This window comes from Eleginops maclovinus, chromosome 19, assembly GCF_036324505.1.
Source record: "Eleginops maclovinus isolate JMC-PN-2008 ecotype Puerto Natales chromosome 19, JC_Emac_rtc_rv5, whole genome shotgun sequence".
NCBI lineage: Eukaryota > Metazoa > Chordata > Actinopteri > Perciformes > Eleginopidae > Eleginops > Eleginops maclovinus.
The window spans coordinates 14,276,400-14,348,488 of record NC_086367.1 but is presented as its reverse complement, the minus strand read 5'-3'; the positions used below and the strand labels follow the sequence as shown (position 1 = coordinate 14,348,488).

At 42.3% G+C, this 72,089-nt stretch overlaps 1 protein-coding gene across 1 annotated transcript; it reads left to right on the top strand.

Annotated features, from left to right (window-relative positions):
• The first annotated feature begins 41,341 nt into the window (after positions 1 to 41,341).
• Positions 41,342 to 44,452, top strand: sox11a (SRY-box transcription factor 11a). The gene has a single exon (XM_063909673.1). The coding sequence runs from the start codon at positions 41,546 to 41,548 to the stop codon at positions 42,632 to 42,634; it is 1,089 nt and encodes a 362-aa protein (XP_063765743.1). The 5' UTR covers positions 41,342 to 41,545; the 3' UTR covers positions 42,635 to 44,452.
• Positions 44,453 to 72,089: the final 27,637 nt, after the last annotated feature.

The window sequence follows — 72,089 nt, the reverse complement described above, 5'->3', positions numbered from 1 at the left end:
TGTTTTACATAAACTTTTTCTATTACTTCAAAATACTTTTTTCTTTGTCTCTCTTTTTTTCTCCACTGAATATTGGATATTAGTATTCTGATGCTGAGAGACTGTCCCTTTTCACTGCTGTGCTCAGAATAAATTTGATATGCCTGAGTGCCTGCAGTAGACTTTGTTTTGCTTCCAAAAAGCGCTTGTTATAGACTCAATAAACATCCAAGCCTCGCATTTCCCTTTTTTCCAGTGAGAGAACATCCCAAAAACTGTCATAATTGCTTTGGAAGAGAGCCTATGAAAAGTTATGCAAATTATCCGTTTAGTAGGATGTGCCTCCCAGTGACATAAGGTTCTGGCTATAACATTAAATCCCTGCAAAGTCAAAGTGAATCATTTGTTGGACTTTTTAAAAACATATTTTTTCTCAAATTCCTGGCAGACTTCAATTTAAAAAAATAATATTCTAGCCATTTCTGGTAAAGGTATAAAAAAAACAGTGATGTATGGTTAGGTACAAACAAAGTGTGGTCAATTATTTGAAAAATTGTGCTTGGATACTACAAATAAATAAGACTACTGAATTACATCTGAAACAACATTTGAACATATTTGTCAAACCAAATGTCAAGAATGATGTTTATTATTCAGATGGAATTATAAAAAACAACATAATAAGGATTTTTTTTCTAAATCCCATAGACCTTTGCATCCACAATTTCTTATAAGCATTTCTTGAGAAGAGCCTATTTTTGTATTTCCTGTAAATCAGTGCAAGTATTCCCCTGCTGAAATCTTCATAGCTTCCCAGTAGTGTACAGGGATGATGTAGTGAAACAGAAGAGAGGGGAACAAAAATAATCTGCTGAGCTATTAAAAGTTTTTTATATAAAGTGAGAGAAGGGGGGGAATACTTGTTTCCTCTGCTCGCCCGTTAGCTAATAAAAATGCTTACATACAATGAGGGAAATACACAAAAGCAATCAATATTTTATGTAACAGCTCAGGCTGGGCCCGCGGTAGTGAAGGGGGAGAAGCCAGGGAGGAGATGAAAAATAGACTGCTTTAATCTCGTGCAGTGATTTAAAACAATTATGTCATCCATTTGATAGACAAAAAGAGAGGAGGATTAAATAATTTGGGTCTTCCAACTCTGTTTTTGAGGTTAAGAGCAAGCCTAAAGTACCAAATAGATCCTAGATCCTCATCTTTATAAAACATTTTTAAAAAACTATGCATGAAAACAATTAGGAAGAGGGGTCCAGAGAGAGAAATGCCACCTTATGTAGATTCAGCAAGCCCTGCCTCAACCTCTACTCAAGCCCCTTCCCATGTCCTAGCCCCGGAGCTCTGTGGTGCTCTACCACACAACGCACCATGTCACCATCCACATTCTCCTTCTCTGCTCAATGTTCCATGACAACAAGGTGAGACGGACAGCAGAGGTTAGGCTGAACAGCTGCTTCCTGGGTTGGAAATTCCAGGCATTGAGGGCCATCTGTCTATATGTTCACTGATGTATATGGGAGCCATCTATCAGGCTGCTAGCCCTGCAGCTGCTGGGGCCGTCACAGCCCAGACTGCCATCCGCCCGCCCGTCCGCCTGCCTGTTTGCCTGCTTGCCTGCCTGCTTGCTTGGCTGGCTTCTCCCAGCCTCAACCCCAATACAATGAGAGCTCCTTCTTCACTTTGTGTCACACAGAATGGGCTGATTTGATTAAGTCCTGGGCTCTCATTATGTTAGGTAGGGGTGTAGAATTTCAATGATAATCCATAATGCATGACCGGGGGTTTTGTTGCCATGGTGACATAAATTCAAGGTTACCAGCTCAGACGCATAATTGGGTGCGCATTGAGCGCTGAAGAGGTGCTGTTAAAATTCCCCTCATGAAAGTGGAGCATCAATCATGCTGTCGCAGATTGCAAAGTACTCATAATCAGATGAAATGCTTGGCAGAGAGAAAACGTCACAACAGGACAGGGCTTCCTGCTCTTTGAAAACTAATCCAACATTTGAGAATGGACTGCGAGACAACTTAACATATTTCTGTTTTTGTTTTTTTTCTCTCAATCCTAACAGCTTCTTTCTCAGGCTTTACTGTACAGTAAGTTGGTCTCAGTTCATTTGGCCCTTATCTTGCTCTCCCAGGCAGGAATATACCCCCAGTCTGTTCAGCTCCCCCCAAATGATGGAAATCAATTCTCACAAGAGATCAAGACCCCTATGACAAGCAAAGCCTCCAGCTCGAGGCTCATCAGACCCATTTCAACGGCAGACAAAAGCAAAAGATTTCTGCCCCTTGTGCCTTCTCCTGAAATCCCATTGAAAATCTGCTCATGCCTTCTCCAATCTGCGCCATAGTTATTTTATTGATGCTCTTTTTTGGGGTAAGGGGATCGACAGGGGGATGTGCTCGCTTGGAGGCGTGTGCAGGACGGGAATGGTGTCAGTCCCCTGGATAAAACCTTTTCTTTTTTCCTCTCCCTCCTCCTCTTTTGCTTTTACTTCTGGCATCACTAACATGAAGAACTGATGACTGGCTTGAAGCTACATATGTTAGTTGGGAAAAGTTATTTCTTTTTCTTGTTTAAACCAGTTGAAAAGATTGTCAGAAATAGAAGTAAAAGCCTGAAGTTTTGTCGGGTCAGGTTGTCATACATTTCAGCGGATACTCAACTAGGCTGCCTACCATGTCTGTCTGCAAGCTGGCAGGTCATACTATTTCAATCAGATGAGCTCTTTCCTGAAATACCCCCCGTCCATCAATACAGTACCACTATAATTCTCCTATGGTTAATAACCATAAATCAGATGAGATTCATAAACCATTAAGATGGTGCTTATTATCTCTTACACTAGGTAGTTCAGATATTCATAGCCTGGAGGTACGTGCCTTCAAACCAATAATCTTCTCCATCTATGCAATATTTCCCTCTTTTTATCACATGAATGATGCTTTGTGTCATAATTTACCTGAACATTTCTCATCACAAGAGTCATAAGCTCTACTGAATTCATTTTCACCACATGTACACCACACCACCATACACTACCTCAACTGTTATCCGGAGCCACCTCCCTCATTGATAGGCAGAGTTACAAGGTCAGACATCAGTTGCAGAATCCAGCTCACAAGATAAGACTTGACTCGATACTTTGGAGTTGCAAAGTGCATTGCCGCCTATCTTAAGGACAGGTGCATGAAAAATTGATGCAGTTTACTTTAACTCAAGTGAAAGTCTACTATTTCAAAAGGAGACAGCAAACGCATAGGGGAGTTTCAGCAGTGCTCAAGCATCAAATTAAGGCCCTACAAGAAGACATCCATGTACGCCAGTCATGGCTCACCTTCAAAGGCCCTGTGTTCAACTATAGAAGCCATTTTGTTTGAGAGTACAAAGGAAAACAGGTTATTAAGAGGAAGGCTTTAAAAAGTGGAGAGACAGACATTTCTTTTCAAGTCCAATTTTCCCCCCGCTACTGTATTTGCCACCTTTCATTCCGATGAGCGCGTTGCTTTAAAGCGACTCAAAAGGGTTCCTGCCGAAGATCTGAATCAAGTTTTTAATGAGCCCAATCATTCTTGCACTGCTGTCACAGGTGTGGATCCGCTGATGCTGAAGCTCGGTGGGACTTAACATGGGCCTAACCCAGTCAATTAAGGCGTATAAGCCATTCACACAGAACAAGCATCATAACTATGCTCTCTGTAGATTTGTTTTCCCTGTGTCATGCTCCTCAAATCAGTGGCAACACCAAGGCCTCTCACCCAAGGAAAATCACTCAAGTTTTAATCAGACAGGTATTACTTTCATTTCTTTTAAAGTCAGTGCAATCAACCTAGAGGCAACATTCACCTGATATCCAGCTGTTATATGGCCTTTGCTTCACATCCCTCAGTTGATTCCCAAATCAATTCCATACAATTACAGCAGAACTGTCCAACTTTATCATAACTTTGAATTGAATCAGGGATTGACCTTTTGCATTGGATTGTTAGTCTTTGGGATTTTCTTTTTAGCAGTCCAGGGATGTGTGTGTGTGTGTGTGTGTGTGTGTGTGTGTGTGTGTGTGTGTGTGTGTGTGTGTGTGTGTGTGTGTGTGTGTGTGTGTGTGTGTGTGTGTGTGTGTGTGTGTGTGTGTGTGTGTGTGTGTGTGTGTGTGTGTGTGTGTGTGTGTGTGTGTGTGTGTGTGTGTGTGTGTGTGTGTGTGTGTGTGTGTGTGTGTGTGTCAGATACAGTGAGAGAGGGTGTATGAGAGAGGAAGGAAGCTAGTAATTCCCTGTCCTCCACATGAACCCTTGATACATTCCCATATGTTATATTCACCCATTTCACTTGTCAAAGGGCTGATGTGAGGCTTGTATGAAGAACAAACATGTGTTCCAAATGTGTGTCAGCGATGCGACGGAGTGACCTGACCCCGGCGAGTATTTATGTTCATGTGCCATACCGTGCGCTATTCTGAATATAGGCTATATGTAACTACACTGACAACACTTATTGGGCTCAAGGCTACCCTCACAGAAACAAAATAAAACCAATTGAAGTGCGGTTGCTAAATTGGAAGCAAAGGAGGAAGGAAGCAGAACGAGGAAAAAGGGTGAAAGAAGGGTGGGTGAGGGAGAGAACAGAAGGAATGTATTGGTCAAGCACACAGAGTGTCAACAAAGCGGTGTAAAGACTTGTCACTCTTGGTCACTGCGCTCACTGCTCGGCGACTGGAGAGGAATGCGCTGGTCATTCATGGCCCCAGAATAGGCAGTGCTCCTTTGCTCCTTCCTCCCTGTGCTTCACCATTGTATTAACAAGAACATTGTTCAGGAAAGTCCTTTGTCCCTTTAGATTTTTGGAGGTCCCTTTTCAGGATGTCCACCGAGACCCCCTGTGCAGTCAGGCCATAGCTGCTCCAAAAACAGCTGTCTGGGATCAAGCTGAAGTCACTCTAAGCTGGCTCCCCTTTTAGCCAATGCATTACAGATGTTTATCCTCCAGAATTAGACTGCTGGCTAGGTAGCTGCAGGGAAGATGATAATGCAGACTTGTATTTGGAAGACTTGGTCCAGTTATGTATTTCCGCTTTGGGGTTTTAAACCAAGCTGACCCCTAGTAAAGATTTCTCTGTTCAGCCCCTTTCCAATGTGATTGAATTCAGCCCGAGCTTAGGGGCCTTAATAACCCCTTCCCAAAGGTCCACCGAGCAGATCTCCAATGCACAAACTGTGGTCTCCCCCATTGTAATGTTTACAAGGTCAAGGTTGCAGGGTCAGTGTTTCTGGCTTAGTTAAATTGGCATGCTCTTTTTTTTTTTGGAAATGGTTTACCGACTTGGTGATGGCTTGATGCTTAGTGTCACTTTTATCAAGGGCAGGAGAATACGGGGACAAGTTAAGGATTTAGGGCTAAATTAATACAATTGAAGCATCTCAATAGATATCGAACACGCTGTGGCAGGGATTTGCATAACCTGGTCGGAGGCAGATAGGATAGAAAACACTCTCTTGGACCTGACAGTCTGAAGGATCATTTGAGTGATTTATGCAGGAAATTGTATTTGAGAAGCAAGGGAGATAATTTAATAAAGCAAGGCCTGGCCTAGTCCTCAAGAACAGGGGTCTCTTTGCTGAAAAATGATACAGCCTCCTGTCTGAGGGGACGGCAGATAACGAAGGCCAATATTTACTGTGGATTTGTGCTCCTTCTATTTCCTGTCTTAGTCTTACTATTATCTTGCCTAGTTTCCTGAAATGAGCAAACATATTATATGCATACATATAAATGTTTTATATATGCAAATGTAACCTGTTTCATTTCCTTTATGCAAATGGTGGATCATTATTATTAGCAAAAATGACGAGAATATCAGTGAATCACAAGGCAGCCTTAACTACGGTGGTGAATAATCACGCTATTACAGGGAAGAAAGAAACCACCAAGAATTCAGATAAGTTCATGTATGTCGGGCTCATAACATCAATCTTTGACAGATAATTAGATCCATTATTTAAAATGTTTCTTTTCAAACAGGGTGGCATGTCATGCAAACAAGAACCAGTTCCAGCAATAATCGCAACATGGGAGATGATTTGAACTGTGTTGTGGGTGCTGACCTTCTGCTCATATTGAAGCATACAAAAGAAAAGAGCCTGTACTACACTCTTCTAAGTGGAGTGCTTTGAAACATTGCCGTTATTACAAGTAAGCAAGTGTGTAGGGCCACATAAATACTTGTTGTGAGTCCAATAACTGATATATTTTCACTAAGTACTCTCCTTCACCTCATTGGTGTTTGTCTGAGCTGCAACCTTGTCCTTGCGTCAGCATGCGTCTTTGCATGCATCCGTACATATAGGGCCCTTCCTGATATTGTAAGTATGGAGAGAGTTGGCCCCGGTTAATGTTGCATGTCAGCAGAGTAAGGGTCTCTCTCTCTCCTTCTGCAGTAGGTCTGTTAATGTTTAGAGTCAGGAGGCCCAGGGGACTCTCAATCCCTTGGACACAAAGAGCCTCTGTGTGCAGGCGAGGTCACATCTGCCCAATGACTCTCTGTGCATATAGGGAGCACTCTATGGGCCATCAGAGGGGCCTGCTGCAACTGCCCCACTTCCATAATACTACTCTGTGTGCTCTACGCTGGCCAGTGGGCTTGATAGAGCTTGACATTTCACCACACGCACATTAAACTCTCTGTCACGTTATCCCATATTGTTTAACATGCAAGAAGAAATATAACATCATAAATAGCCAGGCAAAGCAAATGCAAAATGTTAGTGAAGCATCGGGACAAAAACATAAAATTAGCGTTTTGGACATAATGTTGCTCTGATGCGACTGACAGTAAAGGATCTCTCCCTTACAATGTCATTTCAGGCGTTAAACGAGTGTCCGCAGGCGATTATCTTCATGAAAGAATTTCATTTCAACCCACTCTATTGGTCTTATCATTCCCTGAAAGGCGCTACACCTATTTAAACATGACATACAGAGTCATCACAAGGAGAATGCCGCACATTTGGCTTGACATTATGTCTTTCAATAACAGATGTTTACTCAGTGGCTCACATTTGGGTTGCTTTCTTTAATCAAGGTCCTTAAAGGTGAAAGGAAAGCTTTAAAGTAATGCTTGACTTAACATCATTTTTTATAGAAATTGAGAAAAAAAAGCACACCAGAAGGACACGTTCAGGTTTCCTCACCCAACACTGGAATATGAACCAACTTTTGAAGTGATTAGCATTGCTATTGACAGTGATTAAAAATATATGCCTTTTAACAGGCCCTAGCCTTGCCAATCAGATAGTGTGCCAGCTAGTCAGCGGTGCAATAAATCATTAGGTCTGGCCAGTTGAAACCAGGGCTGAATCCAGGGATGACTCGATATGGAGATATCAATGAAAGCCTTTGTTTTGTCCACCGCAGCAAATTAGACACGCCAGTGTGCTCTGTTAATGTACACAGTGCAATCTTCACTGACCTATACAGGCTGGATTTAGCACTTGGGATTTCTCATAAAGCAGAAGTTTCATTCCAGTTGGCTACACACTGTGAATTTGGCTCAGATGATAGGATGGCAAGAAAGGCCATCAGCCGGAGTGAAAATAATCTGTTAAATGAGACAGCAGTGTTATCATACAACTACTGAAATAACATAGCCGCAGTTCAGCACATTTAGAGGGAACAAGCCTGTTTTTAACCAGCTGTAAACATTGCTTAAAGCATTAAAAAAGAGTCCGGTTGACCTTTGACCTTGTTTATATTGCTTAGGATAAAACTCTGAAACAGGGATGGCCAGTAAAATGCACTCTGCCTGCACCATGCACACTGAGAGCAGTGGCACTCTGGGGACAAAGGATGGGACCTTTTAGGAGGTGACAATAACAGAAGAGGTTGGATGAGGTCAGGCTGGTTTGATACCATCCTATTGAGGCCTTAATTGCTCATAGAGGCTATAGGAGCCTTCTGTGCATCCACTGTGGAAGGTAATTTATGACTGGCAGGGTGAGGTTACAGGCAGAGCGTCCCCTTAAAAGAGAGGTATGCATGCCTGGTCTCTCTCCTGAGCTCAAGTGGCTCAATAGATGGCAATTGAGCTACTTGGGAGGTTGGACTTTGCAGTCCCTTTCTCTTTCAGAGTCTCTTATTCTTTTTGTCTTTTACTAACTCTCTCTCTAACTCTGCTCCACTGCTCACTACTATGTCCTAGATCAGCTCATCTGGGTGTGCTGCGGGAGGGTATCAATCTTAATGAAGCTGCCAGGCCAGTGTCGTATCAACTTTAGACTACAGGCCTTGATAAGCATACCAATTCTCTGTAACAATACCCAGGGTAATAACCAGGACAATAAGGTCTTACAAAGGATGGAGTGTGGAGACATCTGAATTTTATGGGTACCGTGTGTGTGAGACTGAGGATACATAAATTGTCTGTCAGTATATGTGTGTGCAGGAAAAAGCATGTGTTTAATCTGAACATGAACACATACATGGTGCAAGTAATGTAAAGTGTGAAGAGTTCCGACTCATTCAAATCATATGTCTTCATGTCACACATGTCAGATTCACACTGAAGACCTTTGAAGACCACATATGAAGAGTGGAGTCATATGGTACAGTATGGCGAGTATACCTCTCTTAAACAGTATAAGAGAGTTCTAGCCATACCTTACTCAATGAACTCTGTTGCATAATCAACATGTCACTCACTCAGAGAATATCCTCCAGCGCAGTCGTGCTATTAGATTCCCTCGTCATTTCGCTTCCCAGTCATGTCTCTGAGATGAGTCAAATGTTGTGTTTACAGTAAGGGTTTATCTCCACAGCCAGATAGGTCTGGAGTAGGGAACGTGGGCGCCTGCCTGCTGGCTGCTCCTGGTTTGGAGGGCGTTGGAGGACAATGTGTGACTGTATGTCTGTTTCTATCTGGGGGGTTTGGTCACATGAGGCCAAGATGAGCGCCTGTGGTCTTTAATTTATTGTGGTGGGTTTATGTGGCTGTGACTATCGCACACATTAGCAACATTACTCTGCTTTCATCTGCAGAGTTTCTAGTGGATTAAAATGAAGCAGAAAAAATATACTTACCACAAACTTATATTGTAGGGAGGGAGGGAGGGAGAGAGGAGGGGGATTTCCACTTCCTCAAAGGGGCAGGCAGACATGTGGTTGGACGTTTGATGTCAGCCTCAAGGAATTTGTTTGCACAACTGGATCGTTTGCGTACTGTATCGATGTTGCTTGGCTTTGCTGCGCTATCTTGCATCACCTTCTTGGTATCACCTATAGTCATAGGCAACAATGTTGGAATCCAGGAATTAACATGTAGGTGCTAAATCTGGTTGTGGCTATATTTTCCAATATCCATTTACATCACCATCCAGACCTGTGAACTGAACGAGAACACATTCTTCTTGGTTTATTGTGGATAGATTAAATAGATAAATTCTACAGAGAGCAGACGGAGGGGGTCATCCAGGAACTTTAACAAGCCAAGAAATGTGATGATGCCTCTTGATTCATCTCCTAGATAAGAGCTGTAGAACTGACAGACGCAGCTTGGTTGTCACAGGTGGAGCTTTGACTGGCAGGTCCATTCTCTCCTATGAAGGCTTTTGTGTTAGAGCTCAAAAGAGCTAATTAAAAGAGACTATGAACCAGGCAGCAGGGTGTTTCTCATTACTTTTCCATACTACAGTGTAAGCCTTAAAAGGCCCTGAATTTCTACAGGTTAAACATATGCTGGTAACAAATCACTAGTACAACCTTGGAGGCTCATGGCTCTTCTTCTTCATCTGTTTGACACTGATAAAGAAACAATAAACACATCAATTTGCTGCGGTAACGGAAGCAATTTACACATTTATATGATCAATTGGAAGATGAGTAACATGGGGAGGGCATTTTATTACATGCATCCTGAATCTGTGAGATCAGCTGATGCAGTCCACAGCCCGGACAGTCTGTCTCAGCTGAACATATGAGATATTTATAGATCCAGAGTCCCTGTAGATTCATTGTCTGGTGGGTTGTTCTTTATTGATCTGGTTTTCAGGAACACAAACGCACCACAGGTCATACATCCATGCACACCTTGGGAATGTTGAAATATTTTATACAGGTAGGGCGAGAGGCAGAGAGGAAATAGCAGTAGAATACGGGTACAGTGTATTTGATTTAGGTTCAGTTCTCAATGCTGCGGGGGCTAGAGGGCTGACATTCAAATTAGGGATTGCAAGAGATTTAATACTAGATAAATTATATCCCCCTGAGCAGCTGAATGTCCCGCACATGGCTGTTCTCGCCTCTCTCTTTTGTTAACACTGATGTCTGGGGGCCCATGTTCCACAGTGGGTGTAAGGTGGCACCATGTTGCATTTTAATTTCTCTTGTTTTCAGGCAGCAGACCCCATCACTTTCAATGGCCCAAATAATAACGTTTTATTGGTGCACACGGCACGGCTTGCTGATGCTACTCAGCCATTAAGATGAAGTAGAGACAGAGAAAGAGAGCAGGAGAAAGAAAGGCCTCAGTGCCCCTGCTGCTATAATTTAGGGCACTCTTATCCATGCCATCAGCTCAGATTGTAATTCAAGAAGCAACAGTGTGGAGGGCCTCGTCCTTTTTTATGCACAGCCATTATGGGGGCGGTGAGATACAGTAGTGGCTTTTAGCACAGGAGAGGCCAGACATAGATGGGTCGTCCAAGTGTTTTACAATTGAATGTGCTAAACTGCTGCCACCATGCAGCCACACAAACAGCCAAGGATGGGCCGTGATTCAGGTCTTTCTCTCCCCCTCCTGCTATCCTCTGCTCTGGGCCTCAGTGATGGGCAGAGAGGACGGGGCTGTTATCCCCTCTGGTAATTACCACCATTAAAGCTAATCCTGGTCCAATTCAGGCTGCTTTTGTTTTGAGCTTTATCTCTTCAGTGCTGGAGAGTTTCTCCTTTCAGAGCAGCACACAAAGACACAGTTTTTTAGAGTTGGTAATTATCTGTTTTATCCTCTCTGCTGGGAATAGGATGAAAAATACTCGAGATGGACAGGAGCATATCTCTCTTTCCCTCACACTGCCTCTATCCATCTTTTCCTACCTACGTTGACTCTCGCAATCCCTCACCTCTTTCTGTTTCGCCCCTTTTTTTCATTTAGAATGACGAAAAAATATAATTGTTAAATTCTGTGCTGGATGTTATTGAGAGATTAACGAGATTGAGCGTGAATTTATCAATCTCTGTGACAACACTGCGATAAATGTAATTATATTCGGTACTTATTAGCGCGATGGTAATGCTGGCCCCTAATTTTCCGCTGTAATTGCGGCTCTATTTTTACGAGGTGTTAACTGCTATTAATCACATTGATGATTCAGTAAATGTAGCGCAAAGATTTCCATTCAATTCCATTTCCTCTGACCTATCTCCCAGCAGATCTGTCTCTTATCAAAAGAATAAAAGATCATTGTTACATAAAAGAACAGAGAGCTCTTTCCATGCAGAACCTGCTTTAATGGATTTTTTCATCTTTTTCCCACAAATCAAACTCTATGTCATAATTTTCAATTTACCAGTTTTCACTGCCATCATTTTTACCCTTTTTTATTTTATGAGCTGGAAAATTGTCAACTGTCAAAGTAAAAGTGGTGTCCTACAGTTAGAATTAGACTGTTCCTGGTTTAGGAATATTATCTGACTGATGAATGTGCTATGTGTGTGTGATGGAAGGGCTTGCACTAATCAGTGGAAGCATTGTGATACCATGTCTTGTTCACTGTGTTAATGCTGGTAACAGTATTCTACCCATCATACTAGTTGGCAATCACACTCACACAGACTGGTCTTCTACCCTTATATGAGAGGAATGGCTGCCTGTGCACATCTTTAATAAGCACCATCTGACTACAAGAATCAACAACAGAATTGGTGTGATAGGCAGCATGAATCTAAATGCCCTTGTTATATCCACCAACACACTCCACCAGCTTTCCTCCAGCATGTCATCACTTTGTTTCAGTTTCCCACTCACAGCTCGTCCACACTCCAGATGGCGCTTTACTTCCTGGTCCCGGGCCTGCTGTGCTGGGACCGTCTCTGATTGGCTAGTCCACCTGCTCCCCCACTGTCTGTGAAATGATTGACAAGTGCCTTCCCCAAACAGAGGCCCTGCTGCCGCTGACATTCTGTTGTTGAGTGACAGCCCCCATGGTGTTGGGCTCCCTGCAGATAATTCTGGGCATGACATCATTAGTTTTTCTCTATCAAACAGCTGTTCCTGATTCCTGGTGTTCATAGAATCAGTCTGATTCTACAGAGTGTAAATAACATAAATTACACTTTGCATGTGGCTCACAAATCAGAGCTGGCTGGATGTGTTGCATGTTTGTTGAAGTGGTAAATCAAGGCTCAATTTAAATACATAGCCTCACCCAGTTGAAACAAATCATAATGATGAAGCAACAAATGTAATTTCTATCTTACTGCTAAAAAAGAATCAATGTTCACATTTGAGTTGTCAAACAGGTAACAGGGGAAATCCTCTATGATGCAGTACTCAAAAAACAAGATCCAAGGAATGTGTGAGAGTGGTGCAGTAGTTGATAAAGCGTTTCTAACTGGCCCTGAAAACTAATGGCAAAGGTATTCGTTTTTGTATTTATAAATTAAAATTGCATATTGACACGCAGTTCTCCCGCCTCTCCACACTTAAAACTCGCCAGCTGACTAGCAGGTATGCTTTAGACTTAAGCTAGGGATCTAGCTAAGGATCTGGCTTAAGTCTAGTTAGCGTGGCCTAACGACAGCTAGCTCAATTAATCAACTTGTATGGTAGGATTGTAATGGTGAAAACAATGCAAAACCATGGTTCTACTAGTCTCAGTTTAGAGAAATGAGTCTTTCAACGTATCTATATAAGATAAGATAAGATGTACCTTTATTAATCCCTGTGAGAAAATTCAGGAGTTTAAGCAGCAACATGACATGCGTTAAGTATTTCCACCTTATCTGAACACTCCATGTTTTTAATATTGTCTTGTCTTACATGAACACGTTTTTCTAAACAGACCTGTGTCATTTATTAACACAAAAGGACATCACAAACTACAACATCAAAAAGCAAAATGGTGTTAAATCAACATTCTCAGCAGGGCTGTTAAAATGTGTTACATTGCATTATACTGTACGGGGGGGGGGTTGTTTTTTCATGTTCACTGTGTGTTTATATATAGCTCTAAGCTGTCAGGTTGTTCACTCTCCGTAGAGAAGGAATAAGAAAATGCCACCTGTGCTGACAGCATCGTCTGACGAGGCTGAGTGACAGGAAGAAGGCTAAGTGGTCACACCATTGGAGGCCGTGGCAGCATGGTCCTCAAGCCTTTGCCAGATGGTAGGCTTCAGGTGTGTATGTGTGGGTGTGTGGCTCATGGATATCTGGAAAGGAAGGAAAGCAGACATCAGTGTCTGTGTATCTCAGAGGAGCAGTCTACACAGGTAGCTAATGGATACGCTGCCTCAGACACCTGAGGGCATCCTCGGGCAATGCACTGGCACGGCGCCAGCAGGAATCAAACTTGTCATCATTTAGGCCACAGGCGGAGGAAGGCATAAGGAGGGGTTTAGCTTTTTATCTTATTTGTTTTATTATTACATTTTTTTAAGGGTTTTGGTAGGAGGCAGGGATGAGGTGAATTTTGTCCAGCAGGAGAAAAAAAAAGATAATATATAAAATAAATAAATCTGTTGTTTATTTCCAGCCATCATCCATTTCATACAGACCCTGGTCTAGCCCTGGAAACACAAATTATTCCAATTTGCAGGGCCAGCCTCGAGCACTAGTGTCTGTTTTGCAAGCTAACCGAGGTCATTCCAGTGTGTCTAATTATTGAATCCATTTTGACAAGAAGACACTCATAGCAGACAACTTGTGACCACAAGGTATTTGAATTGTTATGGTGTTAGTATGTTTTTTCCACTATTCTAAATCTGATTATAAAGTATGTTTCTTATTCTGCCGAGATTAGCCATCTGGCTGTGGGATGCAGGGAGGGAATCTCTCTGCTTGTTAGTGCCTGGCTTTCACAGCTCTCCCTCTGCTGAGCTCAAAGCGTGCTGAGTGACACCGCTGCCCACTCACACAGACAAAAATACCCTGCTAACTGGATGGCATATGTGAGACATTCACCACAGGGTACAGCTCTGTGTGTTGGTGTGTGTACAACAGAAAGGCGGATCGTGGGTGAATAAAAAGCAGAGAAAGCGCGAAAACAGACAGAAAAGTGTATTTTTTCTCTTTCCATGGAGTAATACCTTGTCATTTGGGGTGTGTGGGAGAGGGGAATTAACTTACACGTGGAGGAAACTTGGCTGATGGCTTTCCTAGATAAACTGAACCCCCGAGTATAAGTCCAGGAGATCTTTCCCTTAGAGGGTTATGTGGGAAAGTGTGAATATTTGTCCAAATGTGGTGCTGAAAGCTGTGAGTGGCGAGCACATGTGGAAAAGGTGGGTTGAAATATGTTTCACAAATTGGACTTTGTCAGCTGTGCCTGCTTAGATCTTCAGATGGTGTAATTGAACCTGACGTGGCTTTACTTCTGCGGCTTCCTCTCTGGCTCGGCCTCTATTTGTCTTCTCACTCATGCTATACTTATTAGCCATGTTCGTCTCATTGTCCTCCTGTGCTGCTAAAACGCACATCCTCTTAATAAAGCCTTCATTGTGAGTGATACAGTAGCACCTCTATGATTGAAAATACTTTTTACTGGAAAGTGTGAAGCTCTGCTGGAAAGTGTGAAATCTCCACAAACACTAGTGGAATTAGCTCAGCCAATTGCCACAATGAAGAATTTATTTGGCTGTCGGGGTATTTTTTTATGCTATTTTCCTGAGGCAGGGACATTTTCCTTGCTAATCACAAAATCAAAACAAATCCTCTCTCAATAACGTGCAAAAAGCTGTTTTTTTACAGATTAAACAAAAACACTTGTAGAGCTGGCACATTTTTGTATGGAACCAGAAGGGCAAATTTAAAGGTAAAAGATTCCTCCAAGCAAATGAGAATGTCGACAAACTGGTTAAAGGGTGCAGCTTTTTAACAGGGGGCGCCACAGTGTAAATCCACTGTAAAGGGAGGAAAAACTCACAGGATGCAGCTGGGTTATTCAAACACACACACACACACACATACACACACACACACACACACACACACACACACACACACACACACACACACACACACACACACACACACACACACACACACACACACACACACACACAGTGAAACCCACACACTTGAGCCATTCAGTGCCCTCTAGGAGTTAAAAACAAGTCACCTCTCCGACATTTACGCAGGGCTGCTGCTTCTATTCAGATGCACTGTGGGATATGACAATACCCGCTGCAGGAGAGGCATTGAAAGGACTTCTGGGGAGACAGGAAGCGCCACTAGCACGGTGCACCTGGACTACCTAAACAACCAGCACAAAAAGACCCACTTGATTGAGTGAATGTGGGAGGACAATGAGCACAATAAAATAAATGGAGTGGTGAAACAATGCCAAATGATGTCACCTGGCAGTCAACTGGACCCCTGCCACAGTGCTGGTTTGGTTGGCCTGTGCTGCCTGTTATACTATTCACTCAGTCTGTTCCTTGTTTATGCTCCATTTTCCCCCACTACAGTGTACCATTTTCCAAATCTAGATTTGCAATTTTTTTTCTCACCAGAAAAGGCACAGTGAGTGAATAGGCTTTAATTCTTGCTGTTTGGATGGCTTACCGATGCAATTTTTCAAAACACACTTCACAGATACTACTGGTGCCATCAAAGACCCCCAGAGGAACATTAGCATAGAGGAGTGTTTATACTTTGCATTGATAGTCCATTTACTCTGGCAAACATCAAAGAGTGGAATATCAGCTTTGTTGAATGCCATTTACTGTGGCATGAGATGTTTTGATGAAACAAGCCACATCTCCAGTCCTCTCCTTCACCGAGAGAGAACTGTGGGGAAATTATAAGGGCTGCAGATACAAAGCAACATGATCAAATAAATAAAAATAAAGTTGATCTTGACATCTTTGGCTGATAAGGAGTTACTCTAGCTCATAAGAAAAAACAGCTTTAGATATCCCTTGTGCACTTACTAATGGCATAAAATAGAACTGACTACATCTAAATTAACCATTCACTGCCAAGATTGACTAACATATGCCAACTCCATACTAACATACTAATCCTCATGCAGCTGCTAATCACTGCAGCCACATTCTCAGCACTTAGCTGTTCTGCGTCCAGGTTGGCTGATTTGATGAGTATCAGATAGCCCGGACCTAAGCTTCCTGTGTTGCCTCTCCATTTGGTTCCCATTTAACCTGTCTCACAGCCAATAAAAGACCTAGTCAATTACAACAAACCGGGAACTTCATATGCAGGAAATAGGCCAATTACATTAAACCCGGAGAGCTCCTGCAGACAGCCAGCTAGGGGTTAAAAGGGAAAAAAAAGGAAATAAGTAAAGAGGCAGGGAGTCAAGCAGGAGCGGCAGCAGTTTTGGGTTTCAATCTGCCAGTTAATCTTCAAACAGCAAGCTTGCAGTGTGCTGGTCACTGATAAAGGCCCTGGTCTGTCATCACACAGCCTCACCTCCAGTCACTCAGCCCTCCTGTCAGGACGTCATCTGGAATCTGGGAAACAGCTAAGGGCAAGGGGAGAAAGGCCAAAGAGATACAGCGGGTGGAGGGGAAGATCTGTGTTTGTGTGTTGGCATGCATGAGTCTGCTCTCTGTGCGCAACTGTGTTTGTGTCTGCGCGAGCCCGTTGGTCTGTACATAAATGTGTCGTTTTTGCTTCCACATGTCTGTGGCACGACCCCTGTCCAGACCTCGCTCCCTCCCCTTTCCCCTCGCCTCTCCCGGCATGCGCACACATACATAGCCACAGCTCCAGACTGAGTCGTAAAATCAAACGCTGATTGTGTGATCATGGGTAATTGTGTGAGGAGATCCCATAAAGTCTAAAAAGAGGGTGTATTAGTGTTTTGTGACTGTGTTTTATGGGAAGGTGCGCTTTTACGTCTGGGGATGGCTGTGCTGAAAGGTGAGAAGGGGAGGTATCAAAGAGCTGACTTTGTTGTTTAAAGGCAGTCCCCCTGAGGTAGACTGCTGCTGAAAGACAATGTTTACTGCCTGCTGATTGACACAGTAAAGGCACCCAGACGGCACTGAAGAACTAATTGGATATGGCAGAAAGAGTCACCCGTCTTGATGTCTGTAGAACTTCATTATTAATTTTGACACAAGATGATTTGAGGTTCACTCATCTGATTTGGAGAACTTAATTCATATGGCAAACATTTTTTGAAACATGAATTGCTGTAATAATTCTGCTGAGCGACACCTCCAAAGATGCCTAATCTCTCTTCAGTAGTTGTTGAGTGGAAAAAAATTGTTTAGTTGTATTTGTTTATTTCTCTCAGTTTTACTTTTGCAGTCATATATTCTTCTTATATCAGGAATCAATCTCCACCACCTTTCCATGGTCCTGACATTTAATGAATTACTGTAAATAAAAACTATTGAATTACAGACTCACAGAGGGGAAAAGCACTTGAGCTGAACTCGTATTACGATTTCTAGCTTATGTGTGTGTGACCAATATTACAAAAGGATTGCTTTCCTATAATTATTCAATCTAATACTTATGTTTGTGTGTTTTTCCTTTCATAAGCACCTGAATGTGTTCTTTTATGTGTGTAACCTATTTGCATTCAGTCAACATTAGTTGCTTATCCTTGCTCTGTGACCTCAATCGTAAACATCAATTGTGTGATACTTTTAAGAGTGCTGATCAACTAGGCTCTTAATAACATTCTGTAGCATGTAAAAATTATTTATTTTCTCAAACCAAGGCTGTTCAGTGTGTGTTCTGTGTGTAATCTCTTTCTTTGCATAGACACTGACCCTGGACAGGGGGTGGGATAAAGGCTAACTTACTGTATATGGTCTTGAAATGATGGCGTGCTACAGGAAGAATCACTGAGCTTAACTCTGCATATTGAGTGGTGTTTGTGTATTCACAGAAGGCAAATGCTTGTTGTAATAGAAGAATATTCAGGAAATCATTTTATTTAGAGGTGGCTGTTAAGTGAACTGCAGTCAGCACCCTGTTGCACATGGTGTGTCAATATATTTTACATTCTTTGCTGTAATGATAAAATACACATATATGTGCGATCAAACTATTGAGAGTTCAGGGGTTTTTTCTAACAGAAAACAAATTGTGAGCTTACCTGGACTCTTTGTAGGTGTGGGCATCCTGAACTCCTGGTTGTTTGTTGATGCTATTGGCTCCATTTGTGAGCTAATGTTAGCTAGTTGGGTCTGTAGTGGAGCCTTTACACATAAATCACTCCACATATATATATATATATATATATATATATATATATATATATATATATGTGTACAACTGAACCTTGGGGAAAGTCCAACTTTTTTAGGCTTTGTTAGAATCTGACCACACATTGGCCATACAAAGTGGTTTAAGTCAATTGCTTTACAAAGTCCATTCAAAAGTTGAGTTGGATTTTCTTTAAGATTCATTTTTTATTCTGATTCTAATGAGAAAGGATACTGTTACTTATACACACATAAATAATAACCTGTAAAATACTGTGTTATTTATAAAGACAATATAACCTTTCAACGCAATCATAATTGCACAACAATATAATTTGCCTGTTTTAGTTTTCTCTGCTTTGCCTAGATCGTAAATAAGCTCCAGTATTACCCTGGAACTTCAAGTCCAGATTCATTGGCATAACTAGACTCAAATAGATCCCTTGTCATTTAGCTGTTCTGTTCTTCCTGTAGCACAGACCGTAGTTCACTTTCTGATTAGTTCACTTTGTGGCTCTGCATTTAGACGATGTCCTGTGATGTCCTTTTTTCCCTTCCTCTGTAAGCTCCTAGATCATTTCCAGGCGCTGCATCCAATAATATTTGGTAGAGCGAGCATGCATACACGCTGGCATAGTGAGGTGAGCGAGTCAGTCAATCTTTCATTAGGCTTGAGGTGAACAGGGTCACACGCCACTCCTTCACAGCCCAAGACAAGAAGCACATCTGCTATGGGGTTGATGCTTGGAATGATAATGCTGCCTTCTCCTCCTATTTCAGTCTTTCTTCCTTCCTTCCGTCCCTCCCTCTCCCCTGCTTTCTATCCATCTGTCTCTTCCTCTGTCTATCTATCTCCCCCTCTCATCAGGAGGCTACTTTGGAATAGGGCAGCAGCATTGTGTGGGAGGTGATTATGTGTGATCTGCAGACTCAGACTTGACCTTTTCCATGTTATCCCTCAGATTGAAACCAACACTATAGTAGACTTGCCTCTTCCCGTGCTTCTGCTCTCTACATCTTGGGTTTATGCTGTTTGATTTAATGTTTCATATATATATCAAAGAGAAGGAACTTCTAACCACATTTCTGCACTTTGCAGAACAATTGCTTCGCTCCAGTAGCATTCCATGGCAGGTTTGTGGTTTTCTCTGTGTGGGCATTAGCAATTTAGGACTATAATTACAGGTGCGGTCAGTTTGAGTGGACTATTAAATGGGTAAATGATCTTTAATTGCGGACTTATGCAATGGGGAACCAATTGGTTTGAACATACAGTTGTTGGTTTATGGATTTTCTTTTTGTGTTAAACCAGCTTTACAAAAAAGAGCGGGGACTGTGATACTGAATTGGAGTTGTTAGCATAATTCAGACGGTTTGTTCAATTTTAACTGCAAAGTCCATTGTTCTTCGTGCCGCTCAACCATCCAAAGCAAATGAGACCAACTTGTGTGCAATTTACTCTGTTGTCACGTAGAGATGGTGAACATACCTCTCTCTCTCTCTTTCTGCGAGCTTTGCTGTCGCAGCAGTTGCTGTCAGTTTGAGCGGTGCCTGCCCCCAAATATAATAGGGTTTTCTTGACTGCCTCCCCAGGGACTGACTGGTGGTGAAGAATTCACCATGGCTCATTTGGAGCAGTGCAGGGACGGGCTTTATAAAACTAGCTCCTCAATGTCTCCAGGCAGTTCCTTGGCATTCCAAAGAAGGTGTTAGTTTCACTAATAATGCTTTTATGGAAAGACAGCACTTAGGTTCACCATGTTGTCCAACGTCTCAGGCTCTGTCTGCGGCACATGTCACGGGGCTCAGGAATGAGACTCGCGTGTTGATGTATGTGACGTTTCAATGACTGTACTACATGTAAATGAGGTGTCTATTAAAAGTCCCATGGATTTATTCTCAAGCAATGATAAATGACAGTCATTGCGGCTTTTCACTATTGCCATAAAAACAATGATTCATTGCAAGGATCATGATCAATTAAATGATAGGCTGACATATTTAAAGTCAATTTTAAAACAATACTCACATGCCCAAATGTACTGAAAGAGTAATTGGTTGCTGTAATTAGTTCTCCTGTCCATGGTGGTCATTAAGAGATCCCTCTTAAGGGATTTCACTGTGATGGAGGGGGCAATATCCACGGTCCTTATTCTTCGTAAAAGAGCATTTTTAAGATCTGCTAATGTTAATATGGTGCTTCATCAATTTGAGTTAGACAAATTAAGTCAAGTCTTAACGTTATGGCCTTCTGTAGCACCAAAAAACGATGTCTTGTTTCCTTGACAGTGCTTTTTGTTGAGCTGTGGTTAATAATGTGTCTAAAAATACTGCCAATTTGGATTCACCTGAAATCAAGAATACACTTTTAAACAGAATTTGGACAGAAGATGTTGTCCACCTTCACTTACGTTGACATCTCTGGATTTCATGATAACAAGTGTATTTTTTTTTTTTTAAGACAGACCTGGGGGAAACGTGAACATATCCTTAAAATGAGTTTTCAGCCTTCCACATACCTAGTGTCTCACCTGGTGCGATATTCATCAATAGCCCACTTTCACAACTTCACATGTTCAGGCACACAGTATAAACCACCTACACACTCATACACACACACACACACACACACACACACACACACACACACACACACACACACACACACACACACACACACACACACACACTCCTAAACCACAGGCCAGTATCTGTGGTATGAGGGGTTCTTGTTGCTAGACAGCTGCATGTCTTGGCCTCTTCACAGCGGTCGACTGAGCTCCGAGGAGCTTGACAAAGAGGCTTAAAGTCCTCCCTAAGTCTCCAGCCCCTAGGTCGTCTGCATACCCCGAGCCCAGCTCTGGAAAAGGCCTGAATGCAAGTTTAGCAGCTATGGTTACACCCCGGCAGACCCCTGCCGCCGCTCTCGCTTGCATTACCATTTTTCCCCTACGTTGCTTCAGTCTTATAGCCCAGCAACAGGTTCCTCTGGTGCTCTCCTCTTATTTCATAACATGATGAAAGAATTGACAGACATACTGCTGCTACTGAGGGACTGTAGTTGGTTTGCTGTGTGTATGTGTGGGTGTGTATGAGCATGTACATCTGTATTTCGCTCTAAGGCTAAACCAGTCAGCGTACAGACAGTCAGTGTTAGGAATCTGCATTCTCTTTTTTGTTTGTTTTGATTTGCTGGAGTCTTTTGCTGTAAGGGGAAACAGCTTGCTGGGAAGGTGTGCTTCCTGGCCAGATACCTGCTGTACTGCAGTGCCTGTGTTCGCCTCTGTGACGAAACTGGAGGGTCCATTATGGATACGGGCAATAAATCATCACCCATATCCAACCTCTCTGGGGGCACAGACACAGCAGGGTAGATGAGGGTGAAGGGACTGGCCTGCGTGGAACCCGGCACCATATAGGCCGAACATATAAAGGCGGGAGAAGGACAAATGCAGAGGCAATGAGAAACTACTGCAGGCATTTCAGTTAATGAGGGAGGTGTGTGTGTGTGTGTGTGTGTGTGTGTGTGTGTGTGTGTGTGTGTGTGTGTGTGTGTGTGTGTGTGTGTGTGTGTGTGTGTGTGTGTGTGTGTGTGTGTGTGTGTGTGTGTGTGTGTGTGTGTGTGTGTGTGTGTGTGTGTGTGTGTGTGTGTGTGTGTACAAGTGTTCTATAGTGGACTAGTTTGTACCTGTGAGTGTGTGCGTGTGTGGGAGGCGGTATTCAATGTCGGCAGCTGGAAGTACTCAAGCTGCTGCTGCTGCTGTTGCAGAGAGAGAGAGAGAGAGAAAAAGAGAGGGAGGGAGAGAATGAAAGAGAAGAGACGCCTGCACAAGAAAGAGAGGCTAAGAGAGGTACCGGCACAGGCTCCCTCTTTACAGGGGCTGAGCTCTTGCAGAGTGAAAGCCCCTATAGAAAGAAAGCAGGGTCATCTCAACAGCACAGCAGCCTCTCGCACACACAAACACACACTCGCTCACACACATGCTGGAGCGGAACAACACCAGGGCCAGTGTGAGTGCACAGCAGTCCTCCTCAGGAAGCAGGCCTTGTTTAGACTTACAGCTATGTGTAAAGAATAATAAGGACCAGGACAATGTTGGTACAGACGTGCAACTCTCCCCTGTCAGCCCTTTATGTCTGCAGAATCTCCCTCTTCACTCGGACAGAAACTCCCTTTGTGAGATATTGTAGATGAAAGAGGATTAGGCATACCTATGTTATGGTCAGTGCCGAGGTCTCCAACCCCGCGATGCCAAAACAGTCAGATGAAAGATCTTGTGGTTTTTTGAAACTCACTGCAGGTATTTTGCCATGCTCCTTCTGGAAGTTATTCAAGTCCACATCCTTTCTTCTTCCCTCTTTTCAAACCATGCTGTCTTTCCTTCTTTTTTTTTCCTTCCTTTTTTTTCTTGAGAAAGGTAATGAAGGGGAACCGAGTTTCTTGGCTTAGGAGTGCCAAGACTGTGATTTTCACTATGAAGTGTTAAAAGTTACAGTGCACAGCTGAACTTGTATATTCAAGCACTTGGCAGAGTTACAGCTCCCCAGCTAAGCCACATGTTTCAAAGTTTCAAACTTAACAGCAAAAATGAACAGGTGTCCCAGACTGGGTTTCTGTTCTTCTTGGAAATATGTGTTTGTGTATGTGCTTTTGTGCATGGGTATGTACTGATCTCCTCTGTCACATTAAAACAGGTCAGTCAGGCTCAGGGCCCCCTTTTTTTTATCTTTCTTTTACACAGATCTTCACTGTAATGGACACCTCCAGTTTTTGTGAGGGGGAAATACAGTCCAGTACTTTGTGCTTCCCCTTGATAGAAACATCAGTGAATCAACCCAGCGATTTTAGTTGGTCATTCCGGAAGATTCTGTTACCTTTCAACAACCAGAGAGGGCCCCCAGGCTGAGGCCAGGGAGAGGCTAGGAAAATATAGGAAGACAGAAAAGAAAGACAAGAAAAGAGAGCAGAAAGAAACAGAGACCAGAGAAGAGATGGATAGTTTTTGATCAAGATTGAGAAAAGGGAAGAAACAAGGCAGGGGCGTAACTCGGAAAGCTTCGGGAAGACAAAATCAGAATGTGGCGGGCGAGAGGAAAGATCTTGAGACAAAATGAGGGTGTGAGAATACTCAACTCAGTGGAAATCCTCGAGTTCATACCGTGTTCCAATCAAAGTCCATTGACCTGGCAGGCCTGCAACAAATTATCCCAGCGGCTCTACATATGACTCAATCAGCATGGCGGATAGCTTTCTGATGAGCAATAGGTCTCCTCGTATATCAGCCAAATCACCCCCTGATGACTGCATCAACACGCAGCCTACACTTCTCTAAGTGGAAGGCGAGAGGAGATCTTGAAATCAACTCTTACAAAGGTTACCTGTTCTCTTAAGAGCACCTTTAAATCCCTCATACAATTATGTTGTCACATCTCCACAATAGGTAGAGGTAAGTTCATGAACTTGACAATGTGACATCGCTCAAGAGGAATAATGCACCTTTGAATAATTACTACTGGGGAAAGTCAGTGCCTGTGTTTCATATATGTTTATACATAGCAGAGGTAAAATAAGGAAATACTTCTTTTTTTTCTCACAGGCCCCTACAGTAAACCAAGAATCAAGAAACTGGGAAATAAGTCTTGAGGAGTTGAAGTAAACAGAGTCTTCTTTCAACATCTTTAGAGCGATGTCAAGATATCAGTTTACAAACTTTCACAGAGCTTGTCTAGAACACTCAAAGTCTCATTTATCCAGTCGCATCTTTTCCCAAACACAGGCATTTTTACTCTAATATACCATAACATAAACATCCTAACGCAGGCATGCTACTTGTCTGTTAAAGCACTGCACATGTCAAAGTGTTTTAAATAGTAAGGTTAATGCTACATTTGGGAAAAGCAGTTTGTAAATCAATGCTTTGATATATTTTTGCTGTTGCTAAATATGGCCACCGTTCCAACGTGGGAGAAATACAAAGTTTTCTTCAAGAATGTGAGGTACCACAAGGTGAGCAATTGATAAACAAATGGTCATTTTGGGGTGAAACATTTCCTTAAGCCAGAGAAGCTATCATAAGCAATTGAAGAAGCAATGGTGCAAAAAAGTATAACAATTCCCAGCCTCCTCTATAAGCACAAAGCCATTGGCTGGAAAGACACAGTGGCTGTGAGGTTTAGTTTGAACCTCTGTAAGCTGTCCATTACATAATGTCTAGATTGAATGGATATTGGATGCCACCACATCAAGTATAGTCTCATCTGCAGCTGCAGGGTAGGTACACACCAATCACATATGAGAGACAAGGCAGAGGACAACTGATATGCTGCTGAAGCCAAATGGATTGATTTACTCTCGAGAAGCCAACAGACCTAGCAGAGCTCTGAGCCATGAGTAGTGAACATCTGAAAGCACACCTCTCCTCTTGTAATTGAAAGTGCACTCACTAGAGGAGCAGCAAGAATGTGTGTGTGTGTGTATATATATATATATATATATATATATCTTGCTTGAGAAATTCTCCAGGGAGTGTCTATGGGGCGTTTCATTTTAAGTTGCTATCTGTCACATGGGCAAACTAATCAGAGAGACAGATGAAAGGTGTGGGCCCGAGGAGGGGTCAGCTACTCAATGATGGCTTCCTCTGATGGCTGGGTGACCCCTAACCCCTGCAAGAGGATCCTGGGTAACAGAGAAGCCATGTGTGATGACTTAACCCAAACTATATATGGGGTCTGCATTTTCAAAACTGAATTTATACAAATAATAGGTTTTTGTATGCTTAAAGAAAAATGTTAAGCGTGTGTTCTTACAAGCAATTACATGTTTCACTCCTTAAGCACAGGCAATTGGATTAAGTGTAAAAAAAAAAGTAGACCATGTTTTCCTTTTTAGGCTTGTTTGGTGTGCTGAGTTTTTCATCTGCCTTCAAAGCGTAGATCTAGTCATCCACATATTATATTTATAATTGGACATGTTGCATAAACCAGATTCCTGTGCTCAATGGAGCCTTTCATGGCACACTAATCAGACCAGACGCCAGACAACAGCTATATTTACTTGTATCATGTCAGAACAAGCCCCACTGAAAACAAACTACTCTTACATTTTGGATTAGGTGTCTCTGTGCACGGCAGCAAACAACAACAGGCCGGGTCAGGAAGTTCAGCACCACGATCAGTTTTCTCTCACAGCAGCCGTCTTCATGGCTGGTCAAATGAACCACCTTATTTATACAGCTACAGCTCTGCAGCAGAAGAGTTGTAAAAAAGTTAAAAGAACCCCCCCCCCCCACTGAACTAAAAGCGTGTTTTCACTGCCTTTCTTCGCTGCATGGAAGCAGTATGAACTTAATGCTCAGCGGAGAGGACATTAGACTGTTTATGGTGTATTAATTGTTTCTGAGGGAGTGGCAGTCCAAGCGTGACCTGCTGTTAACTACCATATAAAACACCCACATGTTCACAACATCTGGGGGCTTCTAAGTAAACAATACAGTGAAATATACTTTCAACATATAACAGCTTTTTTGGCTCAAGCAGAAGGCACGTCTGCCTCTGCAGCTGCTTGGCCTTTTTAACTCCCTTAGTCGTGTCGGCACATGTCCACTGTCAGGGAGCAGTGCCAAAAACGACCACTGTGTTCAATTATATTTCCGTAATTGTGTATGATACACATTAATCAAATCTCATAATCAGTTTTCAACGGCATATGGTTAGCAGGGCTGCGCTGTCAAGTCGAGAAAATCCTCGTAATAGTAAGTATTTTGAACTTAAAAAATACATTAAGTTAGAATGTCATAATCAAGTTCATAATTACCATAAATATAATTTCAATGCCAGCTGAGGCTTACAGATGCAAACCAACATAGCACATAGTTGGATGAGAGGTGTGTATGGCATAAAACACAGAGGAGGAATTAAAATCTGATGTCATTAAAGTCTGGCAGGGTATCACATTATTTACATGATGTAACCTTCCTCTGCCAGGACGTGTCACTCAGGACTCCATCTGCTGTGAGTGCAGCGCTGTGTGTGTGTGTGTGTGTGTGTGTGTGTGTGTGTGTGTGTGTGTGTGTGTGTGTGTGTGTGTGTGTGTGTGTGTGTGTGTGTGTGTGTGTGTGTGTGTGTGTGTGTGTGTGTGTGTGTGTGTGTGTGTGTGTGTGTGTGTGTGTGTGTGTGTGTGTGTGTGTGTGTGTGTGTGTGTGTGCAGCAGGCCTCTAATATGTGACCTAAGTGATGGCCTAAAGCTGTCAGCTCTTTCCTGTGGGAAGAAGAGGACAGCTAAACAACTGATTATCTGTTCCAGTCACCCACAAATACTACTGACAATACATCGCTGCCAACAGAAATTGGTCCAAGTCTGACAGGGGTACCGTGCGTGTGCATGTGCGTTTAATGCACTTGCGAGAGAGACGAGGGGAAGGCTGCGATATCTTATTCAATGCACGTCGTCTCACTCTCTCACTTTGTTTGGATCGACAGTAGCAAGCCGAGGATTGTAAACAATACATTTCCATGCGGTTAATATATTAAGGCAGTTCGTACAGGTCTTATGAATTTAACCCCCCTTAACATTTCCATTGACGTGATTTATAGTATCAAAGGATGGGAGTTCCTTTTTTATTTTTTTAGAACTAAGAACAACTTGAGTCCAGAGGCATTTATGAATTGATTGAAACTTCATCTGTCGGAGCTTTGATGTTTGCCTCATTCTTTTTTCTTTCGTAATATTCTTTCATCCTGCTTCTTTTTTAGACCCTCAGCATTAAGTGTGTCCATGAATGTGCTTCTTCATTGAGAACACCTGTGCAGCAGTTAAAATAAGCAGACCTATCTTATACTTCTACCATCCTGTGTCTATCTTTGAGCTTCTTCTGTTCCAAAATAATCAAACAGGAAGGCACACGTTTCCTGTCTACAAACCATATGGACTGGAAGGTAACCATCAGTAGCCACACACACCACTGAAACTTTTCTTTTCATCTTTCTCTCACTGTCTCAAGCTTACCCTGTCTTTCTATCTGTCTTTTTGAGCTATGAAAGTGTGTGCTCACTTTAAAAAAGGTAACAAAGTTTCCTAGAGCTTTGAGCTTTCCCTTGATCTGAATACAAAGCTCTGAGGTTCATGTTGGTTCACGTTTGCTTTCCAATGCTGCTCAAAGAGCTAATTGTGTTCAGCAACATCACAGTGTGACATGATGTCTGACTAACGCATTAGCCATCGTCGTGTTTGATAGAGACACAAACACGGACGCCGAATGCCCGGCACCGCTCATGTAACACACCTCATCCCCCTTGTGATGTATGGGATCCTTGTCGTGGCTGCTCACTTGTTATGATGGTGGTCGGTGTCACGGCTGGTTCACATGTTGTTTTGATCCCTGCTGTCAGAGCCCAGTGAGCTCACGCAGACACAGCTGGCTCGGGTGGAGCCGCTAGGGGTACATGAGGAGTTGAAGGACATGGATCCTTGCCAACACATTTCATACATAGCGCATATCTTACAAGTGCAGCTGAGAATTAGTGACAGGGGACCCTCGCCCCTTACTGCCCACCCTACCATCTGCCCGCATGGGGCTGGGGCCACTGTGGCTTAGCTTCCATATTACCAGGCATGACAGCCCTGCCCTCAATCAACCTCTTTCACTCACACACATACACCTTCTCTTCTCTTCCCTTTTGCAATTTTGATGACAGGGGTATGTTAGTGTGGAACTTGCATCTCCTTAATGTCAGTGTAAATGAGAGATTACTGGCCTTTAACATCAGTAAAGACGGGGACATTATTTTCCTCTTGCCGTCTAATTTGATTCTTGCTCGGAAGGGACTGCAAGGCCAGCAAAGGCTAGGGCTCGGCAACGCTGTACGAATGTGTGTCAGTGTGAGGCTGAGTGTCTCAGCAGAGGTTACAGGTCTCAGAGTGGATATAATTAGAAACTTCCGTGCATCTTTTAGAAAAATAGTCAGCTTCCCCTTGCTTGTTTTCCTTTCACCATTTATCTCTCTTCTCCGGTGACACGATCCGGGAGTTAACCGCCATGTCCATCTTGTGTCTCAACTTGCCCCCGTTTTTTCTCGGCTGGTGTAAATCTCACATCCTGTTCCCCATCAGCCAACTTAAACAGCGGGACTGGATGAAACACACAGAGGGGATTCCCTAGAATCAGCATGCATGAAGCTTCACAGAGCTTTATTCCTCTTTTGAATGAAGGCTGGTTAGAGGAGAGAAATGCTCAGATGACTGATACAAGAAACATGAAATAGATGAAAACACCTCTCTTGCGGTGTAGTAGTAATTTTATTGCTTAAACCGACATATATCATCAAAGAAAGTCAAACAGTATAAAACAAATAATACAACATCATTTGGCACCACTTTTTGCTTAAATGAGCCATTTCCTCAGGTCATGTGTCAGAAGTTGAGTAGTAATTTGGGAGGAGTCTATTCTTCATGTCATCACTCTAATCTCTAAGATGTGAAGATACTGTACGTTAGGTCAATGCTGCCGACATGAAAGAGCCTATACATTTAGGAATGACAGTGATTAGTAGAAAGCTGTTGGCAGATAACTAAGAGAGAATTCTCTGGTGCCTTTCATCCTCCTACTGTCTGCTATAAATAATGGCAGGTTACTAAGGATAGGCGGAGTGACTCATACACCTTCTCCTTGCTGCCACTGGCCTGCTTCTTCTCCTTTAGCTGTCAGAGGGCTTAAGGGGCCAGTATACTAGAGAGTGCTCCTTGTCAGATGGTAGAATAGCTTTGGAAACCCCCTCTCACAGAGCTCTCTGACGTTGGATTAACAGTGCCTGTATACAACGAGTCCTGTACCTTTTTCAATCTGAAATTCACACCTACTTCAAATCGGGATTGGCAAGCTGTGTGACAAAAGCAGAACAGAGTACACAAAATCTGTTTATTTAATGGACGAATTCATATGCACTAAACATAAAAATATGCTCTTGCCCAGTTGTGCCAAATCATGAATCCCACATGATCATGAATTGAAAAAATAGGCAAACCCCCCAAAACACTTTGTAGGGCAGGTGTGGAGCTCTGTGAACATCTATTGCTCCTACTAAGTACCACCAAAAACATTTTGATACTCTTATTTTTCTGAAATGAAAAACTTTGTTCGTAAAATGTTCTCTTAGTTAGGGGAAGAAAAAAATTATAAAATGTTGGTTAATCAAAGAAATCAAAGAGTACTAACAAAAAATAACAGAGGTCCAGTGTTAAATATTGTGTCAGCCAGAAGTAATGGGATGAGTACACAGGGAGCAACAGTTAGCTCATGACACCGGCTGATGTTTAAGATCCCCACTGATCCATACACAGAGGAGTGGTGTTTTTCTCTCCTTTCCCTAGCACCGTATTGCACTTTAATACAGCTAATTAAATATTTTAATCAGGGATAGAACTGTATTGATCTCAATCCGTGCTACTGGGTGTTTAGTGTTAACTATACTGCTCTGATTATTCCTGCTCCAGTAGACCTGTCACTCACCCTCCCAATGATCCCATCAACTCTCCCTCCTGCCAGGGAGAGGACCAGTAAAAACAATGCATTGAAGTCATCCCCGACTTATAATTAATCTCTTGTCGACTTCTATTGACTCCTCCACTCTTTGATTAAATAATTACCTAAGTGCCATAAGCCTCCATGATTGAGTCATAATCCTGAATAAGCTGTAACCAACTATGGTCACCTCCATTGCCACGATTAGCTCATCATTTGCTTGGGTGCCGCAGCAGCCCCCCCCCCCCCATCTGTTATGCTCCGGTTCTGGGACAGCAGTTTTGGGTTTCGATGTTAATGGAGCCTGGTAACAGCTTCTCGTTTGACTTCCGGTACAATTAAGCTAAAGGAGTGTGTGCAGGTACAGACACGTGCACGCACATATGCCCATGTATGCAAATGCACTCACGCATGTCTGCACATTCTGACAAGTGCAGTTTCTCACATCATACTACTGCACAAACCACACACACGCTTTCCCTCGCACATGCGCTTGCAAACACATGCACGTCTACCCACCTGCCCACGGAGCACTCCCACACCTCACACATAAACAGCCTGGCATCTGTCACAGGGGGGGTCACACGTACACACACACATGTGAAAACGGGCAAACACAAACACACCAAGACACACAAACACAGTCCTGTTGTCTGCAGTGAGCGTACCCTTTTGACCCTTTGACAGGTACACGGAGGATCTCAAAGTGAGAGGAGAAGCCTCTGAGCAGGTCTACAAGTCAGAGACGTGCCCTCTCCATAGGTAGCTGTCGAAGTCCTCACGGCTCCAGGGGACGGCGATGCCTCTCCCAGGAAGCTATAACTCTCCTCTCAGGAAGTGAGGTGTGTCTAGAGCGTTATCTACATCTGTCTGGGTGAGGAGCAGGAGGACAAGAGGTCAGACAAGAATGGGACCACTTATATCATGTTTTATGTATGACGTGTGGCATGTGTTTGAATATTTACATGTGTCTGAAGGTGATGCAAATATAGAGGAAAGAAAATGGGAGGAAGTTCTGAGAACTGTGCTTCCTTTGTCAACAAAGACTTTGTGTAAACAGTTGAGCATGATGCAATCCCAGTGCTGAACCAGTAACACGCACAGCGCATTTCATCTATTGACCAGGACTCCACGTGCATATATTAGGTGTTCAAAATGAGTCATGAAATCAATAGCCTATTGACTTTTTTAAACAGATTTCTTCCTCGTAAGACTAGATAAACAGATCTTTTGATTTTCTTCACATTTTGATGCATTTTTCTCCATCTTATCAAATAATTTTAACAACTGCTTTGACCTTCAAATGTGAACACTGATTTCAACCTTTTCCTTCCTTCTTATGTTCCTGATGGTTTTATCTAATTCCCTCTGGTCCTCGATATGTTGAACGACCCCTGAAATAACAAAAATATAAATGATTGGGCCCCACAAAGTCAAGTTAAAAGCTTTGGGGGTGATCCTAGTGAACTCTTAGAACACTCCCAGGCATATAATTAAAAGGTAGTTTCTAATTTCTGTGAGAGTAAATTAGCGCCCCTGCTTCATTGTTGAATCATGGTTGGTGGCACGTAGCCTGGGGAGATGGATTGAATGGATCAGAGAGGGTTGGACAGTCACTGGATAATTTTGACAATGGGGTTCGGGGTATCATCCATCACTCAAGAGCTTACATGAAAGTTTTGACAGGTAGAGGTCATGGCAATGTGGCAGGAGCCAACAGAGATGGATGCTTTTAATTTGGGTAATGAAGAGTTAACCATCTTGGGAGAGCAAGAGGAGCGTTAAATGGGAGAGCCATCCGCCATTAAAAGAAAGTCTTATTTAATTCCTCCAACCCTAATGAAAGACATCGGAACACAATCCTTGATTGACAATGAGGCCCCAGCTGTAATTCCCTGCAGACAGTTCACTTAAGTTCCCTCCCATGTTAATCTCAAATATAATGAATTGCAAAACTAAGGTTAAATGTGGCAGCGTGAATTCATTATCACTAATACATTAGACCATAAGATGATTTACAGTGGGGTCTCTCTCTTATTTTCATTAACGGTGAATAGCTTTGATTTAGCCGAGATTACACTGGCCTGTTCATCCTCGCCATCAATCTCACTAGTTTGGTCATTGTCCTCTTTTATATCTGACCTCTTCACACGAGAATGGAGCAAAGAATAAAAATATGTAGGAGCAGACAACCTGGGTGAAGAAATTATTATTCAGCTTTTTAGTGCGAGTACAAGACCCCTCTTTATCGCTTCCTCTGAAATTATATTCATCCTGAGCTGTCATTCAACTTCATCCTTGACCCTGGTCTTATTGTTGAAGGCTTAATGGTAGTGCTTTCGCCAAGATAACACACTGTCTACCAGCAAAGGCCTGCAAAGACTATCTCCCACTAAAACACCAGGGACCCTATCTGCATACTGAGCTGATAGCTATATGGACATTCAGAATGCATGTAAATGTTCCCCCTATCATTTATTAACTGAAAGAAAGGTTTTTGAAATGCATGTTTCTTCTGAGTTGAAATTCTTATACATCAGCCACACAGGGTATATTGGACATTGCATAACAGTGTGGGAACTTGGGCTCTGTCTATAAATATTAATCCTCTGAGACCCGTCATACATAAATCAGCCTATTAAACTTCTACATCCTCTAACAACATGGCGTATGCCCAATTTGCCTCACTGAAATCTGTATATTTGCATTGACTTCAAGTATCACCATTTAAATCCTTGCGGTATGTGCATTTGCTTCTATGCGTACTGTCTTATGATTGTGAGTTGTATGTGCGTATGCTACCATGTGCTTAAATCCACATGACTGCCATGCATGAATGTGACAAATTGTTACGGTGCACTAAGTAGAGGCTGCAGCAGCCACGGTGAGTGACAGGAAGGTTATGGGCACCTAATGACAGGGTTTTAAAGCTATAACTACTGCTAATTGGGGTGATGTGTCCGTCCTGTGTCCCCCCCAAGACATGTCTTGCTACCAGGGATTAGCCATGATTAAGGTACTGGTCTTCCTAGTGCTTTGAGACCTTTCACAGTATTTATCAGCAATGGTCAGATTACTGCAGTGATGGACAGATAGAGATCGCCGGGGTCGTGATAAATCTAGACAGTTAGTTCGAAGGGGTATTATAGCCACCTTCGCTAGTGCGGCTTTGCAAGTTACACATACCACCAGGCATGATATAACAGGGTGCGCTTTAAGCTGCACACAGAGAGCCGATGTAATATTCATGCAATCAGCTTGTTATATAAAAGTAGTTCAAAAATAACGCCTCAGGATATTTTTCACATTTCATGTTAAAAGAAAAAGGGAGGCAGTTCTTACATATTTACAGCATGTATAATCATTATGGTCTGTTGGTAAACAATTTAGTCTAGCATCACACTAACTATGCTGTAATGGTTCTCACCAATTAACAAGACACTAATTATGTGTTGCTTCGTCTACATAGGTTTATCTGGAACACAATGCTTTATGAGCCTTTTTTCTTCAAATACTTAAATGGTAGGAGTGCATATATTTTTTGGAATTGTTAGGATGGCCAAATATTTCAAATGTTTCTGCCTAAAAGCCCCCAACAATAATTCAAAAGACATTCACATTCAAACTATTTATGTAAGTCAGGATATGAAATGATCACAAATGCTGAGCCTCATTCTCTTTTCATTGTTAGCTCTTTCCAGAGGAATCTCTCGTGTGTTTCATTTGTGAAGTCGGTTGTGAATTTAAAGCGAGCAAGAAACTCTACCTTGTTAAAATGAATTGTCATGTATGCTTGACGGGCCCTTATAATGAGATTAGTGTCGGGACGTATCAAAGAGGAAATGTTGGAAATAAGAGAAGCGCTAATCCGCTCACACTTTTATGACTAAATTCCTCTTTCCGTGGCTTCTCCAAACTTTGCTTTCCTGTTCATTATCTGAATTGTCTTACAGCTCTCAGCTTGTAATCCTGAGCTCCTCTATTCACACTGGAACTCTTTAAAAAGACCCCATGAGACCGGAATAATAAATGAGATTTTGTGTTGACGATATCAGATTTTTATTAATATCTCATATGCGTGAGTAAAGCCGGTAACATTTTTTTCAAAGAGGTAGATTAATTCCACATATTAACATAATCAGTAAAGAAAATCATACACATATATTAACATAATCAGTCTGTTATCAGGGTGCTATATCCAACGAAGACTGAGAGGATGTGACACATAGAACAACACTTGACTTGATGTGCTAATTCATTCAACAATAATCTAAAAAATCCAAATGTTTAATAACTCCGACAAAAAAAAGTCTGAAGAAAGCAACAAGCTTCGCCACACCTGAGTTACTCTGTGACTGTGATTTGACACACTCATTACCAAACATTCTATTATTGATTTCTAGATAGTTGTTAAACACTCTCCCAAGCACACAGCTTAGCCTTTCCATATCCGTAAGTCTCCTCCAATGACCTTTACTGTTAAGATAGAGATAGCTCTCAGCGCATTCAGAGGGTTGTGGAGGATTTGCAAAAGAGGACATTTATGAAAATCTTTCTTGAAGTCTGTCTAAGAAATCCTTAAGAGACATGAAGGAAAGGGCAGTGAGCCAGTGTATGGAGAGGACATACTGAGACTCTGATATGGATGGGATGCTGGGGAAAATACCAGTCTATATGTGCATATGTAATGCAAAGTAAAAAGGAAGTCTCCAGACTCCATTGAAGTTTTCTCCTTTTCTGTGGCGCCATTGGTCTCTCCAGACATACACTCAGAACGTAAATACATGCAGGAAAAACTTTACTTGCGATTCAGCGAGGCACATAAAGGTTGATATTGGAGTGACCTTCTCCATAGAGTTCTGTTGGTATTTAAAGGAGTTCAAATCTACATACAAGCCAATAGGTTCTCTAATAATGCCCAGTTGTCATTTCTATGTCAAATGAATGAATGTGATGAATGAGGATATACATCAGGCCAAAGGGGATTCAGTCTGATTTCCTGAATAGTGTGCATTATAACCAGAGATGGCCCCACAACAAGGGAAAAAAATATGTTTTCAGTTTGGCCCACATGATCATGATTGTGTTTACAAAGTCCCACAGTGTCTACTTGCAGTTTTTAATCATTGTGCAGGAATGACGATCCTTCATATCTTTTTCTTTTCATACTTTCTGGTTGCAGACTGAATAAGATGTGGAGGGTACACCTAATTTTCGCTTCAGTTTTAGCTGGTTATTTGTCTCTAGACTTGGTTTGAGGGATTGATTTTCTCCCTCCTGCTACATTGATGAAACCCCTCCTCTGGGTTCTTCTGGGAATTCATCTTGTGCTGATAACTTTGAGCTATCTTATCTGGTCACTGTTCAAACAAGAGTGAATGCTCAGATTTGCTTCAGGTGTTTGTCTCTGCATGGGTCCATTTCTTGTTTTTGTTTTCAAGGTTAAAGGCTGATTGATGCAGCCGGTTTTCGCAATGCAGTTTTTCTCCAGCCATGTTGGAGCTTGTGACTAAATTTCTTTCATTCATCTGTTGAAGAAGTAATTCAACAGATTTTAATAATCTACACCAAGGATAAAACCTGCTTTTGGGAAGTTGCCTTTGGAAATGTGTGTCTGTTGTTGTATTGGAATAATAAAACATATCAGATGGGAAGAGCAACTGATTCACCAGGTGCTGGATTACAACTGTTATTGGGCAATCATTATTTTACATTTACTTTAATTAGTTAACCCTAAATATCCATAAAAGTAAGCCATCAAGAGAAAACTAAAACTAACAATCCTTGACTTTAAGTCTAGGTTTCCCTACCTACTAATTAAAAAACCTTAAAGACCTAACACAATGCTGCCTGAGATTTGTCCACGGGGCACGGATTCTCAATTTGTCATGCTGCTTTGAACTGTCACTATTCCACTGGTGGTGCAAAGATCATAAACCAGTAAAACTTCAGAGCACAGGATACGACTGAGGGTGACTAAACGGCAGTTACTCTGTTCGCAGGATGTGTTGTTTGACCACTTCGGTAATCAAAAGTGTTTCTACCTGATCTGCACTGCCACACATTAAAAGGTGGAGTAAAAATCCAGCCTTCATAGAAAGGAGGGGAACGGGTTTTAAATACAGGATTTTTTACACATATTTTTGATATTTTTGTTATGTATTTTTCTCATATTGTTTTACTTGGAAAGTTACAGAAATGGTCAGACCCTGCCCCCCCTAATCCAATGTTGAAAAGATGTGTTTGAGTGTGGGGGGGGGTGCTTCCAGAACTATTTGACCATCGACAAGCAGTTGTGATTGAGTATACCGGCCCCTTAAGCACAGCCGAGGCCCCTCACTGGTCTCCACACAGAGTGGCCTGTAGTCAACACTATCTTATCTCTTTAGGGGGCAAGTCTGGGCTGGTATTTAGGAAAACAGAGCCACATGGTTTTACTGGGAACTGTCCCATACTTTTTAGAAATCTGCTGACTGCTTGAGTAAAAGGTGATAGACAGATCTATTTAATTGAAAAGTGTTTTCTTTTAGACTGCAGCAACTACATTTTTATAAAGTAACTATATGACCAGTCCACCACCAAAAACCCAGCAACTGTTAACAAAATCCTCATTTTGGATTTATTATTTTAATCTAGCTTGTATTAACATTCTAATAACTTTGTTGCATTGACACACATTATATTTGATAATCTTTTGAAACTTTCCCCTGTTCCTTCCATAGTCTGTGTGAGAGACCTGACCTGCAGCCATACAATCCATCAGCATTAGTCCTACACAGTCTCCAGACTAAACACACTCTCATTACAGTGGCCGTGAGCGCCTGGAGGGCTCTTCCTCCACACAAGTTTATTAACACAAGCAACACTGTACAATACAAAAGTAGCTACGCTGGACTCTTACAGTAAACACGGCTTCAGTGCTGCTGGTGTATAATTAAAGGATTTAAATGGCCCTAGCTTATGGAGAATGACATGGCAATATGATTACTGTAGAACATACTGTCCTGTGTAAGCCAGAGTTGCTCTAGGATGATGTCATCTCCTTCAGGCCATTGTGGATTCTCATTGCTTTGTGGGGCAGCGTCTGCACAATGAAAAGAGAGAGATAGAGGAGCTGAGGCAGGAAACTCTTCACGCTCTCTTACACAATTGAAACAGTTGCCACCTGTATAAAGGCTGGTTATGTGTAGCCAGCTAATAAACAATAATCATCCTTGTATCTTCAATTCCTATGTGCAATAGTTGCCTTAGTGATAAAGTGTTTGGTTATAGATTGACTTGCGCCCTTCCTACACCCACGCTGATCCTCGCGTCTCACATTGGCTACGCTCTAACTTTAGAGTCTCCCTCAGGGGTTAAATACATGCTGGAGTGATGGGATGCGTGTTTATTGAATTTGGTTATATCATTATTTTGAGTGAATGTTCAGAGAAAGTGGTATTGTCATATCACTAAATTTGAAGTATTGACTATAATTTTCAAAAACAAATCTATTTTATATTGGATAAACGTGTAGGCAGAATGTTATGTTGTAGCTGAAGTCGTTTTTATACTGTTTGATAGTTTAATACGTATTAATGGAACTGTTTTTTTAAGAAATCAAACGTCTGTTGTTCTAAATGTGAAAGATACAGTATAGGACAAAATAGAATGGTACTTCAAATGTGTGTTTAGGGAGAGTACACTCACTATGTAGTTACTTTCCTCCATCAAATAGTGTAATGTTTATTATTTTTTTGAAAGCATTCTAATGTCCTCTTGTGAAAGCAGAGCATGAGTAGACTGAACTCACAATAGTGTTTGTTAGTTGAGGGCCTGTTGCAAGTACAAGTGTACACATGGTACCGGTAGTTTTGGCCTCTGATTGTGTTTGTGTCTTTGAGACAAACATTCCAGCACAGTACTCAAGCATCAGCTGTTTACGTTCGCGACAAGATACTTCAGTCTCAAGTATCCGCTAAGCATTAGACCTTGAGAGACAGAGGCCACATCAAGGAGGTCAACAAACAACCTGACACCCTGGAGATACATTTGCATTGAGTTCGAGAATGCAAAGCAACAGCAGGGCATAAAATGGCCTCAGAGGCACCAAACACTTAAGTGCCAAAACAACAACTTCCAAACTGATGTGAGACATTGTCAGAGCTCTTCTTATGAGAGAGAGAGAGAGAGAGAGAGAGAGAGAGAGAGAGAGAGAGAGAGAGAGAGAGAGAGAGAGAGAGAGAGAGAGAGAGAGAGAGAGAGAGAGAGAGAGAGAGAGAGAGAGAGAGAGAGAGAGAGAGAGAGAGAGAGAGAGAGAGAGAGAGAGAGAGAGAGAGAGAGAGAGAGAGAGAGAGAGAGAGAGAGAGAGAGAGAGAGAGAGAGAGAGAGAGAGAGAGAGAGAGAGAGAGAGAGAGAGAGAGAGAGAGAGAGAGAGAGAGAGAGGTAATTTTAGTATCGCCTCACAAGTTAAAACAACTGATGGGTAAGAGTTACTGGCAAGAAAACATCAACTAACAAACCATCTATCTTCACATTCGTAAGCTGATATTAGGTTCTACCTCCAGCCACTGGATAGAAAGGGCTTTAACTCTGCATGGAAATAGACAAGAGCAGCATTACTATACTACTAGCTGACTGCTGGAACTTGTTACATACATTCTATGCATTGCACTACATTACCATTAAGTGACTCCACTATATGGGCTAGAAAAACACCATTTCACTGCATGGCAATAAACATAGTAACCTGAGTACACAGGGTACTCAAGAATCTGTCTGTCAAGTGAAAAGTTAATTTGCAATTTAATGTGCTACCAAAACAACCCCCTCTTTTCCCAACCACCCATTTTGAACCCCCCTCCCCTCCCACCCTCCTTTAACCATTGTGAGGCCATCAGATAGTGGCTTTCAGAAGTCCACACCTGTCTCAGGGCTATGCAGAGGAGATGGATCCATGCATTTTGAGCATCAGATAGCCTCTAGCCAGGGTTAGTATTGATCTCACGCTTCACTGGCCCTTTGTGAGAGCAGCAGCTGCTTTGGGGGCCTTTTAGATAAGCAATGCAAAGGGAATTGTTTCTCTCTCAATGTTCTTACATGAAAACCATCACTTAATTCAACACTCCATCGCTCTGGAATAAAATGTCCTCTCCCTTGACACGAGAAGCAGCAAATAAGCATTAAAACATCTGCCTTTGGGGTATTGGAAAGCGCCTGGTATTAGAAATCACACCGTGATAATACAGCTCCCTGGATTTTCACTGTTTAATCATACGTAATCTCTAGAGTGAAAATGAAATGAAAACACAACATGTTTCAGTATCCCACAACTCTCTCCCTCAGTGCAGTGGATGAGGTGGTGTGGGAGGGTGAGGGAGGGGGAGAGGGGCTATACTGCTGTGTGAGGTAGACATGGCGATGAGACCCTCCCTTATATGACTCATAGGCTGTATGGGCTGACACCAGCACCTCATTCACAGCCAATAATGAGCCATGCTAATGAGCGGGACAGCCACCCTGCATGCTCATCATTAAGCAGTCCTGTGACTCATGTCCAGAATGAAACCATCATATAAAGAGATAAGGATGGCTGGAGCAGGCCAAGGTGAAATATGTATAGACAAATGGCAAAAAAAGGGTTATAGGACCATAATGTTTAGTATTTTGTTATATGGCTGATCAATATTTAGTAAAAAAAATGTATTATGAAATGAGTACCTTTTGGGGAAATTACAACAGAAAACACTGTTATTGAACACTCTTTCATACCATGGTGGAATATCAGTCTTTTCTTGAATTCAACACATAAATGTGGTCTATAACTGCTTGCAAATTGTTCATTTGACACTGTGCTATCAGTAGATTTGAAATACCCTCCTTTTCCCCACATCTGTGCTGATCAGAAGATAAAATACTACTCAAATGAATCCATCAGGAAAAAAACAGGCTGACAGTAAAACATGCATGTGCATGCGCCAACCTCCTGAGACTGCTGCTCCGACACATATATCTGATAAGGCTTAATCAGCACAGGGTGGTCATGATAAAGCATTTCAGCCCTATCTCTGTCTGAGAGAGAGACACACAAGCAGGGGGTTGGCTCTCTGCTCAAAGGGTGGACAGGCAAGAGCCCCTCTATATCTCAGCGTTTCTCTACCTCAAACTGCCTCAGTCTGCTTAGCCTTGTCTCCTTCCCCCTGTGTGCCTCTTTTTCTCTTTCTTTTTCCCTGCTTTCCTCTCTCTGCCTTTCCAGACGCTTTTCTCTGTATCAGTAGAGACACTTCTTAAGCCCCAGCTGGGGAAAATACGGTGGCTTGGTGGGGGGAGGGTTTCAAAAGGGTAAGTGATTGCCCTCTAGGGGACGAAGCAGAGAGAAAAAAGCAGGACGCCTTATCGCCCCAGCCTCCAATAGCACTGCTGGCTACCACCCAGCGCCAGGGGGAGGAGGGCGGAGGGGCTGCAGGAGACGCCAGCTTGATGCTACACTGCCTCTTGACACAGCAAACTCAGCAGGGAGCCTTCCATCCACGCCTGGCAATATGGGCTCAATACAAGGCTGCACAGCCAAATGTAGCCATCTGAATGAGTGTTATTGCTTTGCTTGCATGCTTTATGTTGTAGTACAAGATCATTAATCCAAATGGATAAGAAATCAAAGCATGTTTCTACTTCAAAGTTCGGATTTTTTATGGGGAACTTGTTTTTTTATATAATACATTAGATATTGTGAATGCAAAAATGTGTTTGGAGAAAACATCTTGTCAGTTTGGGTCTATTTAGGATGCTGCAGATGTGTTTTGGGTGCTTACACACAACAAACAAGATTTACGTAGCAGAGTGTACTACTGACCTAGTTCCTTCATTCAAATGCAGTTTGGAAAGAAACAGGAAACAAACCGTGCCAAAAAAAATACTTAGCCCCTGTAAATTATCTCGGAAATGCACAAGGTATTACTACACTCAATGGTGGCATCGAGTCTTCCTCTAAAGCCATTACCAGCTGCTAAAATGCATCCTTCTACAGCAGACAGTCAGGCGCACCGACGCATCCACGCGCCTGCAACAGTGTCCAAGCGCCACCTTCAGTTCCCAACCTGAGGGAGGGAGAAAAATGACATAGCCTACATCTTTTCCTCCAGACACATCTGCACAGAGTGTCTGCCTGAGGAAACCAATGTGCTCTTTCGTGTTGTTGTTTTTTTCCTTCACTTTTTAAAATAAGAGTATAGACCTGAGTCTTATGTGAGCTTTGGTACGTGGTGTGTGTCTCAGGAGCGCAGAGTGCTAACTGTGTGTTTAATATGCCTGTCTCGCCCCGGCGTGTTGCCCCAGACACTGTGTACCACAAATCCCCACCTCCACTCCAATGAGAGCTCGGGAGGGGAGGAATAAAAGGGTTAAGGTCTTGGATGGAGTCTGCTGGGCGGAGTAGGAGGGACCTGATTGGATGGCTGTGTGTGACGCAGTGGACGTGAAAAAGCTGATAACTAGTTAAGAAGGCAGTTTGTAACTCTGGAAAAAGAGTGCAGAGCTTGAGACTATACATAACGCAGTGGACGTGGAAGAACCGGCGCAACACTCAGAGCTGAGCCGTGTTGGCAGAGTGGAGGGCTGATAGACACGGCAGGCTCCTGACACAAAGTGACTAGAAACAGAGGACAATGGTGCAGCACACAGACAACAGCGAGACGGACGGGAGCATGTCCAGGGAGGCTACCGATTCCGAGGAGAGTGAATTTATGGCATGCAGCCCCGTGCCGATAAACCCGGACTGGTGCAAGACAGCAACCGGTCACATCAAGAGACCCATGAATGCGTTTATGGTGTGGTCCAAAATCGAGAGGAGAAAGATCATGGAGCAGTCGCCGGACATGCACAACGCGGAGATTTCTAAGCGCCTGGGAAAGAGGTGGAAGATGCTTAAGGACAGCGAAAAGATCCCGTTTATCAGAGAAGCAGAGCGGCTGCGGCTAAAACACATGGCTGACTATCCCGACTACAAGTACAGACCCAAGAAAAAACCAAAGCTCGATAGTTCAAAATCATCAGCACCGTCTCCAGAGAAGTGCGGCAAAATTGCAAAGACTCCCAGCAAGAAGTGTTCAAAGATAAAGACTAAGAGCAGCTCCAAGTCCTCTCACGTTTACGGTGAGGACTGTGTGTTTCCCAGCTTCAAAGTTACAAAGACTGTGAAAATTGAGCTTACGGATGAGGACGATGACGACGAGTATGAAGAGGACTACCGGATGGGGATTAAGGCAAGGGACGAGGAGCGGCTGAGGCCGTACAATGTTGCCAAAGTTCCCGCGAGCCCAACTTTGAGCTCCTCGGCCGAGTCTGAGGGGACGAGCATGTACGAAGAAGTGCGGAACAACAACAGACTGTTTTATAATATCAAAAACATTACCAAGCAGAGCACATTGCACGCTGCTTCTGTCTCACCAGCATCCTCCAGGTCGGTCTCTACATCCTCCTCCTCCAGCAGCAGCTCCTCTTCCGGCGAGGACGCGGACGATTTGCTGTTTGACTTTAGTTTAAATTTCGCCCCCAGCGCCCCAGGCTCGGAGCTGGGCAACCCCAATTCAGGAAACCTCTCCCTGTCTCTTGTGGATAAGGACCTGGACTCTTTCAGTGAGGGCAGCCTGGGCTCTCACTTTGAATTCCCAGACTATTGCACGCCAGAACTCAGTGAGATGATTGCCGGGGACTGGCTGGAGGCGAACTTTTCCGACCTGGTCTTCACATACTGAATTGAGAAAAAAAAGTTCCTCTAGTAATAACATAGAAGGGAGAAAGTAAATTATATATGTGTCCTGGTCAAGTTGTCCCTAGCCCTGCCTCCTGTGGGTTTTCTGAAGGGTCCTGGAGGGTGGTGGAGGACCAGGAGGCGAGGTGAGGTTTGAGGAATGAGATGCTTATGAAGCTGGTAGCAAAAAAAACAAAGTCTGCAGACGTTTTTTTCTGGCAGCATGACAGGGTTTTATGGATTTTTTCCCAGTAGGTCTGCATTTACTGTTCAGCTTAAACGGACCACAAAGGGAAAAATACGTGAACTTCTATGCATCTTATCCTCTTAAAAACAAAAACTGCAGGGAGCTAAAAACGGACTGTGGACTGACTCAAAGCAAATCTGTGAACTGACAATTGTTCAGGATGTTACTTTACAACGGTTTATGTAATTTCTAAATGCCGCAAATGTTTGTTTGTTTTTTGTAACTGATTCAGTTTACCTCCTGGTTTGGTAACTTAAGCAGCCTAAACCTCTGCAGACTACAGGTGTGGAGGAAACATTTTGATACATAACAGACCTCATCTTTTTAAAAGAAAAGTAAGATATTTTCAGGCATATTTTTGTACAGTTAAAAGGGAATGTTCTTACTGTGCTTTCAGTGAGTTTCAGGCACTTCTTCCCTTTATCATTTGTTTTTAGCATGCAAGGGAGTCCTGGTTTTAAGGATTAAGTTAAAATAAAACTTGCATCAAAAATGCCTTGTGATTTCAAACTAGGTTTTGTACAGTTGTAGAGCAGATTTGTTGAGTATTTGTAGACGATACAATGGCATCATGGGGAACACATACCTCAGAGCTGGAACTAGTTTCAAGATTGTATATGTACTGTAATATAGTAAAGTTAGGAGTTTATGTATATCATACTCGTGATATGTGGATGGGTCCCAATCGCAGGTGTGAAACTGGATTTTGGTATTTTTTATGGCACATACTGTTTTTCCCCCTTCTCATTTTTTTGTGCAATATATACTCTTAAGATTCAGACCATCAACAATTGTAGCAAGTGATGGAAAAACAGACTTGTGCACTGTCAACATCATTTCATGTTATGATGCTGAAGCCTGTCCAGGCAGAAAAATAAACAAATCAGCTGGAACTGATACAAAACAATATAATATGGCCTCATGGTGTGATGCATACTATATAAACAGATTGATATCACGATTTGAATGTAATTTGACACATAATGAGCATATCTGACACCAAACAGAATCTGACTGAAAATTAGGGAAAACAGAGTTCTGCAGAAGGGCATAGTCTGATACAGTTGTGGTCTGGCATTAGTTTGACAAGCAAGCAAAAAAGAACATTCCATAGTCCTGTTTCATGAAATGAAACTTATTTTAAAACTGAAGACTGCCTTCTTTTTTTAAAACATTAACCATAAACCTGTATTTTTTATTTCTTGCACTTAAAAAAAGCAGATTTTGTTTATTTTTATGTGGGTCTTACATATGAAGTCTGTTTGATAAAAAGGTTTTGGAATATGACCTAATTATTACCAAGACATTTTGTTGGGAGTTCTAGGCAGTAGTAACTTCACATTCCAAGTGTGAAACTGTCTTTGACTCATCTTTAATAAATAAGTACCTTCCACCATCAACTGTCCTTTCAGTTTGTGAATATATGTACACAAATGTGTTATTTGTTACGTTTGCAAAGGATGTGATGACAGATTGATGCCTATTTTGTATGTAGGCAGATCATCTGTAATGGATGGGCTCAAACTAACATGTGAATTCACATTTAATAAAAAGGAAAAAAAGGAAACTTTTAAACTGCAGTGTGGAGGTGCTTTTCTGACCCTGTTTTCACTGAACTTTCTTTCCCAACGCCTCCTTTTAAAACGGACACTACAGCTTTAAGAAATTGAATTCCCCGCTCCTCCGTGCTGAGCGATGTGATTGGTGGGCTTGGTAGTCTCCTTGGAGACGGAGCTGGAAACAGGAGCCGCTCTTCGCAGTGTGTGGGAGCTCTCAGTCTGTCTGGCTTCCATTCAGAAAAGTAGCACTCTGCTCGACACAGAACGGCGTGAGTGCTGTGTGAACAGAGGGCTGAGAAAAAATTCTAAATGTGACATATGTTCACTCAGGGATAAACATCAGAACTTGTTCCAAACAGACACTATTTAATCAATGAACATTTGTAGATTCTTCTTCAGAAAAATAGATGAAATGGGAAAATGACAAAACAAAAAAAAAAATCTAAATCCAGTACTCATTCATGTCAGTAGGGAACAGGGGTAGTAGGTCAGTGTGAATAGTAACATTGCCTAAAGTAATGAATCCAGTGGTTGCTGGTCACAAGCCATGAGTACAGCTTCTATCTCTCAGCGCTTAGTGCCTCATTTGCACTTGGGATTTCAGATAAATAAAGGTAAATCAAATAGCTTGTAGGTCACAAAACAAGTAGGGAAGCAATAACCGATGACAAGGAGCAGGAAGTTATATAAAGAAAAACATAACAAGTGGTCAAGATGAAACGCAGAAAGGATGATGCACTTTACATCCACTAATATTATTGTCTACAATGTGTCTGTGCACCACCAGAGCTGATGTGTAATGACCCAGAATGAGCTACAAGGATGTTGTTAAAGGCACAACTTTGGCTACAGTTTGTAAATGCTCTAATATGAAAGTTGTTTATAAAAAAAAGATGAACAATAACACAGTACATCCCAGCCACATATGATGTCATATAAAATACAATTAGCTTAGCAAACCATTAATTGAAAGTGATAACGTCTTCACCGTCTCGCCCCCAGGGGAGCACAGATGCAGCCCTTTGTCTCCTCTGAGGCCCAGTTAGAAAGACCCACCTTTAACAGATTGCATATAAAGAACCAGAGGCCTTGGCCACGGAGAGATTTGTGTTCATTACAGCAATAGAATCTAATGATGAATATTTGCCATGCATGGCTGCACAGGTACTAGCCCCCCCATTAAGTCCGTTGGCAAATCTGTAATAAAACATTTATCTAGCTATTACTTTACCTGACCTATTGGTCAAAGTTGCTAATGGCTTCTAGGGCTATTCCCAATAGAATCTCAACATTGATTTTGTGTTCCTCTGAAATATCTGCTCAGGGCTAATGCCACCGGTACATGTTGAAATGAAATTAGTGACCCGTTGAAATTTCCTTCTATTTCCTCCTTAAATAAATAAATGGAAATCTAGAATGCTCCGGAGACGCTGAGTGAGATAGCGTCCTCCCAGAGATTCAGCAAGGGGGATATTGTGGCGACAAAAGAAAGCAATTTCCAATCCCTTGAGTGTTTAAATCATTCATATAACCCAGGATGTCACAGTCAAATGCTTTACGTGACACCTATACAAAGACCCTTGCCACAGAACTGAAGACTGGAGGTGGATTTCTTGCTTTGCAAGTTGCTTAAATTGGACATCTAAAATATGCGAATGCTACCTCTGTGCTCAAAGATAAAATTCCTTGTTGACCGGTCACTGTCTAAGTCTACTGATGTTAAATCCAGTAATAATAAGACCTGTTGTGTGTTTTATTTTTCCACCGCACTGACTCTCCCCCAGTGAGCTCAGTTGCATTACATCATTGCTTAGCTTATGCCGCTGCGCAGTAAGATTCCATGTTGTGTCATCGCTGATCCACGTGTGCTCTTCTTCTCCCAGTGGGAGGCTGTCTAATATTGCTCTGGGAATACTGATATGTTCTCTTCGATGCTGGAGGTTTCATAACAACAATAACAGTGCCACTTGCGTAAATTTAAACCTGTTTACTGTCTGTTAATTGACGTGCATGCAGGATTTATTGTATCTGCTCCAGATCTGTTGCCTGGGATCAGGACAGTGTTGACACCCCTCTCTCCTGCTCTGTTACACAAGCATGTCATGCTGTTAGGCACTGCCAGTGACAAGGTACTGAGATGACACATGGGCAATTGGTCCCCTGTGCAATAGTGAGTCCAGCGCTATGATCAAAACAAGTTAAAAACAGAAGCTATTTTCCCATAAATTAATGTATTACCCTATGAATCCAGAAAAAAAAACATGTTTAATTCTAGGACACCCTTCGTGGAAATCTAAGATATAAGGACAGTATATGAATTCCTATAATGTTGTGTAGTTGACCATAGTTGAGTCTGGGCAAATTTGTCTGTAAAATTGCCTGCAACAGTCGAGCCCCGGTGTCCTCTACTCCAGTCTTGGCCTGGGGCGACTCCTGCTGCTGTTGATGGCTATCCATTTGCTCTGCCCTCCCAGTGTATGGGAGGGATACAGAGAGGGAGCATCGGCCCCATCTGCTGCACTGATATTTACTATCCCTTCACATTTGTAAGAAGGAGGGGTGGCGAAGGCCCAATTCCCTCATGGTGTTTTAGCACTCTGGCAGATGCACACATGTGTGCACACACTAGAAGGAAGTGAATGAGAGGTAAAGAAGGGGGCAAATGGATAGAGTGGAAAAGTGGTCCCTATAAACCAGAGTTAAACTTTGATTTAACTTGATGTGGCTTGGATATAAAAAAAAAAAGGCAGTGTAACAGATAATAAGTGTGTAGCTTGAGGCAAGTAACCCACACAGTCTGCTGCTGCCTAATTTTCCATTCACAACTTCATTGCAGTGTTTCATTATTTAGCAAAGGCAATGAGACATTGAAGAGAAGTTTGGGGGAGTCGCTGTGCTGAAAGCAGACACAGCAGGTTGTCGCGAGCAGTTTAAGCTGGCGGTGCTATTGTCTCGTCGACACAGAAACAAACAGTTCAATCACTCCTCCCAGAATTTGTTCTGACACGTGGTAAGATCTCACCGGGAGAAGGTCACTTTTTTTGTGGGGAGCTGCCGGAGGTCACGCATCAGTCATGTGAATTATCTGTTTAGAGGACAGAGACTCAGTTGCACACCTGCTTCTTTTTTTCAACCCCAACTCTATAGTATGGTTTTAATTGAATGGAGTTTCCTGGGTGACATTTTGCAAGTGTGGGGTTCAATATGTGCTATTTGCACCCCTCAATGTGTGAGAGAAAATAAATTGAGCCCTTTCGATTTGAAAAATGCCACACTAATGGGCTCAGTGTAATTAGATCCAACTTGTAATGACATCTAGCTCTGTTTAGAGAGCAATCCTGCAAGTTGGTTGGCCTGATTGCGGTCAGTTTAGGATTTACATAACCTTGTTTGGAATTAATTGTGACTCTATGCCAGATATTTATCTTAGAGCTTTACAGCAGCTGCAGGAGGGAGTCCCTTGCTCTTTCCAATAAGAAAAAAGGGCATAATCCTACTATATTAGTCCAACAGGGTCATAATGGGCCATAATATATGCAGCGTGTTAGAAGTAAATCACATTTTAATCCACATTAGAGTATGAGGGTGTTTTTATCAAGATGCAATCATTTGGTTAAGTTTTATAGCCTCAGATAATCCAGTGGTCCATATGTGTTTATATGCGGTTGTTGACCAGATAATGGTGTTGCCCTCTAATCAAACGGAGTGTATTATGGTGTATTATTAGAGCGCACTGCTCTCTTACTGCATGTGTGTTGCTGCTGAGGAATATTCTGTTTGGCGTTTTGCCCAGATGCATGGATTTAAGAGCACAGAGTTACCCCCTCCCCCGGTTTTTAGGAGTCAGGGATTTTGCATGTGTGAGTCTGGGCATGTGGCTGTTTATTTGTAAGCTCATATCATTTGTTGGTTTTTGGGGGGCTATCATAAATGTAGCGGGTATTTATCGTAGACGAGTATGAATACTGATTCTAACTATTGAGTTTGCTGGTTTTGAGAACAGCACAGTCATACACCATGGTATTTTAGTTGTAATAAAACTCAGTTAAGGGGAAGGGCCTTACTCTTCTGCAAGTCTTCAATTTAATGATACCAACAACAGACATTCATGACCCCCTGCCTGCCCACCCCAGGATTAAGTCAGGCAGTAATCTAGATTCAAACTGCAGCTCAAGGGGAGCCCATGCAATTTCCCCCTAAAGCTAGAGCAGAGCCAGCAGTTGGTCATTCATATGCATCTGAAATCTAATGCTCTGCTGCTGTGCCCCTCCGTGGCCCCACCTTTCCTGACTCACCAGCGAACCTCAACTCCTCCAGTGCACTCTGACCATTATTCTGTGTTTCCTCCCTCACTCTCTCTCACTCTTTCTTGCCCTCCCCCTCTCTCCCTCTATTTGCATGTAACCCAGGTTACACTGTCAGGGTACCCCCTCACAGTTAGACTCGACGCAGGGTCTCATTTGATAGTCTTTGCTGCTTCAGTAAATAATTAGCACACTGAATCCTCTGGGGCCCTATGCAGGAAGCATGGCTGGCTTACCAGGGGGGCTAAGGTTCTAATGATTGCTATCCTGCAAGGTTTTTGATAGCAGGCCCCCTGCCTCCTACTCAACACTGTCTACGTGAACAACATTGCACATACTCTCCTAGAATTAATTATGAATGTGAATGGGGAAGAGCTGAACGGACTTGATTTAATTTGTGATATTTTTTAGCTTTAGTGTACAATAAAATGCTCTGTTTTTGGCTCTTGTGCATGCGTGGAAGCTGAGAAATATTTCTTGAGAGCAGATCTTTTTAGGAGCTTTGTTGAACTAAATGCTATTATGTGCTGCAATCAGTCAAGTTGAAATGTTGATGAAAAGAGAATGAAAAATATTTTAACACCAACATACTGTGTAATGCATTATACTGGATGTTCAGCACTCATATGAAACATTTATTCCAAATCACAGCATCAGTATAAAGCTTCATTCTACTGAATTAATGTGTTATTCTGGCAGAGCAATACATATTTTACCAAACCAGAAACAATTGCCAGATGTATGTGACCTCACTTATTAGCAAAGGAGACACTTAGACAAAGTAATGTGCTCTCAGAGTTGCATATATAAAAAAGCATCCCCTGCCAAACAATCCATTAACTGCATACACATTTTTACGACTCTGTCCAACTATAGATGCAGAGACAACTTCAGATGTTATTGTACGAGATGGAGCGACTAAATGAAAATGTGCCAGGAGCTGAGTGGGACTTAAAAAACTCTCCTCCCCCTATGCCCTCCGGTGCATGTTGAACCCCAAAAAAAGAAGGGCAGACCGAATCACGCTGTTGAATAATTCATAAGTATGTGAATGAACAATTCATATGCATCATGCTGAATCTATATCCACTATGGAGCGATGTTATGCTCATGAAAAATACAGCAAACCAACAGCTACAACTTAAAGCCTGTTGGGGCACAAGTAAGTAATTCTGTATTCCTGGGATTTAAGTACACAGTTTGCAGCTCCCATGTCTTCCCAACGGGACTCATAGGTAGATTTTATTGTCTCCCCTGTGTTCCCACTTTGAGGCCTAAACCAGAGGAACATGTGGCCGGGTCAAGGCGACAAGCAAGATAGTGTAGAAAGAAACACACTTCATGCAATACTGCCACATATGCGGCACACAGCCTATGTGGGAGGTTCTGGTTGGTTGTAGATTGTTTGTAGCCGGTAGGGACTGGAGCTATAGTGTCTGAGGAGATGTGACATGTAGCCCCACTCCTCACCACTGATGCACACAAACACTGATGACACACACACACACACACACACACACACACACACACACACACACACACACACACACACACACACACACACACACACACACACACACACACACACACACACACAAACGCACACACTTCGCCTTCTCTCTCTGCTTCTCTCCTGGCTGGTCAGAGTTATTCATTTCGCTGAGCACCTCAGCCGCCAGCAGAGCAATGCTGTCACTGGGTCATTACAAATAACCACAGGCGGTTGCGAATGTCCTCACAGATACAGGAGACAAACGTGAGCCTGCATGCTGCTGCCTGAGTGCTGCTGTTTGATGGTGTTCTGTATGACCTACATTTCCCTCCTTCAGATATTTCATATTGAACCTGATGAAATCACAGTTCGCTCATCCAAGACCCTACAGAATAGTGTAATTTTCGCTCATACATTATACTACTTAAATGCACAGACGTACTGTACCATTAAACAGAGTTCACTTCACATATATGTTTTGTTGTTTAAGACCCTCAATGTCCTCATTTTCATCTTAAAAACCCACCTGAAGAAAATATATCTCCCATAATCATTAATGTTTTTTTTCATTATCTTTGGTTCATTATGTAAATTGGATTAGCAATCTGTTAAACATACATGTTAGGAGGTCTTGCTGCCAAGAACAGCATATTGTTAATACTTTTTAATTCTCCTGTGGGAAGGTGAATAAATAAACAGTATATGTTTTGTGATTATTTTCAAGACTATACATTCATAATTTAATATCCTAATAAACTACTCAAGAACTGGAGGAAGCATTGGGTAGGGCAGTAGCTAAAGAAAATAGGTTCGTGGTTGCATTAGGCCTCTCTCAGGGGTGAATGTCTGATATCCCTTTCCTACACACCTCATGTAAGGCATACATTTAGAACCACATGCTTAATCTGCATTAAATGATTCACACCAGACTCTTAATCAAAATACTTGGTCATTGCTGCTCGTCCAGGCCCAGGCTTGAAGCTGGGCCTCCGTACAGTCTGTATGTGGCTCACCTCTGTGATGGTCATATGCCATTTCTGCAAGGTTGTGAGATGAGGGCCACAACTGTGATCAAAAGAGGACTGCTCATTGATTCTCAAAACCACACATTATGTTGCAAATATATTTCAAAGGGAACAGCTTGCACGGCCTCTATGATATGCTCAGCATGATTTAAACATGCTACGGCCATGTTTAAGCCTCAAGCCAACACATTTTGACTCTGAGTAACGAGGTGTTACGGCCTCCGTGCCTGCACATGGGAGCCACTGAGGTAAAAAATCAAATGTGTATAAAGGGAAGAACAGAGAGTAATTCAAGGAATTGTTCCACTGTGAATTGATGAATTATTAAACTCCTCTTTACAGAATTCTTAATTAGAAAGGGTAATCTTGTAATTAACATGAAGAGCATCTGGCTGCTACGGTATATCACTGAAACTCATAATCCCACTTCCAGTATTAATGTGCGCTGAAAGTTCCCCTCATAAAAACTCACTAATAATCCCATTAGGTCTTACTACAGTAACTATACTCATCTTTTAAGCGCCAGCATCAACCGTGTAATTGCTGTGCATTTAAAGCAATTTGGTCAGTGGCGACAGAAACGTGCTTACTGCTGAAAAGTTAATGACACTGAAAGCCAATACTATACCCCAACCACTTAGTCCTACCGTTTGACAGCATTTGTCATTACACAGTTCCTTACTCAAAAACTGGATTTTACATTTCCCACGTTTGCTCTCAACGCTACAAAGGCAAGCATGCAAAAAATGATAGAAAATGTTTAACTGTATGTCAGGGTCTAGCGTTCATGGATTATTACACTACAAGACCCTAGACTGCAGAGACTTGTTGTCCATAAGGGTAATAACACTGAGGAAAAGACTGAGAGTGGTAACAAAGATGGTGTTCAAATTGTGTTGAAAGTGAGATACAAGGTATCAAAGTGACTGAATGGTCACAATATCAGATTTAGTTGTTTTTGTCCAATTTCAATCAGGCAGCCGGCTTGTTCCTGTCATGACAGAGTCCCCTAGCACATTGGAATTGCGTGACTGATATCTCATACACTAGATTTCTCACTTCAGTGCACCCTAGAATCCAACCTGCCCAACCCTACCACCCACGCATACAACACTGCTCCTGCAACCCCCACCTCATCCGTCCAAACTAAACCACCTTTATGGCCATATTTCTGTAATGTCTGCTGCCTTGATTTGCTTTGGCATTCCTGTCCGTATTCATCCAGTGGGGCTGTGAGCTGGAATAATTAGGAGAACGCCATAAGGCCCCTGCCTCCTGACAAGTGATCAACAAACAATGATTTATGAGGCCATCTTGTATCAGGGGATGACCATTGATTTAAACACACAAAGAAAACACACATGCATGGACACGCTCACACAACTTCTTGACGCAGATGACCGTACGCATAAATCAGATTCAACGTCTCTCCATTTTCAGGTGGTGTTGTTTTATGCTGACCTATCCTATTTATCATTCACTTTAATAAACACCAAAACTGATAAGCCTCAGCTCAATATGGATTTGACGAGTGATCAGAATGGGAACGTTGTGCACTCTTCTAATTCCCTTGAATGCTTGAACGAAGCTTCTGCGAATCAATTTTGTTGCTCTTTTACTTCATACATGCTGATTCCACATATTTTCTAGCTGTTGTTTTAAGTATTGATTGTCACAGAGACCTGGAATAAACACGACAACGATACAATATCTGTGTCCTTACGTCTAGAAAGAGTCTAGTATATCACTTTGGCCTGTCAGTGTTTTTGTATGCCTAGGTACGTTTTTCTTGACAGACAACATGCATACTGTGTTTTATTACCTCCGCCAGCTGCAGGGTCATTACACATTGCTCTTCCTGTGAAATCGTAGGATCATATTTCCATGTGTACTGGAAAGCGGCGGCTTCAGATACTGATTAATGAGTAATGAAATGGCTTTTACTTATTACAGGATGAAAATATTAATATGAGATATGCTGAGTGAGAAGAAGGGCGCCTTTATTATGTTACAGGTCTGTTCCATCATCTCATAGATCTGTCATAGGTTCACGCCGTCAAAGAGATTAAGAAGCTATATTAGTCATCAAACGCTAAGTGATCCTGTACCTATTAGTATGAGCGCAGGCTGTCATCATCTTATAAAACTCCCTTTAGCACTCAATAAATCCAAGTCTGCATTCATTTTGAACCTATTATATGCTGCCCTTGGCAAAATGGCCCAAATAGTTTACTTAAAAGTCGATAACAAATGTGTTTAATTGATATTAATTCAATCATTTAGTGCTACAATGCATAGCTATGGGAAATGATTATTGTTTTCTACAAGTATACAAGTGCCTTAGAGACATAAGACAATGCGGGGATGAACTCTGCATTATTGTCTTTCCTTACCACAGATTGATCGCCACTGCAGTCCTGTCGATATGTGTTTAAACATGACGTTAATAAGGTGACTGGACTGACTGTCTATACCACAATCCCACAGAGCATGATGATGCAAAAGTGTATGTTTGAGAGACTTCACAAGCCTACAGGCCATCTTTCATCCTTTCTTCTCTTCCTCCTTTGCTGTAGGATGATATGAATGGGCACCATTATGGTCATTGCAATTACACTGCTGTTAGTGATTGTTGTTGTTCAGAGGCAGCAGATCAAAAGGAGTGGATCCATATTGATTAGCTGTCATTGTAAGGGAATGACCAAGTCGGGCTCTCACACAGTGGGAGAACCTGTGATTGACTCCTCCTCTGCTCTAACTTGCACTGTGGCGCTGGAATAATTGAGCATGCGGCATGAAACCAGTATAAGAGATTCACGTATCTCACCCCACCTCTTCCTCTCAGTGCTGACTTTAGCTGGCGGATGATTGAAGGGCCTCTGGTGTCTTCCTGCTTTACGTGGATAAGCAGTTGTCATAGAGGAACATCAATACTTGAATGGATAGACAGTTTTATCCATTGATTAAACACTGAGTGAATGCAAGAGTACCCTCGCAAAGGCTGACGTCCATGCCAGTAACTACCCCTCCTCCATTTTTGTGATTTAGGGTACATTTGTGCAATGATCTCTAAGTGCGGTGTCATTCACTTTCCTAGCCATATTTGCTAACATAATCGATAACTTAATTTGAACTGCGCTACGTGTGGATGGAGAATCACGGCGGGTGGGGTAAAGCAACGTTTTATATTGTTGCATAAGGTCAAGCCCATGTCTCTTCTGCTCAGAGAATTTGTTCGGAAATAGCCCCATCAACATTGATGAAGCAATGACAAATGGGAATTATGGTTTGACAGGTCAAAAATTGCCACTTTGCCACAGAAATCTAATCAATCACAATTTTCCTCATTTTACATTGTAAAGTCAACTGTATTGTTGGTCATGATTAAGGCTTTTTGACGGTCTTAACGTAGTAATACCTCATATTTCTCTATTTAGTAGGTTTTGTTTTAATCTGCTTATACTCCATTCAAATATTAGATAGAATACTACTAAAATTACTATGTTACTACTACCACTACGTTTTTATGCAGAAAAAAATCCAAATCTTGTGATTGTTTTGACCATATTCATGCTGCATTTATATTATTAATAAGGCAAAGTATCTGATTGACACTTGGGTCTCTTGGAGCGCCTTGTCAAATAGGGCTCTTATTATGGTAAGGATTTCATTCAGATGATCATTAGAAAATCAAATGAGAATAATCGGCCCGGATCTCAATTACGTGGGAGCCAATTCTCCTGGTGAGCCGATGGCCTTTCAGAGAAGTACTGTGCCTTACCAGGTGTGTTGCTCTTACACTGATTGCTCGTTTATGCCCGGGAGATCTCACGATGCGTGAATGCCCTTTATGATGGCAGAGGAAAATGCCAGTGGGGAAAAGTCTTGTGCATGAATATGGAGAGGAAAGGGTAAAAAATACAATTGTTTTCTGAATTTCATTAATGGCTTTCGTCATTGAGAAATCTCCCAGTAAACATCATTAGTTATCACACCATTTACTCTCTGTATTAGATTCAATTTATGTGTATAATATGCTGTATATCTATTAAAAAAGGCCATATTTCAAGTCACATCTTATGACATAACTTCACATGGTCTTCATTAAGTTATTTTATAGACCAGCGACCGAAGCCAAAAGTACCTAAAATGCCCTTTAACTGTCTGAAACATGTTGTTTTCAAGGGCGTCCTTTTGCTCGGTCCTAGGCCAAAACAGCGGTGGCTGTTGCCCTCAGCATTAACCCATGCTGGCTCCTAGAGGTTAACCCCTCTCTTGATTTACAACAGCCAGTGGACACAGCGAGCATTAAAAAGATGTAAATGTGGGCTGTTTGTAAAGAGAGAAAGGTGCATGAACCCAGAGCCAGACCACCCACTCTCTCTGCCTTAAACACTCTCCATGGCCATGGCTCACAAATCAGGGGGGAGCTTTCATTTGGGGAAGGTCACAGACCTTTTTATCACCTCCTTAAGACACCCTTTGGAGCCATCTCTTATGTTGCACAACTGGATGCTGCATATCCGTTTGGTGCACTACTATTGGCTATGAGCCCAAAAACAATGAGTAATTGCTTTTTCTAAATGAAAATGTGGCAGGGAAACATTTTTCTTAACGTTTGTCAAACTACCCCTTTATGTTTAAAGTTACATTAGGCTGTTTATATTAAAATTCTTCCATGCCACTAATCAACTAAGAGTTTATATTTACCCCCCAAACAGTGCACACACAAGGTTTGAGTATCCTTGACATCTGCCTTTTGGCTCAAATGTGATGGATGGATTAAATGTCACCTATGCCCTGGGTGTTTCCGTCAGTTTCTGTATGAGCGTTGTTGTGTATGCACTGGTGTTGTTTGTTTCCGTCAGATGTTAGTGTTGTGTCTGTCAGTCTTACCGGTGACTCTGCCTCTCTTCTCCCAACGTGCTCTGCTTCATCCTGCGGCATTTGGCACCCTCTCAAGTCCCCTCCTCCTTTTCTACACAAACACACACACACACACACACACACACACACACACACACACACACACACACACACACACACACACACACACACACACACACACACACACACACACACACATCCACAATTAGCCAAGATAAGCTGGGGTTCTGTGACTTCCTGCAGATTCCCCTTCAGATAAGGGAGAACAATTTAAAAGCACTGCACAGACAGAGGCCAGTCTTTAAAAGCAGCCTTTCTGGAAGCTTAAGGAAGAGAAATACAAATTCAAAAAAACAGAGCTGCCAGGCTCCTGTCTGTCGACGTGATGATTGGCCTCAGCATCATCCTGTCATACTATATTACTTTTGGTTTCTGCACACCTCAATAGCACACTTTGCTGAAACTCATTTATCACATAGCAGGGGATGGACACCATCGTATCAGGGGATGTTCCTGAACGTGTGACAACCTACTGTTTTGGTAAAGGAGCAGACATCGCTTATTTGAGTCTCTGCACTAGAAAGGATTTATGTACAATGTAGAAGCCTTTAAGATGGTTTGACATGCATACAATGCTAACAAAACTCAGTTTATGTGATTAAGAGTTAGTTGAATATTAAGAACAGTGTTTGCCTAATCTAAATGTTATTTTCTTTGATCATTCTTTTTGACAGCCCACCTTAGCTATAAGACTATCATACTGGGAGTTACTGAGACCAGCCTTAGTAAGTGAACAGATGATTAAAAGTATAATATGTAACTTTACAGCAATAAATACATTTAAAAAACAACTAGACTAGATATATATTGCTACCAACATCACAAAGGGTTAGTTTTCAGGAAATGGAGGAAATGTTCTCTCTAAATAATTGAACACTGTGGTATAGTGTTTTTATTTATGGTCAGATACTTGCATTTATTAATTTTTTACATGTCTTTACTTTGAGCCATGCTATGTCCAATCCTAGTTTATTACGCAACCACACTCCTGTTATTGTATTCAATGAGAGTCCTTTAATGACAGAAAATTTGGATAAGTGCATACAAGGACTACATTCCTCTTTTTTGGCAACCCAATAAGCATATTGTCTGGTTTGTTTGAGTTTGTGTGTGTGTAAAAGTCCACACCTGAGATAATGGCTGGATGAGATAAAGCAATCAACGCATAAAAAAGAAATATCAGTTAAGTACCTCTTTCTCTGAAGAACTTAAAGTAGCTCGGATACCAGTGAAGAGGAGTCTGTCCCTGTAGTGTGCATATTACTGCATCTCATCTTGCTTATTGCTGCCTAGAGTGCTATGACAACAGAAGTGAGAATAGATGTAATCTCTCCAGCCCTGCTAATAATACTCTGTTACTGGCTGAGCACAGAAACACGCACAAAGGGCCAATCATCTCTAGTACTAAGCGTTTCCTTACACATACACATTTTCCCTGCAGTTCACAGAACTGTCAGGAGTCAAGAGATAAAGAATGGGCATAAGGGGAAAAAAAGTCAGCTGTGGTGTGAGAAGTGTCTGCCACCACGGCGTCATTAACACCCAGTGGTGCTGGAGTAAGGGAGGGAGAGCAGACGGGGCCTCCGAGCACTAGAAGCGAAATTGCAAACCCAAGGTTCCTGATACAACCTGTTATTATTTTTGACACTAGCCATTTACAATAGCTATGAAGGTGGCAATGGAAAATGTAATATTGATTGTATGCCCTCAAGGCTTTGCTCCCCTGACTTCTAAACGTCACACGTCTCACATATGTTGGATGTGATGATATGCTTCTCTTTTTTTATTTTGTTTTGTTTTCCCCACTTCCACAAATCCTATTTGAGGGGCTTTGTTGATAGTTTATATGATGAGGTAATTACATTGGTAGATTGAGAGGGAAAGGTGATGTTTTGGGAATCGAGAAAATAATAGAAAGCTGTGCAACTATGGCATCTAATATGATGTTGGTCTGATGTGACAGGTGTTAATATACCCAATGGCAATCTGTATTTCATATCTTTTTCATGAGGGTGCTTACTGAATTACTTGCAAATGAGGTTTATGAAACATTAAGCGACTGTTGCACCATGGGATAGCGGTGGCTAATTTCAGAATGATTAAGATATGCTTTAATGTACGATACAACAAAGACACACAGGGAGAAAAATCTAGTTTTTTACAGACGTGTGCTATCTATAGGCTCATTTAACTATAAGTACAGACATGCGGGCTCGGAGCTTCAAATGTAGGTAAAGGAGAAGAAGAGGAAGCTGTTAAGCCCCTGAAACACAGAGACTAACAGGAAGATAGTTAGCCTTTGGAGTACCCTGTCTCTGTCTCTGTGACAGAAACCTGTCAAAACCTAAACAAACATGTTTAACAAGGCTCTCAAAGGAGTGGAGACAATTGTGCGAGCCTGTGTGAGGAGAAGCGGAAGTCTCAGTATCTGGGGAGATTGCTGAGGTTATCTGCCAGTGTGTTAATTACGCTAGGGCTTCTCTCTCTGGTAAGTGTGACAACTTTTCGCTTGTTTTTAAAATGAATGCATGACCTACACGGCACCCCACCATGTAGCAAACCACTGATTGCTGTGTTAAAAGCTATCCTTTTGAAAAGAGCTGTCTAAGAGCTCTTATTCTCTGGTGCTAAAATTAAAATACAGCAAGGACAAAACCTCTGTGAAGTGAAGTAGTCTTCACAATTTTCTACTTAACAGTTTAAAAATGCAGCTTTAAAAAAGAAAGTGTATCAGATTCTCAGTTAAGCCTTTGATAGTTGAATTTATATACGATATTAACCCCATTAATATATCACACATGTTACAGAGGATCTAATCAAATTGTTGCTGCCAGTGGTGCCATTAGGACATACAATGTTGAGTCACGTCATGTTAGCACTGTCATTATTTGTCTGGCTAACAGCGCCTCTCATTCTCCTGTGTACAGTTAGGGCAACATGGTTTTATCTCTGTCATCACATTAGGTTGAGTGGAGGAAAATCACTCTTAATGACACAGAGATTATTGGCTTTGTGTTTTGGTTTACCAGTAAATGCTGGCCATGCCAATGGGATTTCCCCGCATAAGCCTTCCCTATCAGTTTACAATAACTGTTGCATTCTGCTGTTATCCACCAGGATATCAAAGCACAATACAATAAGTCTGTGCTGCCTCACTCGGTGACATTGTCGAGCATTAGTCTTGAAAAACACTTCATCATTTAAAGTTGCATTGTGCAGGGATTTTATTGTCACAGAACAATGTATGTGAAATAGGTGTTGACTGTTGATCGATTAGTCAACAATTACTTTCTGGCTTTAAAACCTAACTTCCTGTCATACTCCTTGCAAGAAAATCGTTCACCTCAACTATGCCAAGCTTTATTTGCAACACATTCTAGCAGCATGGTTATCATTAACAAACCCTTCCAGTTGTGTAGCAGTGCTGCTGTTACATAAAGCAACTAAGTAACAAGATTGAATACCTATAGACACATTTCCCACAACATTCCTCTACATAAAGCACAAAGGACATGAATTCACGGATACATCTGTGGAAGCTGTTGACTGAGGTAACGTTACAATAATATGTTTTTCTTTATAAAACTCAGAACTTTCTGCTCATGTGGTATGAATTTTCAGGTGTGTTTGTATAGATGGTGCCAAAGGGTCTTTCATGAACATATATGGTTTTAAAGACAAAAAATGATAGTGTGGAGTTGGCCTAATGTTAGCAAGCAGTTGCTTCCAGGTGTCCTGACTTACAAACTAGATACTTTTAGCCTTTTAGTATCTCACAGATACTGATCTGGATCCAACCAGTGGGAGCTAACAGTAAACCGTAAGTGATTAAATATAAAATGGAGCTATTTTCTGAGATTTCAAAATAACAATGTGAGGAAACTAGCTCACATGGTTAAAATATTTAGTTTCCATTAAGTGCAGAGCTGCAATACTGAATGCTGAATTGTTAAAACTGTATCCACGGTGACTTGTGTCATTGTGCAATCCCGATACGAATAGTCAGCTATAATTGGCCTCCAGATACTCCCTTAAGGCACTCGCATGTATATGCTAATCAATTGTTGGATTAGTTAGTGACCAAGGAACCTAAATAGTTTTCATGCAAATGGTCACCAGTAACAAAGAAATAGGGATATTGTGTTGTAAAAAAACTCAACAGTATTTATTTAATTTCATACAAAATAAATCATGAAGTGTGTCACTGTTACATGTGCCCTTATAATAAGATGGACATTTTTATAAAGCTTAGTTAAACTATACATTTGATGCTTCAGTACTCTCCAAATACTGATTATTTTTGTAATAATGTGAGGCCACAGTAAACTGTGCCATGGATCTGTTATTCTTTGGATGCAAAAAAGGTAAATTAATTTCATGATTTATTTAATTCCTCTTGGAAGCGATTGAACTCGTGCAAAGGCACACAAATGATTCGTGCTGCTTGCGACGATGAGCATGACTCTCTGTTGGGAAGGAATGGCTTTTAAATATTGGAAAAACTGTTTGAAGCATTGCTGAATATTTAGAGTTCCATTGCTTTCATGTGGCTGGGTTGACGTAAAGTTCATCCCCTATTTCCTCTAGTATCCCAGTCCTCATCAGTGTCTCCACTGTCACAGATGATGTCTGTTTCACGGACACAGAGATTCACATTTGCGCCGAGGCTTCCCATGGCGAGTCGGCCAAGAAGTTTTGATGAAACCTTGAGAAAAAGGCTGTGAAAGACGAGAAGATCAAATCAGCAGCTCTATCAGCCCTCGTAAGTGCTGATCCCCCCCGAGAGAGATTGTGGGATCACAATACTTCCCATAAAACAGCGGGAGCCCAGCCAGCCGTCTGAAAAGGACCTTCCTCACACTGGAGCGAGAGGGTACTGAACTAGAGAAGGGAAGGAGTGGAGGGAAAAGAAAGGACCCTCGTATACACAGGTTGAATGGGGGTTTTAGTGGTCAAACCTATAGAATTAAAGCAGGAACGGTGGAGTGGGAGGTGGTATGTGGGGATTGAAGCAGAAGGGCTTGTTGGTCATTATATGAAGCCTAAGTACAACACCAGGCCCTCATTCTCCCACTCCTGAAGCTTCACATCCCTGCTGTGTTTACCACAGGCCCCCTATGGATTCTTTTAAATCAGACAGGAATAAGAGGCAGGGCTGTGTACTCCCACTGCCTCACATTTACCTGAGGCTTACCCTTTTGACCTCAACTCTGCATGACTCCCAATGGAACAAATTATATTCCTGATTAAGTTTGTATGGTTTTATCATAAAATGTTACATAAAAATGTTGACTAATTTGGAAAAAAAGGAAAGATTTTTATATGCTGCTTTTTTTCTGTGTATTACAAGGTTTAGTAAATTGCCCTACCAGAGGTGGGATATTTACCAGGCCGTTTCACTGCAGATTTTTATGGCCTCTTTCTAAGCAGTGTGTGTTTGGGTTTTTTAGAGAATGTAGTTATAGGCAAGAGGTAATTCTCTGCTCGTTCCCTGCAGTGAGATAAAAATATCAGGTAAAAACATTGTCGCACAATGCAGTATTCTGAAACTTGCACTTAAAACCCAGAACTAAGTGGGGGAAATGACTGAGCAAATGAATCATTTCAAGTTGTATAGCCATTGCCTGGTTGAGGGGACATACGAGTATGAATGCATGGAATAAATATGTCGCTGCTTTATGAAGTGTGAAATGGACCGATGCAGAGGCTCTCCCTGCTGCTCTGTCTGTTGCTCATTGTGGAGGTGACTCCACATTTATGGGCATTTACACCCCTCGAATCTCACAGCTTGGAAACCTACATTTATGGGTCCACTGGCAATTAAGGTTTTACTAGTAAAGAATAGTTCAGTAGTTGTTTCATTCTGATAAAGTGTTATTTAGCTAGCTTCTTGGGGTTAAAGTAATACCAAAATACTATTTCCATCCAGATGTTGGAATTGGATAATGATGAACACATTAGCAGAGTGGCTTGGTTATTTACAGAGTTAATGCCTGTGTCCAGGGGTTGCAATTAAAATGGTTCACACACACGACCCCGAGTCCTAATGACCTAACAATCCCAGACACTTACCAAAAATTGCTCATTATCTGTTAGGTTGACTGGATGTGTTTGTCACCAATCTGCTCTGAGTAATGCCTCCTGTGGTAGAAGGACAGAAAATATTTTTTAATTAAAAGCAGAACATTTTTTTTTGTTTTTTTGTTTTAAAATACTTAATATTGAGCACAGCATTTGTGTTTTCCTGTATGAAGAATGTAATCAACGTTTGCAAACATTTCCTAAACATGCTTGGTGCATCAGAATCTTGTGTAAAAAAATATTCTATTCATAAACAAAGTCTGTTGTATGCATGTTGTCTTTCTCTGATTGTTTCTGTTTACCATTTGTCCAGTTGCTACACCCCATTAGGAGCATGGTTACCAAAGGCCAGGACCCTGTGTCCATTGATTGTATAGGATCAAGTCACATCATGGGTGACCTTTGATCCCAGAGTCTACTCTGGCTTTTGGCCTTAGTGTTCAGCTGTGGTGAGAGTTAGCATTCCTCCCCTGTAGGTCAGCACACCATTAGCTCTTCACTGTAAAGAATGCACCACCATTTGTAATGACTGAAGAACTGACAATGACCATCTACATGTGAAACAAGTTTCCTTTGACCTCTTTCTGTCTTTTCCTAAGTGGCAAAGCTTCAGTGATCTGGAAAAATGTCATTCTCCCTCTTTCCCCGCCAGTAAAATCTTCCCTTATTAATCATAAATGTTGGTTTAGACATTTCATATCTCAATCTATGAAACTGATTTATTGCAGCAGAGCCATTAAATGTCAAACAATGTGCATCTTTATGCATGTAAATATATCATTCATGGTAAATTTACATGATGAATGATTCTTAAAGTCTCATACTCTGTTGTTGCACTACGTAATGGGATTTTAATGGCTCTGATAGCCAAAACACATGTCCCAACTAAGCTGCTGGATGAAGGTTCAAGCTTGGTCAGTGTGACGAACGCACATATGGCACTCTTCCTCCACATCATTTGAATCTTACTCTGCAGTTGGGCGGCAGTCCAAACCTCTTTTTTACATCTAGTCTCCCTCTCTGTCTTTGCTTTAGGTTTATTTTTTCCAATTTACTTTTTCTCTGTTTGCTTCCTCTGACTTATATTGGGTGCAAATAACTAGACTGATACACTGCTGTTTTCACCAAGCTCTTATGAGTGGTGCTGAAAAGGCGAGAGACATCTTTAAGCCTTTTGGGACCACACAGCCACAAGTGTCTGCAGGGCTCTCTATGTTAGAGTCTGTTTTGTTAAAGTCTGGGAAAGGAAAATACCTCATAGTTCTTCAAACCCTTTGAAATGCTGTTTTGTGATCAATTCGCCGACCAATCCAGTAAACCCCGAGGAGTGAACCCCTGCTCATATGCTCCGAGGAAAAGTCATGGTTTTTGAAGCTGATGGTATTTGCGTTTTATGCAGGCAAACTGTGAAACGTGTTGATTTGTCCTGGGCATCCATTGCTCCACAGGCTTTGAGATGAAGACGTCTCTGAACTCCTTTCCAATTTGTCTCACTGAGGGACCTGCAGTCTTACTGTTTTCACTGTTGTTTTGCTTACCAATCCTTCATCTTGCCCACTAGCCCTGCAACCCCCTTAGCTCATCCCTCTTCTTTCCCCTTTATTTTTCCCCCTCACCCTTATAAACTTTGTACGATCTTCACTTTTTCTTTCTATCTTTCCCTTTTACACTTATACCCACCAGCTTAAGTTTAGCTTGCTCAAATTTATCAGAGCTGACGTTAAAACTTGAACCCCCTTTGCTATCAATGTCTAATGCTTGTTCCCATATTTCCAGTGCAGATGGCTGTCAGACGTTGCAATCCCAAACACTGTGTTCAGCTGGGGTATGTCTTTGATCTCTTTTGACTAATAGTAATGGCTTGTTTTTGTCTGGGGGGGATTTTGGCTAGCAATGTCAAACAGGGATTTCATCAGGGCAGGCAAAATGTCTTTTTTCATATAGTTTTACATACAGAAGTTGAGTGCTGAGAGGAAGAAAAACTGTAGAGACAGTGACAAGATTCATGACCCCTTTTTGAAGCTTATCAGTGATCAATGTTTGCACTGCTAATCCCTTGTGCACTTACAACACTCATATCTCAGTGACTGACTTCATGCATACACACAAGCCTGAGAACACTCATTGTTGTTAATCAGAGAGGGAGGGAGTGGGAAGATAGAGTGCTGTTAACCATATGCACTATACTTAAAAAAAGAAAAGTGAAAACGTTGTATAATTCCATCTTTTTGAAAGTTGATCATACATTTCACTGCCGGTACAGCTTCTTTTGTGAGTTGTTCACAATGCTGACTTTGCCGTCGGCTCTCCCAAGCCACAAAAAGGGAATGCATCTGTGATACATACTGCCTACTATTATCACTCATTGAATCAATTAATTAAACATTCCTAAAACATTTATGCCACTCGCAACCGCATCAGTCCCAGAACAGGGAGATGGATTACAGGTGCTTCCTGTGAGCAGAAGAAGAAACAGAAAACTGATTAAAGTAGGGTGTGAGGTGTTTTCTTCCAGCCCTCCGCCCCTCGTCCCTCTTATCCTTGCTCCCACACCAGTTTGTTCCTACACTTGACAGACACTCTTGCAGCCTAAAAGAGGCCACAGAGGGACATTCCCATGTACAAGCTCTCGGCAGCCAATGTGAGATGATAGTGTGGGGTGCGGTGAAAAAAATAAATAACTCTTGGCAAGTTATTTCTCCATGAAGGGAGCGGAGAGACAGCTGACGGGGACATGTTTAGACAGTTGTGCTCGGGCAGGGCATTCCTCACCCTCTACCAATGCACACACACACACATGTCCAGAAGTCCAACACACATTTAAACAAATATTGGGCAGGGTTCTTGAGTCATCTATTACCCCCCACAAACATGTGCAAAGTCACATACTGAGTGACATTCAATTCCCTCTGCCAACATGCCAAGACTCTAAGCTTCGCGCACACACGTGCACGCACATGCACGAAGACTAACATACAAACACATGTGAGCTTGATTAGAAAGCTGTGGTTGGTTGACAAATGGCATGGTGTTCATATTTTGCCTCTGGCGTGGCAATGGTAATGATTCCATAATTGTCCTGAGCGCTCAACACTCACTTCCAATCAGCATCGAGAAGAGCTCTGCAGCTGGCTACCCACGCCTTTGGAACCTGCAAAGACACACATTTTACTCAATCACACACTCACAAAATCAAGACTCCATTGCAACTGTGGTAAATAGGAGTCACGAAGAAGAATGCTGTTCATTTCAATGTTTTTGTACATCACCTCTTTTGCTCAGGCATTTGCTATGTGATCCTATTTGTTATTACATCTCGGAAAATGTTGCTGAAGATGAGATGGTTCTGATTCATTGAACAAGGCAGCTGGGCGCCATTGCACTCATGCCTATAGACAAGGTTAGAATAGCTGGTAGAGGAAGAGATTGATGAAGTTTACTTAGTTTATCCTGGTGACTTGAACCATACAATCAATGGAATTGACATTTGCTATGTTGTACTTGGATTCAAGGTGCTGTGCGGCTGAACGTGGGCAGTATGACTGCTTCTATCCCATGTGCTGAACCTCCATAACTCACATGTTACATGTACGATCAGTTCCACGTGTATTGCAAGGACCTTATCTGGGTCATAGTGTTGAGACTGGTGCAGAATCTCGCTCCCTCTCTCTCCCTCTGTTTCACTCTTTGCACTTAGAAGGAAGGGGGAAAAAAATCCGTTTGCAATGATATCACCCAGCGCTTGCTAGGGCAAAACATCTTGTCCAAATCATAGGGCTATTACTTTGTATAGTGGGGTTAGAGATTTTCTGAGTGAGATTCATCCCTGTACCCCATGCAGACTTTAATTAGTGATGAATTAAGCCTCTGGTCTCGGCTTGCTGGAACATGGTCCCTCTTCAAGGTTAGCTCTGCTCGAATACTTTAGGACTGACCTCTCTGAAAGGCTGCCAAGAATGTCAGAAATCCTAGTTGCGTGGGAGCGCCTTGCCGAGTTCCTCCTGGGCTGGTTGGTTGGTTGCCTCCTCCACTCTGTGTTTCTGCTATTAGCAGTGCCCTCTGCAGGATGCCTGGACCGCATGTGATGATGTAAGCACATTTCTCCTGTGCTGTGCAACTGCCTGTGGCTATGAAGGGATGCAGGGCAGACGGTCTTTTAACTCTTTCTTTCTCTCTCACTCTTCTCCTTTTCCCACTTGCTGCAAGGACAGAACCACTGCTTGTTTGAATCTTCATACAGTTAGGAGATATAAAACTTACATCAGGTATTTTCACTGTAAAAGCTGATACATCTATAAAACACTGCACATTTAAGTGGGCTTTTTGTGGATTCAGAAGAAGAAAGCTGGCCTACAGTGAGCCAAAAGAACTGATGGCACATGTCACATGAACACTGGACATACATATTCACTGCCTGCGTGTTAATACAAAACATGACACAGAAAATATATGCAAAGCTGTTATGTAGAGGGTAATCCAGAGTGTGTATCTTCATTTGTGTTTGACAGATGATGGTATGGGCTGGTTAGCTGGTCTATCTAATGCGCACTTCTTAGTAAAGCCTTCAAGGCCTGGTTGGTTCGAAGGAGGTCTATATAAGACTGCTTAGGAAGGCCTTCAGGGTCCTCTATGTTAATTAACTAATTACTTTGCTAATTGGACACCTTCGATGTGCCCCATTCGTACCAATCCCCCTTCCCCCACAGTCAACCTCTTCTAAACTATCTGTTGTGAAGCCTGGTAGAAGCCTTTTACAAATAAACACAGTCAGTTTCCCTCTAAAACAGTCTCTTCTGGAGAAAAGTGGATTAATTTTTTTATTAAAAACCAAAGCTTCACTAGTTCAATTTATTGATCGTCAGTTATGGGTTGTTGTCTCTGTATCAATCATTGATTTGAGGTTTAACTTTGACTGAAATTGGAAGAAGGCAAACATCAACTAAGAATCAAATAAAAAGGTTGACACACACAGTCGGTAGGGGGGTGTTTGATTTCCTAGACACAGATTAGGCTTAGTTGAAGAGTAATGTGTTATCTCAATGGAGGCTCTCTGTCACATGGAATATAGGCCGGGATTTAGTTTAATCTGTGCTTAACCTGTAGAGTATTTTTATGGTCAGTATGCTCTGTCGTTTTTCATATTTGATCTGTTATGACTTCAACATTTTTTTGTTAGTGTTAATTTGATTACTTGTTCAGATTAGATTTATGTGTGTATACAGTATGTGGGCATGAATGGAGGTGATAGTTGATATTTGTTCACCTGTTAATAGGTGAGAGGATCTTGTTGTGTGAGTGAGTGATTACGGTGTGTAGTGTGTGTGTGAGATTGCTTTGTGTGAATGTCTTAGACATCTTTTCTCCCTTTAGCCTGTTTTTTTTCTTTTGCTCTTTTCTTCCCCTCTCACTTCCTTTACTTTCTCCCTTGCCATTTCTCACCTCTTCCTCATATCTTTCCAATTTATTTTGTCAGCTCTCTCTCCTTTCCCATTTCTACTTCTCTTCCCTCCTGCTTCTCCCTCCCTCCCCCTTTCTTTTCTTCCACCAGCCCCCTCCTGTCTTACCCTCCTTTGGAACAGGGAGTTCTGGGTTGGGCGACAGCAGCAGCTGCAGAAGGAGCAGCTGCTGTATGTGTGTGTGGTGTGTGTCTCTGTGTGTGTGTGTGTGTGTGTGTGTGTGTGTGTGTGTGTGTGTGTGTGTGTGTGTGTGTGTGTGTGTGTGTGTGTGTGTGTGTGTGTGTGTGTGTGTGTGTGTGTGTGTGTGTGTGTGTGTGTGTGTGTGTGTGTGTGTGTGTGTGTGTGTGTGTGTGTGTGTGTGTGTGTGTGTGTGTGTGGGTCTACATGCCACAGCTTGTCCCCTCCACCAGGCTGCTTGGGCAGGGTTGGTCCCAGCAGGGTACCAGAACCCTGCCAACACCCCACCAACCAACCAGACGCATGTGTTCTGATACTCTCAAATCACAAACACACGCAAAAAACCCACCACTTACAGACCTACAAACCATATGCACAGCCACACACAAGACAATTTCACACACGCATTCATATTCAAATACACTCCTATTCAATGAGAAAACCAGTGAATCATTCAGTTATGAGTCTCAGCGAAAATGTATGGAAATATACGCTCACAATTTCTGTGAGTCATCCATCCCCTTATGGAGTTTGTGACAGACAGAATGCAATTTAGAAATATTTTGTGTACAATGTAGAGAGATGAAGAATGAGGCAGTGGATTTTTATGAAAAACAAAATAAAAAACGCCAGTTTATAACCACACACTCTGGAGTCTTTTCACACTACAGGCTCCAAGGTTTAGTGCCCAGGGCAATGTTAAGCTGAACTCTGTGTCTGAAGGTGAAGGGGATCATCAAATTTCATAGTCAATGGATAGTCCTCAGAGGCTTTCATCCTGTACAGAGGCGATTTCCACACGCCCTCCCTGCACAAGTGTGCCCCCCCCCTCTCTTCTACACACACACACACACACACACACACACACACACACACACACACACACACACACACACACACACACACACACACACACACACACACACACACACACCATCATCATGTTATAGGCATTTTTAAAGCCTTCTCAAGTTGCTGTTGTCTTTGTTTGGCTGCTCTAATGAGAGATAGGCCTGAGGCGATGATTTTTCACAGGTAAACAAACAAAGCTATAGGCTAATGTTTGCTTTAGATGGCCGCTGTGGTGTCTGTATTAAAGGCCCGCACGGTTTATGACTCCGACAGGGGAGAATCTAGGCATGAAAACCAGAGGAAAATAAAGCAAGGAAGGAAGAAATTTAATGACAGCGAGAGACACAGACAGGAAGGGAGAAGAGTAGCGAGAAGAGAGAGATTGGTGCTATCATCCAGTTAGCGGCTGGTGCTGAGGGAATACTGTCCTGTCATCGGAGCCAGCCATGCAGAAGGGGAAGCAAGCTCTTCTATTGCACCTTGGCGTCTGTCTGCGTCTGTGCAGCACCGTCTTATTGCCTTGTCGCCGCTTACTTCATCTGACCACGCTTCCCCACACTCCCAGCAACCTCAACCTATTTTTTTCCCCTTTCTCACTCTCTTCTCACTCTTTTCATTTATCCCTCATATATCAGTAATTTTTTCCGATTTCCTACCCTATGCGAGGAACATCCATTTACCACTACTCCACTACATTTATTTTCTTCCCCCTTCCTCTCTTCCAAACCTCTACCTCACATACCCCAGTTAATTTTCTCTCTCCTTCTTGTCATGCTCCAACGCTCATGTGGGAACTCCGGTATTATGCCTGTGGTGTTGTGGCCTTGGCCTGGGGGTCAGTTCTTAGGCCCAGAGGGGTGCTGCTTCTTTTCCCTTTACCCCAAACTGGGGGAACTGGGCAGTGAGCTGGGCTGGAAGGATGAACAGCTGGACGGTTAGAGGCCAGTCGGGGCCAGCAGAGGCCACAGAGGTCACCGCCATTGAAAACCTTGGCTTCCAGCTCAAAGGTACGGGGTGAAAGAGGATCATGCTTCTGGAGGAGAAAAAGAGCTCTTGTTTCCCTGCGGCTCACAAAGGACACAGCCATGCAGCCAGCCAAGCAGGCTCTCTCCCAAACAACAACCCCATCGTTCTCTTGTCATGTGATTACATTTCCTATGTTCCTATGCACGGCAGCAGGAATTATTACATTTGTGCTGCAGCATAGCAATAATGTATGCTGTTTATTTTTAATAAACCAAGCTGTGTCTGTACATATCTCTGATGCTGTTGCCAGTGATATATAATGCTTGGCTGTGGAGTCTTCATCTCTCACGTTTATGATGTTCATAGAGGTAGGGGAAGAAGTCAATAACTTACAGGGTCTAGTGCAGATCCGCTAAGCCAATCCCTGGTCGTGCGGTATCGAAAAAGCAACTTTTTTTGATTAGTAAACAGTGGAGCATGCCCTTCAGGGTACTTCCCAGTACTGGGAGGGACGTAAAGGTTAATCTTCAGTTTATTGCCACCAGCAGTCAGACTGATAGTATCTTTTAAAATTCCTCGTCAGGCACTATTGATCCAGTGACGTCAGAAGCCCCCAGACATGACATTTCTTGTTTCCCATGCTGCCTGACCATTACATGACTATCTATGTTCTCTATTCAAGAAGACCCTCAGACTCTCAGACATTTGGCAATTACTTAAACACTCCATATTCTTACTAATAAACTAGCTTGAGCTTCAAATGGGTTAGTATCAGCTTGAATCCTGTTTATCTTTTAATTTGAGTCAATTCTCCCTTCCTCGAAAACAAAAGCCCCCAAGTTAGTGATTGGAATGATAAGGTATCCTCTTCCATTGCAATGAGCCATCGCTTGGCATTATTGGGCCTATTAATCTGAGTATGTATTTTATTTGAGGAAGACAATAGGGTCAGCGATCAGACTGGTGAATGCTCTGCTTCTGCTTTTCTCTCGCTCCTCCACTCTGTGTCTTCTTTAGATGCTGGTCTGTGATGGGAAATCTATATGGTGCGAGAGGCCAATTTAGGTGGCTCCAACAGTGTTTGTTTGAAGAGTGAGCAGCCAGGGTAAACACAGTGAATAACGCCTCCACTCTCTAAATGATTTCAGAGTGAGGAGATGTGAGGGGATGGTATTTTTCATCAGCTATTTTCTCGTGGATGTGTGTAATGTAGGTGGGAGAGGAGCTTAAGGAAGTTTTCCTCAGTTGCCCGCTGCTTTAGGCTTGAATTTTTGACCAAAGCCATTCAGTCCTCTAGGTTCTTGTACCTGTGTTTCGGCAACTGTTCAAGCCTGCATGTACAACTTTGTGAATAAACCCGATAGCTGCTTTTTTTAGGGATCATCAGATGCACAAAAACAATTTTAAACTGTTTGTTTTCGTTAACAGTGTACAATTTGAACTAAATAACCCTTTTAGGCTTTTTCTAGTCCAGGCTGAGGCTGCAACTCATTCCTATTTAAGATATGGTGTATCAGCCTTAGTGGGCTGCAATTAATTCACTGCCTCCAGGGCCTCTCTGGCTTTGTATGAGGGGTCACACTGGGTCAGGCCAGATTTTTTTCTGAGCGTAAGCAGCACTAGGTTTGTGTTGGATCAGATGGGAGTGGGCTAATTCTCTCCAGCAGCTGGTCCTTTTCACTCTGTTTACCCTCTGATGCAAAATTGTCTGCTTTGCCCTGCCTGCCTATAAAGAAATCTCTTTACACTTCAACTGACCACATTTAACAATCCCCTTAATTAAAAGCAGAACTGATGCTTTTTTTGTCAGGGTGTATTGATTCAGTTTGGCATTTGGTGTAAAGTAAACAACAGCTCTAGATTGGACAGAGGTGAATCTAAATTGAGTTGTGTCATGTATCTTCAAGCCAAGACACTTCTTTGGTTTGTAAACCCCATCATTATCTCTGATGTCCCTTGTTTCGCCTCCCGCCTCAGTTGGCAGATTGAGCAGAAGCCGGGCAGCTTCTCTGGTCATTTGGTTACTTGCTTGATGGGTCAGCCAGTTCTCTGTGCTCTCTGTGGCCACTACTTCTGCATCTGGGAGTTGTTTGCCGAATGCTGTGTCATCAGAGCTTTGCTGTCTTGCACCAGAGCAAGCTAAGTCTAAACACAGCACTTTGTGGCTGAAAGGCCATCTGTCACGGGGAGGGATTCCGGCTTCTCCTCCAAAATGCATAAACAGGGGCGGGCTGTTAAGCCATGGTGCAGCTCACTGTCATGGAAATGCCCCATCTGAGTAATGCTCAGGCCCTAATCCTGCACCCCTTCCATCTACGCAGCTGCTTTTTAGGGCTCAATGGCTGCCTGCGCA

Coding starts and splice junctions, on each gene's coding strand:
- sox11a (XM_063909673.1), top strand. CDS start 41,546: ATGGTGCAGCACACAGACAACAGCGAGACGGACGGGAGCATGTCCAGG.